The 72,089-nt window shown below is 35.7% G+C and overlaps 2 protein-coding genes and 1 pseudogene across 6 annotated transcripts; 2 read left to right on the top strand and 1 right to left on the bottom strand.

The window, feature by feature from the left end:
- Positions 1-20,224: 20,224 nt before the first annotated feature.
- On the top strand, positions 20,225-32,512 carry LOC107825245 (signal peptide peptidase-like 4). 2 transcript variants are annotated; one of them, XM_075246148.1, is made up of 14 exons: positions 20,225-20,520; positions 23,499-23,657; positions 23,757-23,868; positions 24,107-24,226; positions 24,417-24,568; positions 24,697-24,879; positions 25,974-26,008; positions 27,610-27,772; positions 29,640-29,693; positions 30,155-30,247; positions 30,370-30,512; positions 30,806-30,876; positions 31,443-31,526; positions 31,924-32,512. In XM_075246148.1, exons 1-14 carry the CDS (start codon positions 20,371-20,373, stop codon positions 32,028-32,030), a joined length of 1,626 nt encoding a protein of 541 aa, XP_075102249.1. In that variant the 5' UTR covers positions 20,225-20,370; the 3' UTR covers positions 32,031-32,512. The 2 variants fall into 2 exon arrangements, with proteins under 2 accessions (XP_075102249.1, XP_075102250.1); XM_075246149.1 differs by lacking the exon at positions 20,225-20,520 and having other exon boundaries at positions 23,641-23,657; positions 23,757-23,900.
- LOC142177676 (U2 spliceosomal RNA) lies at positions 29,208-29,431 on the top strand (annotated as a pseudogene).
- Positions 32,513-56,992: 24,480 nt separating the features above from the next.
- On the bottom strand, positions 56,993-60,693 carry LOC107809815 (ATG8-interacting protein 1-like). Of its 4 annotated transcripts, none has more exons than XM_016634505.2 (3): positions 60,559-60,693; positions 58,936-60,085; positions 56,993-57,293 (listed from the first exon to the last, which is right to left on the bottom strand). In XM_016634505.2, exons 2-3 carry the CDS (start codon positions 59,758-59,760, stop codon positions 57,186-57,188), a joined length of 933 nt encoding a protein of 310 aa, XP_016489991.1. In that variant the 5' UTR covers positions 59,761-60,085; positions 60,559-60,693; the 3' UTR covers positions 56,993-57,185. The 4 variants fall into 4 exon arrangements, with proteins under 4 accessions (XP_016489991.1, XP_016489994.1, XP_016489993.1 ...); XM_016634508.2 differs by having other exon boundaries at positions 58,936-59,760; positions 60,559-60,692; XM_016634507.2 differs by having other exon boundaries at positions 58,936-59,783; positions 60,559-60,681.
- Between the last annotated feature and the right edge of the window lie 11,396 nt (positions 60,694-72,089).

Raw genomic sequence — 72,089 nt, 5'->3', positions numbered from 1 at the left:
ACAAATTATGTGACTACGCTTCTCCTGAGCCGAGGATCTTCCGGAAACAGTCTATCTACCTTCATAAGGTAGGAGTAAGGATACGTATGCACTACCCTCCCTATACCCCACTTGTGGAATTATACTGAGTTTGTTGTTCTTTTGCAAAGTATTACGAATATAATAGAGTTTGAACTATTTTTGAACTAGTAAAATGTTCAAAAATAGATTTTTGTTTTTTAGTTTTCTAGAAAACTTAAGGGACATTTTTGAAAAACTTGTTTGGTCTTCAAACCAAACAAAATTTGAACTTTTGGAGAGAAACTGTCAAATCCAACCGGACACTTTAATCTTGCGGACATATAATTATGTGTTGGTAATTAAAAATTCTATAAAATCGTAAAACACCTTTAGTTTTTGGGAGAGGGATAATGTAACCCCTTTATTTACATTGGGATAGAACCTCTCTTGCATTATTAAAATAGATAGAGGAACAAGCCGGGAGTTAAAACTTAAAATATTTTGAGGGATTTACCTTTATACAATTTTATTTTATTTTTGAAAATATTTGAAATTGAAAAAAAAAAAGTGTATTAGGCTTTGAATATCTACACGGCAAATATATATTGGTAGAGTTAGGCTTCAAACCTAATTTAGTTACCAGATTACAATTCAATTCAAATCAATCTTAATCCAATTAATAAGTCAATTCAATTTCAGTCCCCATTATAGTTGAGATTAATTTAATTCAGAAAACTTATTTTGGTTTGATTCAATCCGCATACTTACTTCAATTCAATCTAAATTTTAATTGTCCAATTTTTTGATAGATATATGGGAATTGGGATAGTGTCTTTGTTTTTTTTTTAAAAAAAAAATCAAAAAAGAATAGGACTTAGACTTTGTAAAGGAAAGGAAACTTGATGACTAGCTGGCAAATGATAGGGACCTTGATTATTTTGTTTTTAATGTAAAAGAAAAATAGTGAGTGACAAAGATAATGATCCAAACAAATCATTTTAACTACTCTAAGAAGCTGCCATATGGCATTGTTCTTCAATCTAAGGTCGACTATTACATTTTAATTACATTTCCGATTCAATTTATTGTTTCATTCATAGGCTTTTATGTAAAGTTAACTATGTTCAAAATAGAAAATCAGAAAAACAGAACTTAGAACAGAAATGTAAAATATTTCGAGCCCACTAATTTTTGTATGTCCTTAAGGAATTTAATTCATTCGTTGTTGTCCAAGGTATTTGGATTAATTTTTCTAAGGATGAAACGAAAACTATTATGTAATAGCGGCATTACAAATTATAGACTTTCAGCGAATTCAAATAGCCGAGTAAATCACACAATGCAGGCTCTTTTTAATTTTAAAAATATGCAAAAACTTTTGAAATTTCTGTTGTAAATAATCTGAAACGATGCCTTTGTATTTACATGAAATGAAAGGTGAGATGAGAGGTATAATCCAAAATGTGCATCTTCTATTTCTCATTCACGCCTTTTAAAAAGCCTAACACTTTAAAGTTATGTGATTATTATTATTGTTCTGTATTGCTGTAATAAACAATTAAACTTTCTGAAATATATAAATAAAATAGAAAGTTAATAATACTTGTTTACGAAATAAATTCTGGAAAAACAGTATAGGAATAAATCGAGCCCACTGAATACACAGTGTGTCCTTAAGGAAATTATTCTCCTCAAGTACCCGAGGTGTTGGAATATATCCTCCCAGGATAGAACGATTTAACTCACCGGAGTGTTGGTGCCAAAACGCCGGTAAACAGCGAGCCAGTCGAAGGCCGTAAAACACACTTAATTTTTGTGCAGAAGAAGAAGAAGAAGCAGCTCAGAAAATTTCGTAAGGAAAGATTCTAGGATTCAAACTCTATTTATAGAGTTGCTGGCATTGTTTCTGAAAAGGTTTGCAACCTTTCAGAAACAACCATGGCTGTTGGAACAGGGTTGTTTGAAATATTACGGGAAAATAGATTTAAAATAATCCGGAAAAGAAAATAGGCCTGACCGGACCGGGTCGCGGGTCATAGGTTATTCCGGATTGAATTTTTCGTTAATTATTTAATTAATTAATTAAATAATTGAAAGAAATTTTGTCCAAAAAGATTAATCAATCAATCATTGACGAAATCCAAATCCGAATCCGAAGCCGAAGCCGAAGCCGAGCCGAGCGAGCGACGACGACTACGGCGCGAGGCTTGCCTTCTTCTTAACTCTTTAAGAGCTAGAAGAAGAGCAATTATATATATACCCATCAAAAGCCTTTTCTTCCTCCAATATGGGACAATGTCCCTTTGCCAAGGAGTGAAACTCAAATATTTTATTTTCCCTCCATTTCTCATTCACCCTCTTTAAGCTACACAAGCTTAAAATCCCAACAATCCCCCACATGAATGGGAAATGACTATAAAATAAAGGAATGCACGGACGCGTGTGTGTTTTACATGCAAGAATTAATTGCATCTGGATAAGTAGGTTTCCCTTTGAACTTTCCGTAGTGAACTTATATCGGATATACTCGGTCAATCGGTAGATTTGATATCTTTGAACCGTCGAGCTTTGTTGTATACCTAGGCAACATAAGTCACACAATCAATCCTTAACCATCTATGGTTCTCACGGTTGTGTTCGTTTCAGCCATGAACACCGCCTGGTTTCATGAGTGCTTAGAGAATGGGCCTTTACTTTCATTTCCCTTGAAGCGGCTTACACTTCACACTCACATAGGTGATTTCTAAACGTGTAATCCTATAGACACACTATCTGGTCATATCCTGCCAGACTTAGCAAATCATTAAAAAACCTTTAAGCTTTGTTGACTTATCAAAAAGCCTTAATGCTTTACCTCAATTTCTGAACATTGTCTTCATCACGAGAATGGATTGAGTTATTTGACAATGTTGAACTGTCATTCATAACTTTGTTTGATCTTTTTGAACCTAGCTCGTGGGATCTCCAGTCTGCTAAGTAGAGTTACCGCCACGATGACTTGTCCTAGACCTTAACTCCATTCCCTTTGATGATCTTTTAACTGCCTCTCTAGATAGGTCTTTTATAAGTGGATCCGACACATTATCTCTTGACTTTACGTAGTCAATTGTGATAACACCACTAGAGAGTAGTTGTCTAACGGTATTGTGTCTCCGTCGTATATGACGAGATTTTTCGTTATACATAACGCTCCCTGCCCTGCCTATTGCCGTTTGACTACCACAATGTATACAAATAGGTGCCAAAGGTTTGGGCCAAAATGGAATATCTTCCAAGAAATTCCGGAGCCATTCAGCTTTTTCACCGGCCTTATCTAAAGCTATGAATTCAGATTCCATTGTAGAACGGGCGATGCATGTTTGTTTGGATGATTTCCAAGACACTGCTCCACCCCCAATTGTGAAAACATATACACTCGTGGATTTAACTTCAGATGATCTAGTGATCCAATTTGCATCATTATATCCCTCGATCACGGAGGGATATTTGTTATAATGCAAAGCGTAATTTTGGTTATCTTTGAGATACCCCAATACTCGTTTCATTGCCATCCAATATATGTGATTGGGATTACTTGTAAACCGACTCAGTTTACTAATAGCACATGCTATATCTGGTCGCGTACAATTCATGATATACATCAAACTTTCCAATACTCTTGCATAGTCCAGTTGTGAGTCACTTTCACCTTCATTCTTTTGAAGTGCATAACTCACGTCAATTGGAGTCTTGGCAATTTTGAAATCCAAATACTTGAACTTGTCAATTACCTTTTCAATGTAGTGAGACTGTGATAAGGTAGTGAGACTGTGATAATGCTAGACCTTGTGGAGTCTTGTGAATTCTGATTCCTAAGATCACATCAGCAACTCCTAAGTCTTTCATATCGAATTTGCTAGCCAACATGTGCTTAGTAGCATTTATATCTGCCGTGTTTTTGCTCATTATCAACATGTTATCAACATATAAACAAGCAATGACTTCATGACCTGGAGTGTTTTTAATGTAAATACATTTGTCGCACTCGTTGATTTTAACCCCACTTGCCAACATTGTTTGGTCAAATTTGGCATGCCATTGTTTGTGTGCTTGTTTAAGTCCATAAAGCGACTTAACAAGTTTGCACATTTTCTTTTCTTTACTAGGAACCACAAAACCCTCAGGTTGTTCCATGTAAATCTCTTCCTCTAATTCTCCATTTAAGAAAGCTGTTTTAACATCCATTTGATGGATTTCAAGACCATACACGGCCGCTAGTGCTACTAACACCCTAATAGATATTATCCTCATTACTGGCGAGTAAGTGTCAAAGTAATCAAGGCCTTCCTTTTGTCTATAACCTTTGACAACAAGTCTTGTCTTATATTTGTCAATAGTGCCATCAGCTTTCACTTTCCGTTTAAAGATCCATTTCGAACCTAAAGGCTTATTTCCCGGAGGAAGATCTACCAATTCTCATGTATGGTTATCCAAAATTAATTGAATCTCACTATTGACTGTCTCTTTCCAAAATGCTGAATCAGAAGATGACATAGTTGCTTTAAAAGTTTGAGGCTCATTTTCAAGCAAGAATGTCACAAAATCTGGTCCAAAGGAAGTAGATGTTCTTTGACGTTTGCTACGCCTTGGATCTTCTATACTTGGAGTATTTTTCTTTGGTTCTTCCCGAGGTCGTTTAGGTCTTTCACTTAACGACTCATATTCAGTTTTATACAGATAGATGCTTTCAAAGAATTCAGCATTATCTGATTCCATTACTGTATTAACGTGAATTTTGGGATTATCGTATTTATGAACCAAAAACCGACATGCTTTACTGTTTGTAGCATATCCAATGAAAACGCAATCAACAGTTTTTGGTCCGATTTTAACCCTTTTAGGTAAAGGAACTTGTACATTTGCTAGACACCCCCACACTTTGAAATATTTCAAGTTGGGTTTTCTTCCTTTCCATTTTTCATATGGAATAGATTGTGTTTTGATGTGGGGTACTCTGTTAAGTATTCGGTTAGCTGTAAGGATAGCTTCGCCCCACAAACTCTGCGGTAATCCGGAACTTATTAATAAAGAATTTATCATTTCCTTTAAGGTCTGATTTTTCCTTTCCGCAATTCCATTGGATTGAGGTGTGTAAGGTGCAGTAGTTTGATGGATAATTCCATATTCCAAACATATTTCTGCAAATGAAAATTCATATTCTCCACCTCTATCACTTCTAATCATTTTGATATTTTTATTCAATTGATTCTCCACTTCATTCTTGTATTGATTAAATGATTCAATTGCTTCATCCTTACTATTAAGCAAATAAACATAACAATATCGAGTGCAATCGTCAATAAAAATAATAAAATACTTTTTTTCACCTCGTGATGGTGTCGACTTCATATCACAAATGTCAGTATGAATTAAGTCTAAATGATCAAAATTCTTTTCAATAGACTTATAAGGATGTTTTACAAACTTAGACTCAACACATATTTGACATTTTAATTTATTACACTCGAATTTAGGCAATACTTATAAATTAATTAACTTTCGTAAGGTTTTGTAATTGACATGTCCTAAACGAATATGCCATAAATCATTTGACTCCAATAAATAAGAAGAAGCTAAAATTTTATTTGTACTGTCAACAACCATTACATTTAGTTTGAAGAGGCCATCTGTGAGGTAGCCCTTTCCAACATACATTTCATTCTTGCTTACAACAACTTTATCAGAAATAAATACACATTTGAATCCATTCTTAACAAGCAAAGAAGTAGAAACTAAATTCTTCCTAATAGTAGGAACATGAAGAACGTTGTTGAGCGTTAACACCTTGCCGAAAGTCATCTTCAGGAATATCTTCCCATAACCTTCAATCTTGGCTGTTGCAGTATTTTTCATGGAAAGCTCTTCTTCGGGACCAGCAGTAGAGTAAGTCACAAATGCTTCCTTGACAGCACAAACATGTCGAGTGGCTCCAGAGTCAATCCACCACTCCTTCGGATTTTCAACTAAGTTGCATTCTGAAAGCATTGCACACAGATCATCAATGTCATCATTCTTCTCCACTATGTTGGCATGTCCCTTCTTCTTATACTTTTTCGGGAGACAACAACCAGGGGCTTTGTGACCGGTTTTTTCATAATTGTAGCAGCTGCCCTTGAATTTCTTTTTGTTCTGCTCCTTAGTCTGTCCAGAAGACCTCTTTCTCTTCTTACTTTTTGGAGCAGTCTCCTCAACGATATTAGCTCCCATGATCGTTGAATTTCTACGAGATTTCTTCTCGGCTGTTTTGTTGTCTTCCTCAATCTTGAGACGAATCACAAGATCTCCAACTTCATTTCTTTGCGCTTGTGCTTAAGATAGTTCTTAAAATCTCTCCACGAATGAGGCAATTTTTCAATCATTACAACCACTTGAAATGCTTCATTCACGACCATACCTTCAGCAATAAGGTCATGAAAAATAAGTTGAAACTCCTGAACTTGGGTTCCAACAGTTTTGCTGTCTATCATTTTATAGTCTAGAAACTTGGCAACCACGAACTTCTTCAAGCATGCATCTTCAGTTTTGTACTTCTTCTCAAGTGCGTCCCATAATTCTTTCGAAGTATTCATCGCACTGTACACATTGTACAAGTCATCCTCTAAAGCGCTTAAGATATAGCCATTGCAAAGAAAATCTGCCTGCTTCCACGCATCAACAATTATAAATTTTTCGTTGTCCGGCATGTCCGCAGCAGGCACAGGAGGTTCTTCACTAGTGAATTTCTGCATACCAAGTGTGGTAAACCAGAAGAACACCCTTTGCTTCCATCATTTGAAGTTGGCTCCGAAAAATTTCCCCGGTTTCTCTACCGGTGGAACAACAGTCCGGCTTGACGAGGCTATCGTCGTTGCCGCAACAGTCGCAGAAGAATTTCCGTTATCAATTGCCATTTTCTCACTGTAAACAACAGAAGAATTTAATTAATGGCAAAATCAGAACAGTAAACAATACTGTTATTAACAAAAAAATAATATGTATAAGAAATAAAACCGAATTTTTTTTTTATATACTGTTTCACAAAAAACGATGAAGTTTTTATGTTCTTCAAATCGTTTTCTGAATTTCAATACTCTGATAAAGTTGTTATATCTTCAAATCAGAATAGTAAAATTCAGAAGGAGTAGAAAACCACACAGGTTTTAATCTCCACAAACAAAATACAGAATAAAATAATTTTCTTAAGATTGTTATTGTTCTGTATTGCTGTAATAAACAATTAAACTTTCTGAAATATATAAATAAAACAGAAAGTTAGTAATACTTGTTTACGAAATAAATTCTGGAAAAACAGTATAGGAATAAATCGAGCCCACTGAATACACAGTGTGTCCTTAAGGAAATTATTCCCCTCAAGTACCCGAGGTGCTGGAATATATCCTCCCATGATAGAACGATTTAACTCACCGGAGTGTTGGTACCAAAACGCCGGTGAATAGCGAGTCACTCGAAGGCTGTAAGATGAAGAAGAAAATGGGCCTGACCGGACCGGGTCGCGGGTCATGGGTTATTCCGGATTGAATTTTTCGTTAATTATTTAATTAATTGATTAAATAATTAAAAAAAAATTTGTCCAAAAAGATTAATCAATCAATCTTTGACCAATCCCAATCCGAAGCCGAGCCGAGCGACGACGGCGCGAGACTTGCCTTCTTCTTAACTCTTTAAGAGCTAGAAGAAGAGCAATTATATATATACCCATCAAAAGTCTTTTCTTCCTCCAATATGGAACAATATCCCTTTGCCAAGGAGGGAAACTCAAATATTTCATTTTTCCTCCATTTCTCATTCACCCTCTTTAAGCTACACAAACTTAAAATCCCAACAATTATCAATCTAAAATTAGTCTCATATTACATACTTATGGAAGGGTCATTTTTTATTTTTTTTTACCATCGCTCTATCATTATCAATCTTGGAATGTTATATCAGGTTAAGGATTATCATTATAGGAGAATGGTAAGAGCAAAGAGCTTAATCAGCACTTCACGACCTTAATCGAGTGATTTTATATATAAAAGGAAAAAGAGACATTTTTTTTGTCTTTGAAGAGAGGAACAAAAAACGAATTTTGAGTGAGATTTGAACCTATAATCATTAAACTCAACGTGACTCTGCCAACCTAATGTTGAATATGACATGTGTTTAACAAACTTAAACATATAAAAGTGCATCTTGAACTCTATGCTAATCAAAAGAAGTGAGTTGCACTTTTACCTTTATTTTTAATACATACATATATAAAATAGAGGTCTAGCGTTTAATCACATGTTTCAACAAAATTCACATTTTAACCTTCATATTGATAATCAACCACGCTTCAAATCTTGTTTGTCCTCGAGCAACTTTCAAAATTAAACACAATGGCAAGAAACACATTTTCAAAATATACTCAAGCATCATAACAATAACAATGGCTTATGCCAATACTTTGAACTCAATATAAGAAATTTTGACATCTTTCTTCAAAAGTAGACCCATGCCAAGATTATTTAAAATATTTGTGTGACTTCTTCTAATATCCTAACCTCAAGAGATGACTCCAATACATTCCTTACTATGACTCACTTGTTGTGTCAACTCAAAATGCATGAACTTTAAATCCTCTGTAAATCATGTGCCCTCACCACAAACCAAAGAAAAAAATTAGTCCACACACTCAAATATGCATTCAAATATAATTTAAGGACTTACAAATCGAAAGAATTCGCTCACTCTATCAAAGAAATTCATGTGCATTCTAAGGTCGTACCATAGGCTTGCCCATAGTGTATGTCTCTACTAATTTAAGCTTGCGAAGTTTAGGATCAATTAGGTCTTTCCAGGTTGTAATGTAGGCTAAGGGATGGATAGGATATATTTGGGTATAATGACTAACCCTCCCAAGCACTTTAATTCACTACACTTAACTTTCAAATGCATACTCTTCGTGACCAATTCAAGCAATACCACGAAATTATATACAATTTCGCCCTTCTTTTTTAAACACAACTATGCATTCACTAACTCGTATTAAGAGGAATAAGAGGTGTATTTTCTATTTTTTTCATTTTTTTCTCTTCCTTTTTTTTTCTTTTGTATTTTCTTTGATTTTTCTTTTCAACACTCTCCATACTTGGGTTGCCCGGCTAATGATCTTTCAAAACATACGTGCACCTTTTGGCCTTTATGTGGTTCCACTCAAAACTACCTCAACTCTCACCTTACTCTTCTAGCGACTTAAGTACTTTCGAAGGTAAAGGTTCAAAATGATCTAATTAAGAACAAAAAAGCGAATCGACTTGAATGTAGGTGCCAAAGAAAAGGTTTATAGGCTCAAATGGGCTATCTAAGGATAATTTTATTTATGTTGGAATACTAGCTCAATGGACAATCAAAGAAATGCCTACATCATCTCCAAGACTCACAAAACTTACTTATTTCGTTTCGAATAACACGCGGGGCAAGTTCTAGACTAACACATGATAGCATAGAATGTAATCAAGCCTCACATCACACAATGCACATGATTCACTCCGGACAGTTCATACCCGACACTCAAGTTAAACACTAAGCATAGTCATCATATTAACTCAACACATGGGAAGTAATCACAGGAGTTAACAAATAAACCTAAGCGTCAAAGGAAAGTCACATATATTTTCAAGGCATGTGGGCACATAAAACATGAAGAAGATAATTAATTCAAATATTATAACTCTAAGTCCCGACATAAAACATGTCAAAAAGTATTGATACTCAAGTACTTCCATTCCATTATCGGTTCTACAAAGAAAAGGAAAATCTTTTAGTATTTTTTTCTTTAAACTTTACTCCCTCAAGAAAATTGTCAACGAAGTCCATCGTGGGGAAAAGTCCAAAACTTTTATGAAAATTCTACCTAAAAAAAATTACCACCCGGTTCAAAGAGTCATCCCTTGGAAAAGAACCGTGGCTATAAGAAAAATCAAGAGGGATTATTACTACCTAATTATTTTTTTATTTTTTATTTTTTTCAACACACATACAATAACACAACTAAAATAGCACAGGAACACCCAAACAGTCTCTTCATCCCACACTTAAAATTATGCATTGTCTCTAATGCACACCCATAAATACAAAAGAGTAAAAGAAAATCCCTGGTAGGCCAAAGCCCGAAGCATTAGCAGCTCATGGGGTACTCAGACTTCTCTCAGACTTGGTTCTTTTTGCGGGCACCCCACACTTAGTTCTAACCATCTCCCTTGCTTTTGCTTTCTTCCAATAGCCTTACTTCCCATGTTCTCAGAGAAATAAAAAACAACACTGCAATAATAATACTATAATAAAAAAAATAAAAAATAAAAATAAAAGTAACAGAAAACGATAAAGTTGGGTTGCCTCCCAACAAGCACTTGATTTAACGCCGCGGCACGACGCAGATCACTTTTTGTCTCCACCTCAAACTTATGAATTGAACCCCAAGTTTTGCTTCAAATTTATGATTATGCTCTCGGGGCGGTACAAATTCTTTCGAGCCAAAGTTTAAATAAATTTTTATGCACCTTTTGGCTCTCGACCGAGGAGTGTCACCTTGCCTAGATGGCCTTGAAAATTTTAAAATATAAGGCTCATCGACCTCTGCCCTTGACTCCTTTTTATGCTCATAAGGATCAATTTTTATTTTACCATCTGAACATAAATTTTAAGATTTTTGACCTCATCTACACCAATCACACTAGAGTCAACTAAATTTGTATCTTCAATATTCTTGGTTGACTCTAGTATTACTTCTTCAACATCGGCATCCTCAAATTCTAGTTGGATAGAATGTTGGTGTTCTACTCTCACCTCCTCCATTAGCACCTCAATTTATGCATCTAAATCATGCTTCTTTTGGCTACTATCCACAATATCAGCTTGTTGAGCCTTAAATGCTTCAACTAATTGACTCACTTGTGTCTCCAGGTTGCGAATAGTAGCATCTTGCCTTTGTATGTGCCTTTGTTTCTCATTATTTTGTTCCACAAGGCACCTTAGCATATCCTTGATCTCTTCCAGGTCATCATCCCTAGGTTCTTTGTTCCTGTTAACCTCACAAGAAAAAGTATAACCATCATAATAAGGGGTTGAGGGAGGATAAGACATACAAGCACAATCAGAAAAATGACCATCATGACCACCACACATATCACACACATTCCACACATAAGATTGAGTTGGTGCACATAACTCGCTCTTGGGAATATTTTGACAATTTTATAATGGGTAGTTTTATCCACATGCATAAGGAGGATCAAGAGAAGAAGTGCCAACATCAAAACTCTCATAATTCCAAGATGCCATGTCTCTCAAATCAATAAGTAAAACAAAAATAAAAAAAAATCAAATACAAAAAAATAAAAATAAAAGTTCAAACTTGAAACCTAGCAATATGTACACCTATAGCTACACCGTTAGTTCTCCGGCAACGGCGCCAAAATTTGGCCATGCCCAACTATGCCTTATAAAAAAGACTAAGCGGTCGTTATAAATATAATCTGGTTTACAAGTCCGGAGCCGAATCCCACAGAGAACTAAGGCTTAGCTACAGTTTTTCAATATTGCTAAGAAATACAAGTCCAAACAATTTTCTAGTTATAAAGATTTAATTTTTATTTCTACTAATTAACTAACAAATATTATAAAGCAGTAAAATTATCAACTAACAAGGATGAAATTGGAGACAAGCCTAAGGAGGTCTAGAGTTATAATTTTTTCAATTGTCGGAATCCTTTCCGCTACGTCTTTTGTAATTTCACCTAAGTATTCTCTACCGATCGTGAGTACTTCGGGTGTCGTAATTCTCTCTCGAGCAACTACCACAATTTACTAGACGTCTTCTCTTGAACTAAGCTAGCCGGCACTAATTCACCGCTCGCTACGATCGCACCAAGGTTTTGTTATCTCTAATCCCACCTTTAAACCCTTCGTATTGATCTCTCACATACGTTAGGAGTGATGTTGTTCAACAACTACCTAAATGCGTACTCTCTCTCTCGAGCAATACACACACTAAATAGACACAGTTAATTGATGGCCATTCAATCAACAACAATAAACATGTAGTTGAACAAGTAGAGAAATCCAACGGCTCAATTATATAAAACGTAATAAGAATTCATTCTACAAAAGATTCCATCAAAACCCTAGATAATGAATTAGTTATTTATAATAATGTGCAAAACTACAATACTAGAATCCATAACTAATAATAAAAATAGGAAGAAGGAAGTGAAAAACTCGTAGAAGAATTCTCCGCCTTACTCCTAGTGTGTTCTTGCCTCCTTTTGTCGATAATCCTCTCTAAGAATGTCCCCCTCTTAGGTCGAATCTAGTCTAAAAAACGACCTCCTCTCCCAAAAGTGAGTTTAAAGACTATTTATATGGGATAGGGTTAGCATGGGGCGAAATAATACAAGCCCACTTCAAAATAGCCTTTTTACGATAGCTCGTTCACTCTATCGTGCACACGCGAGAGTGAACGAGCGAAGTTTTTCTCTTTTTCTTTTCATTCTAGTTCTCTCGTGCACTTCCATGCCTTTTTGCCATAATTCGTTGTTTTTTCTCAAGCTTTTCCTCAGCTAGCTCGTTCACTCTCTCGTGCGCACGCGAGAGTGAACGAGCAAAGTCCTTCTTTTGTCTTTTGGTCCCCAATCAACTTCTTTTGCTCATTTTTCGTCCAACTTGCTTTTACACATAAGAATGCACGTAATGAGCATAATTCACTACAAAAACTCATGTAACCTACCATAACCACACAAGTTATGAGATAAAAGTACACCAAAAAATATATAATTTTTGGCCGTTTATCAATAATCAGATAAACCATTTCGGAATACGAGAGTCAAGTTGATTAATTTTCGGTATGAATTTAAAAATATATTTTTTAATTTTTTTGAAATAACATATTTAAAAACTATATAAAAGTACTATAAGTCATAATAATTAATAATTTAAAATATTAAAAAATTATTTGCAAAAAGTACGGCCAAATTTTTTTTTAGTTAACTCCTCAAATAATAATAGGTTCATTTATTTTGAAATGGAGGAAGTAGTTGATATTCCGAACAAAATTAGTAGATGTGACTAAAAATTAATGGACTAAAATATGGAGTTACCGTTTACATGAAAGATCAAAGTGGCAGTTGGATTTTCTTTGCGTTTATCTTTCAATTTACCTTTTTCATCGTTACAATTAGTTCAAGAGATATAGGTCAAATGCCCTCTTATTGTTTCAGTTTAGTTTTTAAAAAAATAATTTTTGTGAAAGATAGTTAAGAATAAATCGATAAAAGTTATGAGTCTAATTAGAAAGTATTTATCAAAATACATTTATATTCAGAATTTTTAAAACTATAACTTACTAATAATAATTTTTGCCTTTTTAAGCGTAGTTGCATAAAGTGATCAGTCGAATTACAAGCGCTTTAATGAATCAAGTTAAGGAGTGAAAGAATCCAAATCATTCAGTTTACTCCGGCAGACCTTGAGGTTTGTCAAATTTTATTGTTGAAAATGTTTTGATATATATTATTATTATTATTTTGCAAAGTATCAAAATTATCTAATCTAACGTCGTTGTCTCTAGTTTGTGATAAAAGAAAATTTCTACAAAAATTATCTTTTCGGCCGATTGACCATTGAATCTAGTCTTGCCTCCTACTCTCTTATTTTTGTAAAAATAAATGCTCTTTTCATTGGCCCTTTACTTGTAAGTTGTAAAGTTCTCTTACATTAAAAAATAAAATAAGTAAATAAAAATCGAATTTAGAAAAGCAAGAAAAGTTTGTTATCATTGACTTTTAGGTAATAAACTAATAATTTATTGATAAGTACGTCAGCCACACATGAGACTGATAACAGGTGATTACTACTTAGGTACTTTAAATCGTACAAATAATACGAAACGCCATTAATTTATTGCACCGTCAAATGTATGTACGGCATATACGGACAATTAAACAACCGGTTCTGTCCGTAGCAGGTTACTTTAATTTTTTCGGCCTACGCGCCTCTACGCTTTGCGCACTCTCCCCGGAAATTTTCTCACCCGGATATTTTTATGAGATTTTTTCGTTCTTATATATTATTTGAAATTTTATTATTAAAAATAAAAATAAAAATAATAATAATTAAGGAATTTTCTCACCCGGATACAAATACGTTTTAGCTACAAAAAATATATATTTCACCTTAAAATGCTCTCAATCTATTATTAGTGTCTTCAATCAAGGGATTTAGTTATACCCTTTTTCTTTTTTCTCTTCTCTATCTAGATCGAACTAATATTTAGGAATTTCTATTTGATAATTGTTTCGGTCTTGGTTTTATGTTTTGGCGGTTTTTTTTTCTAAATTAAACTATCTCCTTTTATTAAAACTATGCAGAGAGTAAAGTTGAGGGGTTAAATCCCCTGATTACATTTGAGAGTTGACGCTCCACTATGGCATGAAATTATGTTTTCAAATAGATTGAACATGATGGAACAGTTCCTGAATCCTTAGCAACACATAAAGTTTTATCCGGTTCTAATGTAAGGTTGCACGTCGAGTGCAACAAAATTTTCAGCTTGCACATTAATGACATTTTGTGTTATATCGATAAGATGTTCAATGATTTTGTATTGCTTGCAATTGGCGTCATTTTTTGTCTAATACATTTGCATCTTTTTTTGATCGATCAGGTTATAGTATTATTCATCAGCACAATATAAAAGAGAATTTCTATTGAATCTAAACTTCATTGCATATTTATGTTCAAACTAAACACATAAATTCTATATCCTTAAGAACAATATATGGCACATCAACATACAAATCAAAAATAAAATTTGTACAAATTCAATGCAAATTTGAATATCTACAACAACATACATAGTAAAAATAAATTTCATACAACTAATTATATATTATACAACTTATTTACAACTTATCTACAACTTTCATACATTATTTCTACCCAATTAAATACAACTACAATATCATATAACTTAAATATAATTTTTATACAATATATCTTTTGTATATATTTTGTATCTGATTTGTATATATTTTGTCTGTGGTGTGTGCTTCTTCCTCTCTAAAATTCCAATCAAAACTTACTCTCTTAATACAATTTTGATAATTATCAATAACTTTATGTAAAAAGATAGTATTAATAACTTAGATACAAATTTTATACAATGATTCATACATTATACAACTATTTTTCAACTTTCATACAACATTCAAATAATATATATATATATATATATATATATATATATAAAATTACAACGGAATATAATTTACATACAATTATAATACAACTTTACTACAAGTTCGTAAGTACATTGTATGTCACGTCTTCTTTTTCTTCTTCTTCTTCTTCTTCTTCGAGTTTCAATCTGAAATTCAGCCAAAATCAAGTCTAATCTTCATCAAAACACCCTCAAAATTGAGATATAAACTCCAAACAACATTCCCAATTATTTACAACAACACCCAATCCAAATAAATAGTGGTTTTTGAAAATTCAAATTCAATTTTAAAGCTTTAAAACTTTTTAGTGGTTGTCAATGGTGGAGAGTCAAACACCTTCAAAATTTATTGATTGATAATTTTAATTTGAATACCAATTATTGTGCAACATGAAAAGAAATTGCTAAGTTAAAATGATTGAAATCCATTGATGAATTCCATTAAAATTCTATACAACAAGAAAACATAAAAAAATAGAGAAGGAGAGTAGAGAGAGGGAGAGAGGGAGAGAGAGAGAGAGAGACGAAGAGAGGGAGCGTGCAAGTATAAAGGGATAAGGAAATAACTGATATTCCTTATTCAATTCATAATATAAAGGGATACTTATTTAAAACTTATTTGTATATAATTGGTAAATTGTATATGACCATGTAATTAAATTGAAACTTGAGTAGGGAGGGTAATAAGGTTTCAAATAGTGTATAGGAAAGTAAAAATCCCTATTTTTATCGTATATGATTAATTTGAACTCGCATTGTATAACATTTATTAAAAAGAAATGCATTTTTTATCAAAAAAAATATATTTTTAATTACTATGTCGAGCTCGAGAGCATTGAAGTAAGGATGAAAGAATTCTTTTCTATCTCTTCATAATCTTTGGCGGTACAAATGCTCCTATCCTAGTTCTATTACACTTGACATTACAAAGCCAAATGAATAATTTTTTACTACTTCTTAAATTTTCGAGAAATACTTTTAAAATATAAAATGCCGTTATTATCTAATTCTAAACAATTAAAATTTTATATTAATAATTTAGAAAATTTATGACATATTTAATATTAATTACTTCATCCAATAGCCTATTTGGCCAAATTTTCTTTTGATCAAAAGTGCATTTTTTTCTTCCCAAAGTTAAGGTGTTTAGCTAAACTTTTAGAAGGAAAAAATAGTTTTGAGTAGAAGCAGAAGTATTTTTTGAGAAACAGAAAAAAATAACTTTTTCTCAAAAATATTTTTTTGAAAAGCACTTTTGAAAAAATACACTTTAAAACACTTTTTTAAAACTTGGCCAAACACTAATCATTGTTCAAAAGTATTTTTTAAATTAATTAACCAAACACAAGTTCCTTTTCACCAAAAATACTTTTTAAAAAATAATTTTGATAAAAAATATTTTCAAAATAAATAAATTTAGAAGTTTGGCCAAACATGCTAATTTTCAATTTCAATTTCAATTTGAACACTAATTATTGTGCAACATGAAAGAAAATTGCTAAGTTAAAACGATTGAAATTCATTGATGAATTCCATTAAAATTCTATACAATAAGAAAACATAAAAAAACAGAGAACATCAAATGAGGAAAAAATAGGGAAAAAAACAGAGAAGGAGAGTAGAGAGACGAAGAGAGAGAGAGAGAGAGAGAGAGAGAGAGAGAGAGAGAGAGAGAGAGAGAGAGAGAGAGAGAGAGAGATGAAGAGAGAGAGCGTGCAAGTATAAAGGGATAAGGAAATAACTGATATTCCTTATTCAATTAATAATATAAAGGGATACTCATTTAAAACTTATTTGTATATAATTGATAAATTGTATATGGCCATGTAATTAAATTAAAACTTGAGTAGGGAGGGTAATAAGGTTTCAAATAGTATATAGGAAAATAAAAATCCCTATTTTTATCGTATATGATTAATTTGAACTCGCATTGTATAACATTTATTAAAAAGAAATACGTTTTTTTATCAAAATATATATATTTTTAATTACTATGTCGAGCTCGAGAGCATTGAGTAAGGATGAATGAATTCTTATCTATCTCTTCATAATCTTTGGCGGTACAGATGCTCCTATCCTAGTTCTATTACAACAACAACAACAACAACAATAACAACAATAACCCAGTATAATCTCACTAGTGGGGTCTGGGGAGAGTAGTGTTTACCCAGTATAATCTCACTAGTGGGGTCTGGGGAGGGTAGTGTGTACGCAAACTTTACCCCTACCATGAGGTAGAGAGGCTGTTTCCAATAGAAACTCGGCATCCTTCCCTCCAAGAACTCCCCACCTTACTCTTGGGGTGACTCGAACTCACAACCTCTTGGTTAGAGGTGGAGATTGCTTACCATCAGAGCAACCCTTCTTGTCTCCTAGTTCTATTACACTTGACATTATTTACAAAGCCAAATGAATGATTTTTTACTACTTCTTAAATTTTCGAGAAATACTTTTAAAATATAAAATGCCGTTATTATCTAATTCTAAACAATTAAAATTTTATATTAATAATTTAGAAAATTAATGACATATTTTATACTAATTACTTCATCCAATAGCCTATTTGGCCAAATTTTCTTTTGATCAAAAGTGCATTTTTTTCTTCCCAAAGTTAAGTTGTTTGGATAAACTTTTAGAAGGAAAAAATACTTTTGAGTAGAATCAGAAGTATTTTTTGAGAAACAGAAAAAAAAAAAACTTTTTCTCAAAAATATTTTTTTGAAAAGCACTTTTGAAAAAATACACTTTAAAACACTTTTTTAAAACTTGGCCAAACACTAATCATTGTTCAAAAATATTTTTTAAATTAATTAACCAAACTCAAGTTACTTTTCACCAAAAATACTTTAAAAAAAATAATTTTGATAAAAAATATTTTCAAAATAAATAAATTTAGAAGTTTGGCCAAACATTCTAATTTTCAAGATATAATCGCTTTGCAATTAGGTACATATGGACTTTGCAATGAAAAAGAGAAATTGTAGATAAAAAACAACTAAAATCAATAATGATGTGATGTGGAGTACTTACTGCCACATTACCTAAACTAGGAAGGTAATTGCTATATTTATAATGGATGAGTATTGAGTATTCACACGCCAAAAAGAAAAATAAGTTTATATATATTATGAGTATTACATACAAATATTTAAAAGAAAATTAATAAGAGTTTTAAAAGTTAAAACAATAAGTTAATTATTCAACCATGGATTTATTAAGAGCAAAATTCGTCACCTGTGTTGTTGTCCAACCAAAAAAATGGTGCTAGTAATAAATAAAATAAGTGAAGAATGAGTAATTTGTGATGTGAAAAAAAGGAAAGAATGGAATGAGGAATTTGAACTTTCCACCTTATCACATACATATCTTCAATCTTTTGACTCAAGGGAAGTGGGAGTTGAAATTTAGGTAGAGTTATATAAGAAATTTTAATTATCTTTTTAGTTTAATTTAGAACTTCAAGTGATTTAATTTTATAGATTGAATCTCGCAATCAATGTTGTCACCTGATCTAAGTATTATTCAATTTCATGATCTACTTGACCTAAAAAATTTACTGAATGTGATTTTGCTAATAATGTTATGGTAATGCCAATTCTATTTAACTAACCACTTAGATGACTTAGATAATTCAATACAAAAACTCATAAAAAGATTTGAAATTAAGAAAATAAAATAAAATATACATTAATAAATACTAAACTACAAATAATATGTGATAAAATTGACCTATATACAATGAATTGCAAAAAAAAGAAAAGAAATGGTAATGAAAGTATTTGTTCGTTATGTACAAATTCAAATCGAATCTTTACCCGGAGTAAGTCATAAACCTAAAAAAGATGAAACATGAACACTTTCTATTTAAAAAAAGAAGAAGAGAAAAATAATAAATCATCGATGACAGTTAATTTAAGTTAATAACTTTCACTCTTTCTCCAAAACTAGCAAGAATCAATTGTTTTGCTTCGAGGTATATACTTACCTTAATTATCTTATTCAAGATTTTAATTTCTATTTTAATTTAGCTTTCTCTCACCATGTATTAAAAATTCGGTTTGTGAAACATTTAATTCATGAATTCCTAAATTCTAAAAAAAAGAAAGAAAAAAGAAACTACTCAACACTACAGATAAAAGTGATCTCACCTTCAAATATATTGAAATAAAATCACAAGGAAAAACAAAATAAAATACAGATTCAATAAATGAAGATTGCGTAAGCTTCTTTAATTGTACTCATAATTGCATCTGGAAACAGTCAACAAATTTCAAGCACGTGTCAGCCACTCGTCAATACCGCGTGTGGGCAAATCCATAATCTTAAAAAGTTCACGACTAAATCAACGCGGTTACAAGGCGGTCGTACTTGTCGTATAATAAGCTGAAAAAGTAACATGATAATGCCTTATTGACTTAATGTTTTCTTCCAATTTATGTACCATATTTTTTAACATAATAAAAATGTACCTTTTATATTTAATGATTTAAAAATAATTTAGTTTCTCATTGTATCTTTAAAAAAATTATAGCTAATATAAATATTTATTATTTATTTTAGATAATAATTTTCAAATTTTTTTCTTTTATAACATCATGTTCAATCAAACAACATTACATGAAATATGAAAAAAGGATAACTAAAAGAGGAAGAAAATTAACTATCCTTCTTTCTTCCTTCATTTTATTGATTAATGCCTCTATTTCATTTTATGCGAAAATATTTAATCGATTTTTTAAAATAATTTATAGTTTAAATAAGTTTTAAATATTTGTGTAATTCTAATTATTTTATAAAATAAAATTTAATGCTAAAATAATTTAAATATAAAATATGTTATTCTTCTTAAAAAGAGAAGAAAGTACTAAAAACAGAAATGATCCTCACTTTTTAAAATTTAGTTGAAAAACGAAATTAAAAAGAGAAAATTGACTATCTTTCTTACTTCCTTCCTTTAATACATATCTCTACTTCTTTCGTATATCCTGTTCCTTAAAAAATAAAACACCAAAAGAACAAACTAAAGAACACCCAATTCAGCCTTTGACTTTAATTTTCAAGATTGAGAAAGAATTTCTAAAGATTTTGAGTCTATGGGGTTTAAAGGAGGAGTTTTTTTCTGCTGTTTTTGCTTAATTTTTGCTGTATTTTTGCTGAGTTCTTCATTCGTCATTGGAGGTGATATAGTTCATCATGATGATGTTGCTCCAAAGAGGCCTGGTTGTAACAACAATTTTGTGCTGGTAATTTCTCTATCTTTTTAGCTCATTTTTTCATTTTTAAACTTTTCAAAGTTTGAGTCTTTTTTTTTTTTTTGTTGCTAAAAGGTTGATTTCTGTTCAAAGTTCGAGTCCTTTTTTTGCTAAAAGGTTCATTTTTGTTCAAAGTTTGAATCATTTTTGCTAAAATGTTCATTTCTTTTCAAAGTTTGAGTCTTTTTTGCTAAATTGTTCATTTATGTCCAAAGTTGGAATCATTTATTTTGCTAAAAAGATTCAGTTTTGTTCAAAGTTTTGAGTCTTTTTTTGGTAAAAGTTTCATTTTTTACTTTTGTGTGTGTTTATATATGTATGTAGATGTGCTTAATAGAAGTCTTTTGATTTTTTTTTGGTGAAGATCTTTCAATTTGTCTTTACATTACTGATGTTTAAGTTTTGGTTGTATAAATGTTAATCTGTTTGTGAAGAGATTTGATTACTCATGTGCTTATTACTGGCTTATGATAATGGTTTGTCAACTTATGTGATTTCAATGAGAATTCTAAGGTTATGTTTATTAATTCTGTAAAAATGAAGTTTACCTATTTAGAAATTATATAAAAAGTACTGCGAATCTGAATTATGTATTGTAAAATCATTCATAAGAATTTGACTCTTATAGTAATACTTTGGCCGAAGCCAGTAACTTTGGCTTAAAAAGTCCACTAAATAAGTACAAATAATTGATCCAAACCCATTAAGTCAAATAGTTGTGGTAGAATCCCGAAATCGAACCCATAAAGTTTAAATCTTGGATCCACCCCTTTGCTATGTCCCTCTTTTTTTCTTTCGTTGGCTTCGTAATCCATGCCTACTGTTCATTGGTTTCTGTATTTTAGCTGAATTTCCTTTTTGCAGTTAAAGCTTGGATTTTTCCGTTGTTATTGTTCTGTGTATTTATTGCTGTATTAGATTAACAGCGGGTAAAGCATGATGCTTGCTGTGATGTTATTTTGTTATTACTTATTTTGGGGTTTATCTGCATCGCATCTAGGCGGTTAATTCACTACCGACACCCAATTCTACTCCACTAGTTCCATGGAGTAGAGATTAACAAATGAAAGTTTGGAATGGTTTGTTTGTTATTGTGGAGTTAGAAAAAATGAGTTAATAGTAATAGTTGTCGCACACCTAAAAGCAAACAAATAATGTGTTCCCTATCTATATAAGTTATAAATGAGGTGTTCATACAATTTCACATGGTATCAAAGAAGGCGAAGTTCCTATGTTTGAATTTGATCGTCACCCAACAATGAAAAATTTTCACATACTTGCCGCAAAAAAAGAATAAGCCGCACGTCGGGGGACAAAAGTAATGTGAAGCGCTCTCTCCATGTCAAATTGGATTTTCACCTTTCTTTGTTGAGCCATCCAAAATCATTGCAAATTTCTTATAAGGAAAGCCCTTACTCCCCGGAAGTATTATATAAATCAGATAGTACATCGTACCTCTCTATGCAATGCTTTCTCAACCTCAAAAAATCTGTGTTAAAACTAGCATCCACATGTTTCCCGTTTAACATTTCTCTTTTTAGTTGGTTGGTTCCCATTTAATATTCACATTTAAAATATGCACATATTTTAAATCTATTCATAATAGTTGCACCAAGTCGAAAGTGAACCAATCAATTTGGATGGAGAGGCTACTAATCTTTTTTAGTTGCTTGAATTTTTGGAGATGAATACCCTTGCCATAAGGGAATGAGTCAATAAAGGGATGGACTAAAAAAGAAAAGATACGTCAAGTCCATTGGAAGAATGAAGTTAAAAGTGAAGAATAAGTGAATAACCACAATTGTTGTATTAGTCTATGCAAGGTTTCTTCCTATCATTTTGGGATTTAATTGAATTTGATGGTCTAAATTTTGATTAGGTTCGCTAATAGTAGAACTTGGCAACGGCATCTGGTGTATCATTACTTTTGGTAATCATAGATAAAATATTAGTCTAAAAGCATTCAGGACAGGAATTGAAGACTTTATTGTGTAAAGATCCATTTTTGGAAACTATAGATTGATAGTTATCCCAGATATACTAGCCTGAAGAGCATCCGATCAGGATTCTGGGAGTGTATGATATCTTTTTTCACTCAAAAGGAAATATAAGAAATGTCATGACAACGAATCATCAAGCAGGATTCTTGGTTTGTAAAGGCCTGCTGTACCTTTTCAACTCCTTCACATAATAGAGGGCTCTACTTGTTTTTATTTGTTCCCCTCTTATCGTTTAACCCTACTAACCGAACCATTATAGGCAATCCTTGGCATTTGCGTAGTTGGCAGTTTTTGGAACCTGAAATCTAAGAAAAGGAAAATTTGAGTTCAGTAGTTTAAGTTGCATCGTCAGTTGATATGACGCTTCCATGCATTTTCTTGTGCCTTCTCAGTTAAGCATTCATCAGTTTGTGTTTCTGTCATTTTCTTTAAGAAAATAAGAACTAAACCTTCCAAACAGGAGGCAGGTTCGATAGCATAACTTCGCCACTTGCTTGCTCCATGGCATCAGTTTATTTAGGTCAAATCTAAAGGACTTCAAAAGGATAAAAGTGGAAATGTGCCATCCGAAGTAGTCTTTTGTTAATACGTCATGTATAGAGCCCTGATCTTGATGGACTACATCTAATAGAATTGAGAATTTCGCTTTTGACATGATGGTTGTGTGTAACTTGATCATTTTATGAATGGAGATGAATAATCTAGATTCTATAGTTTGGTCGTCATACACATAGTTTGTAAAATTTACTGTGACCCGAGGTACTTTTTGGCTCATTTGACAAAATTCTAAGTCATGGCTGGCATAGAAGTTATGTTTTGGTTTTGGCATTGTGTGAGCAGAATACTGTTCCAATGTACTTCGATTGTCATTTGGTCAAGAATTTTATGCGAGAGTTGGTGTCTTTCTCAAACTTGCAACTTGTAAGTTGTAACTGCACTTATCTCCTAAAGTAGTGTTTCCTCAAATAGGTAAAAATTCCAACATGGGTTCATGGGAATGAAGTAACTGAGTTTGTTGGCATTGGGGCTCGATTTGGCCCCACATTGGAATCAAAGGAGAAGCGTGCTAATCAGACGAGGCTTGCCTTTGCAGACCCAACGGATTGTTGTAGCAATCCTAAGAATAAGGTTGATCTTGCATTTCCTTTTGTGAAACATGATTCCACTTATTAGACACTTCTATAAGGATGTAGCAAACTCACCGTTTAGGTCTTGATTGAATGATAGCTCACTGGTGAGTCCATCCTGGTGCACCGAGGTAATTGCAGTTTCACCAGAAAAGCAAAAGTTGCAGAGGCTGCTGGCGCTTCAGCGATCATCATTATAAACAACCAGACAGGTTTTGGTGCTCTAATTTCAACATTTTCCTCAGTAATGCTCGATTTCCTTTTTCCTTGTTCTAATAATGAATATGGGCTCTTAACCTTGATATGTACTTCTGCATACTGCTATAAGCTACATCGCAGTCATTATAAAATTTCCAATTGTTGTTATACAATCAGTTTTCCAGTTTTGTTTCTTGATATGCACAGGCCAAGGGTTTAAATATAATTTTATGTTCTCTTATTTCTTTTTAGAGCTCTTCAAGATGGTTTGTGAGCCCGATGAACCTGATGTGGACATTGGTATCCCTGCCGTGATGCTCCCACAAGATGCAGGTACAAGCCTGATAGAGTTTCTCAGGAACAGCTCTGCAGGTAGGCTTATTATATTTTACTTTTCATTAGTCCCGGAGAGGGGGGGGTTTCGAGAGGGATGCAGGTTAGACATGCATATCTTACTTGTGGCCAGCTAGCTCCTTTATCATGCTTCACTGAATTTAACATGGTCCCTATCCATGTGGATTTGTTCCCACCATTGTGACTTACAGACTTTCCATCTGTTCAGTTTCGGTGCAGCTGTACTCTCCGAAACGTCCAACGGTTGATGTTGCTGAAGTGTTTTTATGGCTTATGGCGGTTGCTACCATATTATGTGCTTCTTATTGGTCTGCATGGAGTGCCAGAGAAGCAGCAATTGAGCAGGACAAGTTCTTAAAAGTAAGTCACAGTCATTTCTCGATTATATTTCCCACTCTCTAGTGACAGTCGATTCATCTTTTAGATACATGAATGCTCATTGCACCTCTCCTTGACAATTTGGTTGAACTATGTATCTGCTCTTGTAGGATGGCTCAGATGATTATGGTGGCAAGGAGGTGACTCATTCCGGTGGTGTATTGGACATCAGCACAGCATCGGCACTTCTGTTCGTAGTGGTCGCATCTTGCTTCTTGATTATGCTTTACAAGTTGATGTCCTTCTGGTTTATTGAGGTTCTGGTGGTCCTATTTTGCATCGGTGGCGTTGAGGTATGTCATAGCTTTTGAAGACATTAGTTGATGATGTATCCTCTGATTTCTCTCTATCAACTTAAGCTTTTAGATGAGATGATCACATAGTTCATAATGGTATTAGAGCAGGCAAAAGTCCCAGGATCAAGTCTAACCATCACCCTATTAGCGAAAAGAATTTTCATGTGCTTGGCCAAGAAAAAGAGTCAAGCCTGCATGTGAAGGACGTATTGAAGACATAATTAGGTAATTAATAGTAACTAATAATGTGCTCTCTGTAAAGCTTAAGCTTTAAGATGAGATGTATCACATAGTTCCAATGTACCGAATGAGGAGCCTATACCCAAGGATACAATATACTCTCTCTATTCCAACTTATGTGACATTTTCCTTACTAGTACGTTCCAAAATGGATACATTTCTATATCTAGAAACAATATAACTTTAAACTTTCCATTTTACCCTTAATCAAAAGCTTTTATAGTCACACAAATGTTATGGGATGTTTTATTTTTTTATAACCGTGGTGTCCGGCCCAGCTTGCACGTATTTCGACTAATTCCACGGGATATTAGTTACCTCCGATCAGTAACAGGTACCGAGTAACTCTGTTCACCAAGGTTTGGACAGATGAGAAGAATCACCTAGTGTTTTTGCCTCCGCTGGGATTTGAATCTGAGACCTCATGGTTCTCAACCCACTTCATTGACCGCTAGTCACACCCTTGGGGGCAAATGTTATGAAATGTTTAAGACCACAAGTTTCAGATGTGCTATAACTACACAAATATTATGGCATGTTTTTGATCACAATTTTCAAAAGTTTTCCCTTTTTTCTTAAACTCCGTGCCTTCATCACATAAATTGAAACGGAGGGAGTATTAATTGTAGTTCCACTAGTAAAGCTCTAAAAATAGCAACTAAGGGCATTTTAATCTGTACTTCTGGATAACTTCCATGTTTAGGTGATTTGATTTTAGGTAATGACTTGCTAGCTTGGGATAGTTATGTATAGGAAGTATATGAACAAAATGAATGGAATAAAGATCATCTTGTCTCAACGTGACAACGTATGAAGTCCATCCTGACACTTTTCCCTCATTGTAATTGCAGGGTCTACAAACCTGTTTGGTGGCCTTGTTATCATGGTATGTTTATTGTATTGGTGTTACTAATTGTTATTTTAGTTATGGTGTCTTCAATGGTTTGTTGTGCAAAATAAGCGAGGGCGAAGAGGAAGTGAATTGGAAGAGAATACAATTGGGACCAAACTGAAACTTTCCCCCTTTTCCATTATTTGGTATTCTTGGGTGGTTGGCTGATTCAATCCCCGCCAATCTTTTGTTCTGTTAACTATTGTAGTGGTAAAATACAAAATCCCTCTCATTTAATGAATGAAGGTGCTCATTAGTTTTAAATTTCCACTATCCCACTTCTCTTTTTCCGATTCAAAAATTTATTATTAAGATATGTGTTCCTCCGACTTTCTCTAAGAAAAATGTGTTCCTCAGAGGAAAACCAGGAATGAGGGCAGCAGGCAAATTACCAATACAAGTTTCTATCAACTATACATTCTTTAAGTCCTCCTTAAACTTCTCCTGTGAGTTCAAGGACCTCAAGTGTAGTTCTCGGACTTGGAGAATTCAAATATACGCACATTAATGTCATACACTGCAATAATAGCATGACACGCATAAGCAAAGATCAACATATGTGGAATGAAATACAACACCAACAAGAACTATGCCTCAGTCCCAAACAAGTTGGGTCAGCGATTTGAATCCTTTTCTTTCTTCAAGCTTAGCTCATACAATCGCTACCAAAATAAAATAAAAGCGAAAGGAATAAGATTTGGAAGCACTGTAATTAAATAATTGGTATAGAACAATGACAGAGGAAGTGTTCTCCCTCAGCAAACCAAATGAGAGGCAAAATTATAAAAAATTAGCTCTTCCATTTTTAATTCAAACCATAGCATTTCAGAAGTCTTTTGTCGTAGTCTATGCCTTTAATTTGAATTTTTAGTAGTAGTTCAGAAAGGCATCCATCTCTTGCCTTATCTCCGCGAAAAATATTAAACTACTAACTATTACTAGTAAGGGTGAAATGGCTAAGAATAACAAACAGTTCACTTAGTAAACAGAGATACCAAACTATGGCGATTTAGCAGACTTCTAAGGAAGTACTTTTATGTGGCTTTGTGTTTTAGAAAATTGAAAAGTTTTGTATATAAAGTCTTAGTCATAGATAAGTCGTTTGACTCCTTGAAGTGGAAAAATGTCTAATCTGTGTAGGATAGTGGCCCCTTTAAGAATTCCAAGGAGCCTTTTCTGAAATCTATGATTTTTCAGTTACTTGGAATTATTTGGCTTCAAGTAGTCGTGTTTTTGAGGAAGGCAAAGAATTCTTTTAAAAAAGAAATAGAAATGATATCGTTTTCGCAGTAGAGTACTTCAAAATTGTTTGGGCATCTCATAGGCTTGGGTTTCCTACGGCTCATCAGGTTAAGCATTTTAGTCTATTTGAGTTCTGTTCAATCTCTCATGTTTGATAGGGCTCTCCTTTCACAATAGAGCAGTTACAGTTACATTTGGTAATTGCTACTCACCCGTCATCATCAATAGTATTGGTGATGGATACTAGATTTCTATTACTTTATTCTTGAAACAAGGTGTAATTCACTTTACATACCATAATGCCATTTCATAAGTTGTTCCTCAGACACGTGGCTAATGGTCAATTTTTATAGTTTCAGATGGTTTGAACATGCTCATGAATCGGTTATTAAAGTTCCACTTCTGGGGCCTGTTTCATATCTTTCGCTGGCAATTTCTCCATTCTGCTTAGCTTTCGCTGTTATGTGGGCGGTTTTCCGCCGTGTCTCCTTTGCTTGGATAGGTCAAGACATACTTGTAAGAACTATTATCATATTACACTTGTTACCTTTTCAATTTTGTCTTCATTTTCAAAATCCAGCAGTCTACCTTTATAGTGCAATGATCTACCCACGGTTAAAGATATGCTTTAATGTAACGTTTGGCATGGGGTGATGTGTAATCACTGGTATGCAAACGGTTTTGATATTTTGTTCTGCGCAAGTGGAAATTGTAAAGGATTAACATTTTGTAGTGGTGATAGAAACTTATTCAATCGAAGAATAAACTCGTTTTTATGTACTTCAAAGAAAAAAAAAAGCTGTTTGTATTTTGTCAACATGAAGCCATGATATAGTTAAAAAAGTGTAGACATGTACCTAAATATATTTATTGTGAGAGAAAGTTGTATTATCAAAATTCTGGTAAAAACCTCAGCACTTATATTGACCTACCTGCATTCTTGGACACCTTTTTATCTCTCTTTTATAAAAAGAATAATTGTAACTTTCTTTCCCATGGCAGTATTATACTTCAGCTGTGATATCGTATTTTCTGAAAAAAATGAAATTAATCATACCTGTAAAGAGTAATTTATGGAAACATGGGAAATGTGATGTTGTAGCTTCTTGGTCTGAGTTAGTTTGTTTAGTGTGTGTTTATGCCGAGAGATCAGCGGGCATGCTTTTGGAATTCTGCTTGTATTTTTTTCCCACGGGTTGCCTGATCTCAAGAGACAAAAGTATTAATTATTTTTAATTTTTTATATATTATAGCGAAAAGACATTCTTATTAAAAAAGAGGTAAAAATACATGTATTAATTAAGTCGTTTGGACATTATATGAGTTGAAGTTGGTAAAAAAGAGTATCTAAGGTTGAAGTTGGAAAAAAGTTTATGGAAGTTGAAATTGTGTCTCGACATGAACTTCACTTGGAAACAGAGTTTGTGGAAGTTTAGGTTTTTGTAAGTGGAATCCATCTTTTCTTTATTTGCTTGAAATGCACCTTCAAATCAATATTTTAATCACTTGAAGTTCAGTTTTTGCAAGTATGAAATAGTAACTATGCCGAAGTGGAGCCTTAGACTTGAGAAGAATAATATACATTAGTTGGTGCTTCATGTGTAAGGAGGAGGGAAGCATGTGAACCACCTATTAGTACAGTGCCAGTTCAAAATTAGATTGTGAAGCACAGTTAATCAGGTCGGCAATGCCAAGAATTGTCGGATTACTTGGAGGGAAATTCAGGAGGGAAATTCAGGAGGAAGAAAAAGAGGAAAGCACGGGAGGTGACCCTCTTATGCTCATGTGGTCAATTGGAAGGAGAAAAGTAAAAGAGCATTTATGGGAATTGAAAGTTCTTATGCAAAGTATACGTGATATTCCAATAAGCGTCAAAGTTTGGGTGTTGTATGTAGATAAACATATTGCTACATAACTTTTCGTTTTTGTATTTACCTTGTATTTGTGGTGTATACCTTTCTCGGCCTTTTGGCTAAGATCAAGTATAGTATCTGTTTTTATCAGTTTAATACTCCCTCCGTTTCAAAAAGATTGTCTTAGTTTGATTTGGCACAAAAACTTTAATAAAGAAGAGTTTTTTGAGATATGTGGTCTTAAATAAGCCATAACATTTGTGTGGCTGTAAAACTTTTGAAACTTGTGGTTTGAAACCTACCATAGCATTTGTATGGCTATAAAAGCTTCCTATTAAGGAAATATTGAAAGGTGCCAATCTTTTTGGTACAGACTAATAAGGAAATAGTGTCAATCTTTTTGAAACAGAGGGAGTATCTTGTATATGTGGTGTATATCGCTTCAATTAATGAAGAATTTATCTTATCAACAGAGAATATGATTTGAGCTAAGAGCTTGATGATCTTATTTTCTTCCTTCTCTTAACTAGGGTATTGTGTTGATCATTACCGTTCTTCAGATCATACGAGTTCCCAATCTCAAGGTAAATCAATTCATTATGCTGCATTTCTCATTATGCTGTGGATTTTGTTATGTAATTGTTACTGGTATTTACACCACAAGCAAATCATTTTTTGACAGCACCTTTCATTCCTTCCTTAATGTGGTTCCCCTAATTTATGCGTCAACTAGTGAGTAGATAAGTGCTCAAAAAGCTTAAGTTTACAGACTTCATTTTCTGTGCTTCTCCTCGTTCTCTTCCTCCTAACAGAGCATTGTGAAATGGTTTTGTCGCCCTCCAGTTTATCTTGTACTTCTGTTGGCCTTTCAACTATCATGCAACTAAGCAATTGTAACGATTAAGCACAGTAAGGAGTAATAGTATGTTTCAGAAAGCTATCTTCGGATATGATTACTTTTATGTTCTCTCTAAAATCAAACTGTGGCTCTTTAACAGGAACTGGCAGTGAAACTAATTAATTTATTTTTCTTTGACCTTATCAGGTGGGAACAGTTCTTCTCACTTGTGCATTCTTCTATGACATTTTTTGGGTATTTGTTTCCAAATGGTTGTTCCACAAGAGTGTTATGATAGAGGTATGCGCATGGTTGATTGTTTGTTTCTACTTTAGGCTCGCTTGCGCGCTTTCCACCCTGCCTGTCACAGAATGGAAATTTGTTGATGTTGACTAATGTATATTTGTTGGCTTCTGTGGCAGGTTGCACGTGGTGATAATAGCGGAGAAGATGGAATTCCCATGTTACTGAAAATCCCACGAATGTTTGATCCTTGGGGTGGCTACAGCATCATTGGGTTTGGCGACATAATTTTACCAGGATTAGTAGTAGCATTTTCATTAAGGTTTGACCACTACCTGAATGATAATTGCATTTCGTCCATCAATATAGTTCCACAAAGCCCCATATGTCTAACACCAGGATTACTTGTAGTGTTCATGTCAAGATTTGCCGCGGAGCTGTATGATAGTTTCACTTTATCATAAGAAATGGCTGTTTTTTTTTTTTTTTTTGGGTGGGGGATCAACTTTTCAAAAAAGGAAAAAGGGTTGGGTATCATGATTAATGCTGCATGCTTACACCTTGAAAGTTTTTAAAATTTTGGTTTTATTTATTACATTGTGTTCTTTGTTGCAGGTATGACTGGCTTTGTAATAAGAGTCTTCGAGCTGGTTATTTCCTGTGGACTATGATTGCTTACGGTTTAGGTATAACTTCTGCATATAACATTTGATTTATCTTATGCACTTGTTTTTATTTTAACTATGTTTATACCATCTTCTCTTTGTCAATACAGATCCTGTAGGTTTTTGCTTTCACATTTCATCTCCCTCTCTCTCTTTCTCTCCTTACCCCGGTGCTCCCTGCATCTTTTAGTCGAGCAAAAACAGAGGATTGTTACATAGAATAATGTGACTCTACCCTGGAATGTGACAGATAGCAATCATGTATCTTGTTTTTGCCCACTATTCCTGCTAATGTTAGATAATCATATCAGATAAATGTCAGAACTCACAAAGCATTTCCTCGACATTGAGGGTTATGTGTGTCCTCAACATTTGAGGTTCCTCTTTCTTTTTCTTTTTGGGGGCCACATGTCTACATTTAAGCTCGATATATATCTTTCATGTCATCAGAAGTTAACATGCTTTTTTGTGACCAGCTGAAATGTTTGGATATACATGATGTATTGGCATCGTTGAAAATATTACTATATTCTGCTAGATTCAGAATTTGCGGGAGCTTTCATTTGAGTTTTATTTTCTATGCACAGGTTTATTTGTAACATATGTGGCTCTGAACTTGATGGATGGGCATGGTCAACCTGCTTTGCTATATATAGTTCCTTGCACATTAGGTATGTAACATCAAGCGTATAAAGGCGATTATAGTAGAGCAGCCAATATTTAAAATCTGACAGTCAAGGTGGATGTTGATTTCCCACATCGGTTGTGGGATGGGAATTTGGTCTCCAGTCTTGGCAATACTCACCTCATGAACTAGCATTTGGGGTTGAGTTAGGCCTAAGATCCATTTTTCTATCACATACTTGTTAAGTACTCGATGTTAGTGGTGGATCTAGAATTTAGATGTTGTGGGTTTTGAGATATATATTTAACCCTATTTATACTTATTCTCACACACACATAAGGTTTGAGCCGAAAGTCGTGGGTTCTGTCAAACCCACGTATATAACTACGGGTTCGCCAATGCTCGATGTGATAGTATACTAAGATCTATTATTGTTATGTCAGGCACGTTTTTGATGTTGGGAAAGAAAAGAGGTGAGTTGAAGCATCTATGGACAAGAGGAGAACCAGATAGGCCTTGCCCTCATATCCGACTTCAACCGGCAGAGTAAATTAGATGTTGTACTATATCTGTAATCACATGTAGCTCTGATTTGTCAAAATATAAAGTTAGGGTACATATTTTAGAAATCTGAAAGAGGTTAGAGTTTTGAAAGTCATACATAGGTTACTTAGGTTGCTCCCCGACCCCGACCGATGTTGAGTACATTGTTGTTAACCATATAGCATGTAGTTTTTCTTTGGGACCATTTTTCAATTTGTACGTTTTCATGCTAATCTTTTTTGTATCGTAAGAAGGAACGAGTAGTTTACTGTTATGCATTTGACATGAGTTGCAAAGATATTTATACCGCTTTTGCAGTTTGCAAGGCGTTCATGCCTCATTATGCAGCAGCACCTGTTAACACTACTTTACAGGGAAAACATGTGTAGTAGAGCATCTGTAAAAGTGAAGACAATGTTCTGTGATAGACTTTGTACAAGGGGATGTTAACTAATTTGATATAGTATTCATTTGGACTGTTTTCTTAAATGATGTGTTTTCCTTTCTTCAATTATGTTTCAGTTTTCTTTCAGGTCAGTTTTACTTCTTGCAACTGATTCCACATTCGTGGCCTTTTCGTTTGCATCTCATGTGTATTATATATGCTGATAATATAATTTTTGCATTGTAAATGTAATTTAACATGTTGTTTGTTACATGTATTTTTTAGATGACATGGAGTAATTTCACAGTCTAGTAATTACGACGACTTGTTTGTTTGTCATAACGTAATTATAGTGTAATTACACCTGTATTGTTTGGTTGCACAAGTGTAATTACACAGTTAAATTAAATTTTAAATGAAGTAATTATCAAACCTTAAAAGTTAATATAATAAATATATGCCTATAAATGATTTTTTATAAGTATAAATGATATTAGATTTGGTATTTAAGATGCATATTTTTTCTTAAATATACACTAATTAGTAATCGTATATTTATAACTAATATTGTAAAAATAATTGATATATATTTTCCAAATTAATAATATTTAGTTTAATTAATTATAAAAACTAAAAACATACGTTTTGTAAGAACATCATGGAATGCATGTTTGATAAAATAAATTAATATTTATAAATATAATGTCATAACATTATGCAAATGTTTGACAAAACTAATATATCAATTCTAACTAAAATATGAACAACATGCAATATGAAATAACAAGCCACTACTACTAAAACAAATAAATTAGATATAACACAATTTCAAAATCCTCCCAAAAAACTTTTATATATGTCAAATTTCAACATAATAAAAATAAGTTCCAATACAATTTAAGATTAAGAAACATAATAAGTTTATAACCTCATTCAGCAACGAAATTCTACTTTAATGACATCACTCATTATATGCCAAGTTTGTTAATGACTCATTATTTCTAATATTAGGAGGTATAGTTTGAAAAACTAGAATAATAACACAGTTACACTAAATGAAGAAAATAAAATAAATAAGAAATAAAATATACGAGCAATTACATAGAATTAAAGGTAGAGAAATAAAAAATAAATAATGTACAAAGAAAATATATTTTAAAATTAAAAAAGAAATTAAAAAGTAAAATTAAAAAAATGGAAATAAAAAGTTATAAAGAAAATAAATACAAATAAAAATAAAAAGTAAAAATAAAAAAGAAACTTGTAATTACACAGTGTAATTACCACTAATTCTCGCTTCCCCTTCAGAATTAGAGAGTGTAATTAAACCTCTCCAATTACACTCAGTTCAATGTTGTGTATACGGTCAAAATAGATTTCCACTTTCCTACGTTCGATCGAGGTCGAGTGGCAAAAAACCGGAGTAGGATTTTTGGGAGTAAGCTCCGAAGACGGGACAAACGAGCCTCGAGTCCGAAGGCTGCCAGAGTCGGCTCGATAATCTTATCGAGCCCGTGACCAAATTGATCTGCAAGGCATTGCTTCGAGGTCGGAAATGCGCCACGCCCATCCCGAAGGTCGAACTCAAGCCAAGAACGAAGGTCCGACCCAGTGACGAGTTCGAGCCCGTATCGAGCTTACGGACAAGAGCCGTTACAACCGCACCAAGAGAGAGAATCTTGGCGGGAATCGAGGAAGACACAAATCATCATGGGTCATCCACTATATGCTTTATTTTATTATTTTGTTATAAATAATGTAATGACCCTCTATTATAAAAAAGGGGATCCTTGTAAGCTATGCACACATGGAATAGATTGGAAAAAAAGATCTTCTCTTATATACAAATATATCTCCTTGTGCTTGTCATACTTTATCTTATTCATTCTTTTGGTTCATCATTCCTATTCTCATAGTCAAAATACTTATATTGTTATCTTTGTATCAAAGGAATTCACGTATCCTTAGAACCATACGTAAATTTAACGTTATCCAATTTTTCGGGTAAACAATTTGGCGCCCACTTTGGGGCTAAGAATAACATTGATTGCTTGATACAAATCTGCAATACACACCAGTTTACAACTTCAAAATCGACAATGGCAAACCCTCGATTGATGGTTTTACCTATCGACCACGAAGTCGGCCTTCAAGATGAAACCAACAACTTGACACCAAGGGCCGGAAGGCGAATTAACGATGTCACCGAAACTCAAGTCGAAGTACCGCTAGATGTCAATTCACAAGTGGCTCTTGAGGCGAACCAATGTTCCGAACCGGAAAAAAGCATTCAGGGCGGTACTCGATCCGTAGCTCGAGACACCCATAACGTGGAGGAGATCGGAGTCAGCTTACGGATGATCTTCGAGATGTTACAAGCCCAGCAAATAGCGATAGCTCAGTTACAGAGCCAAACTCAGGTACAAAGCAGGCCGGAGCCTAATCTGCTTCGAGAAATCACCCGCAGAATGGAATCAGCCATATTGAAGTCAAATGAGCAAGAGTCGGGGACTACTCCCGAAATTACTAAATTGCTCGAGGAACTCACAAAACGAGTCGAAGCCAACGATAAAAAAGTAGAAACATATAATTCCAGGGTCGATCAGATCCCGGGAGCTCCACCAATGATAAAAGGGCTAGATTCGAAAAAATCCATTCAAAAGCCTTTTGCCTCGAGTGCAGCCCCAAAACCAATCCCCAAAAAATTCCGTATGCCCGAAATACCCAAATATAACGGAACGACCGACCTCAACGAGCACGTCGCTTGTTACACGTGTGCCATCAAGGGCAATGATTTGGAAGATGATGAGATCGAATCTGTATTATTGAAAAAATTCGGTGAAACCCTGTCGAAGGGGGCAATGGTATGGTATCATAATTTACCATCTAACTCTATTGATTCTTTTGCTATGCTTGCAGATTGTTTCGTAAAAGCACATGCCGTAGCCATAAAAGTCGAAACCAGAAAGTTGGATCTGTTCAAGGTAATACAAAAGGATAACGAGATGCTAATAGAGTTCGTATCTCATTTTCAATGGAACGAATGGATCTGCCACCAGTCCCCGACGATTAGGTTGTTCAAGCTTTCACTCAAGGTCTAAACGAGAGGAGCTCGATGGCTTCACGGCGGCTGAGGCAAAATTTGATCGACTATCCAGCTATTACTTGGACCGATGTGCACAATCGATATCAATCCAAAATAAGAGTCGAAGATGACCAGTTGATTTCTAGGTATGTTACGAAAAGAACTACCAAGCAAAAGTCGACCAGAGATCGATACCATCCATATAGCGGAAATGATACTACTGCTGAGTATCCGAGGCCTCTTTAAAATCAATCTCGTATGCTGGGGGGCTTTATCATTGAATGCATCTGTGATGATTATCAAGTTCGGTGCAAAGGAAGTCACTTCGTTATTTCATGACAAACAGTGTCTCGACAGGAAACGTTGTAAGGGCCAAATGGTCAGAACGAACTATGATTATGTTGTTGGCCCGAGCCCTAATGCAAAACATGAACGCATGTACAATGACTTGAAAAGAAAGCCCTCTTCTTTACCGATATTTTATGTTCAAGATTTATTATGCAAACAGGATCGAGTTCGAGCAAGCACTCACTCGACCATTACGTCTACGGGCTACATTACTTTGATTTTGAATCATTCACTCGACTGCTAAGCCTACGGGCTACTTTTATTTCGAGTTCGAGTAAGCACTCATTCGACCATTACGCCTACGGGCTACATTACTTCGAGTTCGAATCATTCGCTCGGATACTAAGCCTACGGGCTACATTACTTCGAGTTCGAATCATTCACTCGACTACTAAGCCTACGGGCTACTTTTATTTCGAGTTCGAGCAAGCACTCACTCGACAATTAAGCCTACGGGCTACATTACTTCGAGTTCAAATCATTCACTCGACTACTAAGCCTACAGGCTACTTTTATTCCGAGTTCGAGCAAGCAATCACTCGACCATTAAGCCTACGGGCTACTTTGACTATTACGCCTACGGGCTACATTGCATCGAGTTCGAATTATTCACTCGACTGCTAAGCCTACAGGCTACTTTTATTTCGAGTTCGAGCAAGTACTCACTCGACCATTATGCCTATGGGCTACATTACTTCGAGTTCGAATCGTTCATTTGACTACTAAGCCCACATGCTACTTTTATTTCGAGTTCGAGAAAGCACTCACTCGACCATTATGCCTACGGGCTACATTACATCGAGTTTGAATCATTCACTCGACTGCTAAGCCTACGGGTTACTTTTATTTCGAGTTCGAGCAAGCACCCACTCGAAAATTACGCCTACGGGCTACATTACTTCGAGTACGAATCGTTCACTCGACTACTAAGCCCACGGTCTACTTTTATTTCGAGTTCGAGCAAGCACTCACTCGACCATTATGCCTACGGGCTACATTACTTCGAGTTTGAATCATTCACTCGACTATTAAGCCTACGGGCTACTTTTATTTCGAGTTCGAGCAAGCACTCACTCAACCATTAAGCCTACGGGCTACTTTGACTATTACGCCTACGGGCTACATTGCATCGAGTTCGAATCATTCACTCGACTGCTAAGCCTACAAGCTACTTTTATTTCGAGTTCGAGCAAGCACTCACTCGACCATCATGCCTACGGGCTACATTTCTTCGAGTTCGGATCATCCAATCGACGACTAAGCCTACAGGCTACTTTTATTTTGAGTTCGAACTCGACCAATTAAGCCTACGGGCTACATTACTTCGAGTTCAAATCATTTTCAACAAGTCTACGGGCTACTTTTATTTCGAGTTCGATCAATCACTCACTCAACCATCACGCCTACGGGCTATATTTCTTCGAGTTCGAATCGTTGACTCACCTAGTAAGCCTAAAGGCCACATCATAAAGACTACGAAGTACAAATTTGATTAAAGTTATTTAGATCCTTGTGAAAATATTCATAAAGGCGTGAATAAAAGTCTTCACGAAACATAAGCAAGTCGGCAGAATTATCAATATACAAAATTATCTACATGGTCGATTACAACGAAAAAACTAAGGACTAAATTTATTGATCGTCGGGAACAGTCTCTTCTTTATCAGACTCCCCCCCGTTCTCGGATCCGCTCTTGCCCCCATCATCATCATCATCATCATCATTGTCATCATCATCGCCATCGGAAACCAAGGCTTCAGCATCGACTTCGAGCTCTTTGGCCCTTTTTATTTCTTCAGCGAGGTCGAAACCACCAGCATGGATCTCCTCGAGGGTTTCCCTTCGGGATCGACACTTTGCTAGTTCGGCAACCCAATGTGCTCGAATATCGGCGGATTCGGCTGCCTCTCTTGCTTGGACCTGGGCAGCTTCAGCATCGACCCGATAGACGGCCACGAGTGCATCCGCATCGACCTTAGCCTTTTCGGTATCAGTTTCGGACTTGGCAAGTACAGAGGCCAACCGAGCCTCAAGCTCCTCTATCCTTCCTGTCTGAACAGGGCCTTTTTCCTTCATTTTCTGAAGTTGGGCTTCGGCCGATGATATCTGGGCTCGAGCAGTTTCTTTTCCTGCAGCAAAATGATCCATACCTTCTTTCCACTGCAAAGACTCCATTTTTATTACGTCAACCTCCTCACGAAGCTTCCCGATCATCTCAATTTTTTGCTGCAACTGTGAGACCGAAACGTTAGCCACCATTCTAGTATCAAGCCCATAGGCTTTCAAAAGTATCATTACCTGCTCAGACAAATCGGTCTGATCTCGATAAGCCTTGGCCAACTCAGCTCGGAGGTCTTTTATTTCCTCGTCAATACTCGAGAACAGAGCCTTGAAATCCCGACACTGAAGTTTTATTAACCCTCCTCGAAAAAATCGAGGACGGTATAATCAGATAAGATGGTCGAGGGTGAACAACATCCCCTCGATTTTGCTCACGAAATATCGGATCAAAATAACGATCCGCTAAAAAGATGGGTGGACCTGGCCTAGGGTAATTTAGTATTGACGACAAAAATCAATGATAACGGAATCGAGGGGACCCAACGTGAAAGGGTAAGAATACACATTCAAAAACCCTCTCACGTGCGAAGTAATATCTTCGTCAGAAGAAGGAATCATTATTTCTTTTTTATCCCAATTACAATCCTTCTTTAGCTGTTGGAGATGTTTCTCGGTTATCGAACATATATACCTCGATACCGATTCACATCGACCCGGGACCGATGAGCCTTTGTCGACCTTGAAATCAGAAGTAAGGACGCACCCCCCGGGAACGCACTCTTCAGGCCGTGGTTCTACCGGCGTATCATCGGCGACACACTGTGAAGATGAAGCCTTCTCTTTCTGAGGGATGGTTTGTGACGTTTTCGCCATTTTTAAATTCAGAAGTAAGGAATAGAGAAAAGTGACAAAAATTTGGTAGAATTAAAAAGGGGCTTATGCAGAAAGAAATCACAGAATTACTGGTAAGTTGGAGAGTACGAAAAGGGATTTGGAAAATTTGGAAGGTAGAAGATGTAAAAGTAGTAAAGGATAAAAGAAGAGGTTATTTATACGCTCGCATCATGACGGTTCAATATCAGAGGTGGTCGACCACCGTCTGATAAGCATTAAAAACCTTGAAAGACTAAATCGATGGGACAACTATCACATACGTCATAATCGATCCCTGTTAAAACGTCAGCTTGTTATCCGATCAAACCGTCGAAAATCATATCGATTCTCACCACATCCTTCATGAGAATCAAGGGGACTATCTGTATACGGTCAAAATAGATTTCGATTTTCCTACGTTCGATCGAGGTCGAGTGGCAAGAAACCGGAGTAGGATTTTTGGGAGTAAGCTCCGAAGACGGGACAAACGAGCCTCGAGTCCGAAGGCTGCCAGAGTCGGCTCGATAATCTTATCGAGCCCGTGACCAAATCGATCTGCAAGGCATTGCTTCGAGGTCGAAAATACGCCACGCCCACCCCGAAGGTCGAACTCAAGCCAAGACTGAAGGTCCGACCCAGTGACGAGTTCGAGCCAGTATCGAGCTCACAGACAAGAGCCGTTACAACCGCACCAAGAGAGAGAATCTTAGCGGGAATCGAGGAAGAGACAAAACATCATGGGTCCTCCACTATATGCTTTATTTTTTTATTTTGTTATAAATAATGTAATGACCCTCTATTATAAAAGAGGGGATCCTTGTAAGCTATGCACACATGGAATAGATTGGAAAAAAAGATCTTCTCTTATATACAAAGATATCTTCTTGTGATTGTCTTACTTCATCTTATTCATTCTTTCTGTTCATCATTCCCATTCTTATAGTCAAAATACTTGTATTGTTATCTTTGTATCAAAGGAATTCACGTATCCTTAGAACCATACGTAAATTTAACGTTATCCGATTTTTCGGGTAAACATGCTGACCAAGTAATTCTTGGCCAGACAAACATGTCAAACTGTGTAATTACACCCAAATCCAATTCCTAGGTGGCTTTCCAAACATTTCCGGAAGGGAATTGGTCTCTCTACTCTGCTGCTCTTCACCTGTCGTGCCTTGTTCTGTTTGCCATCCCTACTCTGGTTCGTACGAGCTTATTGGCTGAACTTTTTCATTATAGGCGTCAATATTTCACGGCAACACGATCATCTCATATTGTGCCAAGCAAATGTCAAAACTATGAACTCGTTTGTCACTTGTGTTATTTCTTCAGTCAGGCATATCTGCATTTTCAGAATTTTCAAGTTCAAGGAACATATCAAAGGACAGTGTCACAACGTTGACAAGTTTCTTGATTTAATGTTGAGGTGAAGTTTTAAAAATTCCTGTTTCTACGCAATGGAATATAAAGGAACAATGTTCTTAGTTTCAGCTGATATCTATCCTTCAACACATTCGTGTTTGAGTCCATTCCCCAGCCTAATCTTCCTAATCTTGTGGCTTTGGCTTCGGGGTGTGCACACTCTGTTAAATACTAAATTACCATACCGAAATCGAATAATTTCAGTGCGGTATTCATATTTCAATATTCGGTATGGTATTTGGTATTTATTTTTTAAAAATTTAGTATTCGGTACGATAACGAATATTTATAAAAAACTACTGAAATACAGAATACCTGACGGAAATTTTTAGTTACTTATACAATCCATATATATTATATTACTCCCTTCGTTTCAATGTTTGAACCTTTGTCAAATTGATTAATTTTCTATGTGAATCTGGATATAGATATTTTATGTTTTTTTTTGAAATAAAATATACATATTTAAAAACTACATAAACAATAGTAAGTCACAATAGTTAACAATTCAAAATATCTAAAAACTATGGATGTGTTTGGTATGGAGGAAAACATTTTCTGGAAAATGTTTTTCAATTTTTCCATGTTTGGTTGGCTTAAATGTTTTGAAAAATATTTTTCTTATGAACTCATTTTACTCCAATTGTAGGAAAATGTTTTCCTATTAAAACAACAACAACAACAACCCAATATAATCCCACTAGCGGGGTTTGGGGAGGGTAGTGTGTACGCAGACCTTACCCCAACCATGAGGTAGAGAGGTTGTTTCTAATAGACCCTCGGCATCCTTCCCTCCAAGAACTCCCCACCTTGCTCTTGGGTGGACTCGAACTCACAACCTCTTGGTTGGAAGTGAAGGTTGCTTACCCTCAGAGCAACCCCTCTTGTCCCTACTAAAAGAAGGGAATTTTTTTTCCAAAACTCTTTTTCAACCTTCTTCACCCCATTGTCCATTCCCACCAACCCCACCAACCCACCGCCAAACCACCCCTACCCCACCCTCCCCAACCACGCCCAGTACCCACTCTAAATAGAAATATTATTAAGAGTACTTTCTTTTTTCATGTTGTAAATAGAGTTTTTTTTTTTTATTTCCACAAAATAAGTATTCTTTTCATGATGTAGAAAAAGTATTTTCTTTTCCTGAAATAGAAAAAGTATTTTTTCCAACAAAACGAGTAATTTCTTTTCATGATGTTAAAAAAATATTTTTTTCCATTTCAACAAACTAAGTATTTTCTTTTCCTAACGTAGAAAAAATATTTTCTTTTGTTTTAATAAAACAGGTATTTTCTTTTCCCGACGTAGAAAAAATATTTTCTTTCATTTCAACAAAACGAATACTTTCTTTTTATAATGTAGAAAAATGTATTTTCTTTCATTCAACAAAATAAGTAATTTCTTTTTCAACAAAAATAAGTATTTTCTTTTTAGTTTTCGAGCTTAAATTTCAACGTTGTTCTTGTGAGAAAAATTAAAGTAGCACATTAGTTCCCTTGAGTTTGTGTGAATTTCGAAAAGAGTAATTAAATTCTTGAAGAAAATAGAGTTTTGGAAGGGAAAGGGGAAGGGGAGGAGTACAGGAAACAAGAGAATTTTGGGGAAGGTGAGTTGAGGAGAGTAACATAAAAAATTATTTTACTAAAAATATTTTATACTCTCTAAACAAATACTAAAAATTATTTTTCGGAATTTTTTTTTCACTCACAACCAAACAAGGAAAAAATAAAGTGATAAAAGCACCCATTTTCCATGGAAAACTGTTAGTCAAGCTGTAATGCTATAATATAAAGAAACAGTAATATTTCTGTAACAAGAAAAAACAGAAACAGAAAAACAGTAGTGTCACGACCCAATTTTCCCTCTGTTGGGTATCGTGATGGCACCTAGTCTTAGGGACTAGGTAAGCCTAACAATAATTAAAACAACAACATTATTTAAATAGAATCTCTTAAAATTCTCAAAACCGGTAGTACAAGTCATAAGCTCTACAGAGTGTTTGCTAGAAAACTTCTAAATACAACTGTCCAAAAATAAGAATAAACAGTGCAAAATAAAAACTGGAAGGTGACTCCGAAGCCTGCGAACGCAGCAACAGGTTTACCTTGAGTCTCCACAGCAACAGTCCACACAGCTAGCTAACGAACAAGTACCTGGATTTGCACAAAAATGTGCAGAAGAGTAGCATGAGCACACCACAGCGGTGCCCAGTAAGTATCAAGACTAACCTCGGTGGAGTAGTGACGAGGAACAGTCAAGACACCCACTGGTCTAATAAACCGAACAGATATAAGTACATGAATAACAGAAGTATGATGTCTACATAAAGACTATGCAATATGGCTCACAATACATTAATGGCATTAAAGCAAGAAACAACAAGTATCAGCGAAATATCATGAAAATAACACAGACAAAGTAAATGAAACACAACCTAAATCCGGAATCACGAATACAGCAATGATAAGTAATAACTCAGTAATTACAACCGCTTTTACATCAGATTTTAGTCAACAACTCCACGATGTACCGAACCTTGGACAATTCATAACTCACGGGTCTCAATACCTGAACCCTAACACTTGGCATCCTGTGCCCTCATAACACCTCATAACCACACTGACGACTCACGTGCCAATAAAGCCATTCTCACATAGAAGGCAAGTAAACAAGGGTGAGCATCTATGCTCAACAATATCAAGAACACCTCTTATCCGATAAGAGTGCTTAACTACGTGTATGCTTGTGCAAGTGTCCTAACATAGTCCATACCAGCAAATAAGCATAAGGAAGAAGAAGAACGGACAACACGTAGAATATTTTCTCACAGCTTTCACAAGATAAAGCTCACACAGGTACGTATACCACTACACAAATATCAACAACAAGAATGCCCCCAGGCCATAAATCATCACAAATCAATTCCTGGCACAGCCCACCTTGTCTCGCCACATGTGCAATAGTAACATAAATGCCCGCCTTGTCTCGCCACACACGCAACCCCCCACACATATATATATATATATATATATATATATATATATATATATATATATATATATCCCGCCTTGTCACGCCGTATGTGCAAATATCAATAGTAACAATAGCACGGTAGAAATCTCGTGCAACCCCATAATTACAACCGCACGGCAGAAATCTCGTGCATCACAATAATAACAATCGCACGGCAGAAACTTCGTGCATCACCACAACTTGTTTCAAAATCAGCACCGGCAATTAGACCCATATCAGTTAGCAACCTGTTTCAAACCTCCATATAATTTTGACAATGATGCAAGAAACACGAAGACCTCATAACTATACTCCCGAATCAGCAAGTCACAACTAACACCATCGGGCACACACCCGCAAGCCAAAACTTAAGAAGCACATAACGACAATGACTGAATATGTAAAGAGAAACACGTAAGAGAAATATCAAACAAGCCCGGCATGCACAACTTTCTAACAATACCCTACTACAAATCAATACAAAAGAAAAAATCAAAGTACATGAACAAATCATAAGGATCTCATCCTGGTATCACCCTCCACCGCGACACGCAGCCCGACTCAAACATATCAAATCACACGGAGTCGCGAGGGTCTCGCCCTCAACTCTGAATCACAAGTCGAATACACATCATACCAATGGAAATCCTCCACTAACTCAATTCTGCCAATAAAATCTCAACATTTGTTAAATTCTCACCCCGGTAGAGTATCAAATCACAAATTATAACCAATTTACTCAGGAATCACATCAAACCTGCCATAATGGACAACATGAATTCACTTATAGTCTTGTAACTTTCAATAATGGATAGAAACAAATGATAGACACGGCTATCACTCATAGAATCTCCCAACGGGGTAAACATCTAAACATAATGCTAAGTCATAAACTCACCCATAGGTGAGACCAAAAGTAGGGGAACTCGCCCCGATAAGTAGGACCGAATCAAAACACGAATGGTGCCCCTCTGTAACAAATCAAAAGCATACTTGTATGACATCATCTGGTGCAGTGGGCTCAAACCTACTATATGAAACACATCAATGAGTCGGGCCCTCCCCTCTTGGGCACCCTCTACTCGCCTGAATACTCTGCTGTGACACACCTGTCCGGAGTCTAGGACAATCTCTCACCCTGTGGCTGGTATCTCCACACTCGAAGAAACCTCTCTGCTGACGTGGCTGTGGGAACTGTGCGATACGGGTACTCTGAGACCCATGAGAACCTGAAACACTGTGCGAAGCCTGAAGTTCAAACTGAACTGGCTGACCCACAAAACCTCTACCATGTCGTACCCTGCCTCCAAAATAAGGACCAGTAGATCTCTCCGGCCTACGAGGCCTCCTCACCTCCCTGTCCTCTCTCTCCTGATCTCGTATGTACTCTCTCTTATGGCCCCGCATGTCTTGTCTCTCCTGATCCCACATGCCCTCTACACGGCGAGCAATCCCTACCACCTACTGAAACGAAATATCTGACTCTAACTCCCGAGCCATGCTGAACCGAATATCATGTCTGAGTCCCTCAATGAATCTACGGACATACTCTCTAACTGTGGAGACCAAAGCATGTGCATGCCTGGCCAAATAACTGAATCTCACGGCATACTCTGACACTGACATAGTGCCCTGGCGCAGCTGCTCAAACTCCGCGCGCTATGCATCTCGAAGGGACTAAGGTAAAAACTCTCTCAGGAACATCTCTGAAAACTGAACCCATGTAAGTGAAGCTAACTCGGCTGGGCTACCCAACTCAAATGCCCGCCACTACTGATAAGTCGTTCCCCTGAGCTGGAACATAGTAAAAGCAACCCCGCTCGTCTTCATAATACTCATAGTACTGAGAATGCGGTGACACTCCTCCAGAAAACCCTGTGCACTCTCTGAAGCCAAACCACTAAATGTAGGAGGATCATATTTCTTGAACCTTGCAAGTTTAAGCTGCTCTTCCTCATATGCTGCTGCCCTGACCACGGGCTGAACTGGGATAACAGGCTGTGTCGCCATGACACCTGGAACCTGACCAACATGAACTCGCTGCTCTGGGGTGTGGGCGGAGGGAGTCTGGGATCCTCCCTCGGTCTGTGAAATAGCTGGTGCAACCGGAATCAACCCAGCCTGAGCCAATGTACCAAACATGCTCAGGAACTATGCTAAGGTCTCCTGAAGTCCGGGGGTAACAGCAGGAGCCTCTGGTACCTGCTCCCCAACTGGAACTACTGGCGGCTCCTCAACTGCTGCCCTGGTAGGTGCTCTGGCTGTGGCACTTACTCCTTGTTGGCCTCTTCCTCTGCCTCTAGCGATACCTGCTCCGGGAGTAGCGTCGTCGATAACTGTAGCTCGTGTCCTCACCATCTGTGAGAGAATGGAATGATAAAAGTTCAAACTCCGAGATCAATAAGCTCGCACGATAGGAATGAAAGAAGTGAAATTGTCCTAATAGTTCCGTAGCCTCTCGAAGATAAGTACAGAGGTCTCTGTACCGATCCACAAGACTCTACTAAACTCGCTTATGACTTGTAGCACCTATGAACCTAGACCTCTGATACCAAATTGTCACGACCCAATTTTTCCTCCGTTGGGTATCGTGATGGCACCTAGTCTTAGGGACTAGGTAAGCCTAACAATAATTAAAACAACAACATTATTTAAATAGAATCTCCTAAAATTCCCAAAACCGGTAGTACAAGTCATAAGCTCTACAGAGTGTTTGCTAGAAAACTTCTAAATACAACTGTCCAGAAATAAGAATAAACAGTGCAAAACGAAAACTGGAAGGTGACTACGAAGCCTGCGAACGCAGCATCAAGTTTACCTTGAGTCTCCACAGCAACAGTCCACACAGCTAGCTAACGAACAAGTACCTGGATCTGCACAAAAATGTGCAGAAGAGTAGTATGAGCACACCACAGCGGTGCCCAGTAAGTATCAAGACTAACCTCAGTGGAGTAGTGACGAGGAATAGTCAAGACAGCTACTGGTCTAATAAACTGAACATATATAAGTACATGAATAACAGAAGTATGATGTCTACATAAAGACTATGCAATATGACTCACAATACAGTAATGATATTAAAGCAAGAAACAACAAGTATCAGCGGAATATCATGAAAATGACGCAGACAAAGTGAATGGAACACAACCTAAATTCGGAATCACGAATACAGCAAGGACAAGTAAAAACTCAGTAATTACAACCGCTTTTACATCAGGTTTTAGTCAACAACTCCACAAGGTACCGAATGTCGGACAATTCATAACTCATGGGTCTCAATACCTGAACCCTAACACTTGGCATCCTGTGCCCTCATAACACCTCATAACCACACTGACGACTCACGTGCCAATAGAGCCATTTTCACATAGAAGGCAAGTAAACAAGGGTGAGCATCTATGCTCAACAATATCAAGAACACCTCTTATCCGATAAGAGTGCTTAACTACGTGTATGCTTGTGCAAGTGTCCTAACATAGTCCATACCAGCAAATAAGCATAAGGAAGAAGAAGAACAGACAACACGTAGAATAATTTCTCACAACTTTCACAAGATAAAGCTCACACAGGTACGTATACCACTACACAAATATCAAAAACAAGAATGCCCCCAGGCCATAAATCATCACAAATCAATCCCTAACACAACCCACCTTGTCTCGCCACATGCGCAATAGTAACATAAATGCCCGCCTTGTCTCGCCACACATGTATAATAATATTCCCACCTTCACACACACACACACACACACACACACACACACACACACACACACACATATATATATATATATATATATATATATATATATATATATATATATATATATATATATATATATATATATATATATATATATATATATATATATATATATATATATATATATATATATATATATATATGTGCAAATATCAATAGTAATAATACCACGACAGAAACCTCGTGCAACCCCATAATTACAACCGCACGGCAGAAATCTCGTGCATCACAATAATAACAATCGCACGGCAGAAACTTCGTGCATCACCACAACGAATACAACAACAACAATGGCAAAAATACAAAGTACGACAAGTAAATCAACTCAAGAACCTTTAAATCACAAGAAAATGTGGAACCAATTCACAAGGAATAACCACAGTCTGAAATGCTAGGTGTAAAGAGAACAACTCAATAAGGGAAAACTAATGTGTAGCAACGATCCCACAATATACACCTCAACAACAGGGAAGCTAACACGAGTCAAATAATTCCAAATAAAATAAGTCGGCTGAAATATAGGATATCTAAACTTCTTTTAAGGTTGAGAAAATTACGAAGGATATTCAACAATTCAATTAAGGATAAGCAGCGGAAAAATAATCATAACCTCAATTAAGAATGAACAATTATAGGATGAAATAATATAAATTTCAAATAAAGATAAGCAGTTATGAAAAGATAGCATGGCTATAAAAGAGATAACAGTTTCAGTTAAGGCACATATGAATCAAGTAACAATAATAGTGGATCATGAAGCAATTAATTCTAATTAAACAGGTATATGTGAATCTAGTAATTAAGATATATAATCATAACAAGAACAACTGCATATTCAATGAATTCAAGGACCTAAGAACCCTAAAAGGCTAATTTTCCACAAATAAGTCTGTGCACGCACTCGTCACCTCGTGTACACGGACTACAATCAACATAGAAGACTCAAATCCTAAGAGGAAGTCCCCCACACAAGGTTAGGCAAGATACTTACCTCGAACCAAGCTCAAACAGTCCGTAAGAATGCCCTTTCCTCAATTATCCGAATCCAAATGGTCCAAATCTAACCAAACACAATTGCATATCATGAATACAACGATAATAGACTCATCTAATTAATGAAATCAATATTTTAACAAAACATTCCGAAATTTGCCCTAAAAAGTCCACCCGGGCCCACATCTCGGAATCGGGTAAAAATTATAAAATATGAACACCAATTCACTCACGAGTCCAACCATATAAGAATTACTCAAATCCGACCACAAATCCCCTTTCAAAACTCGAAATCTTTATTGAAGAAGTTCTTCCAATTTTTTTCCAATTTCAACCCCAAAAATCCGAAACTAAATGGAGAAAGCAACTATAGATTAATGCAATAAAACCAAATTCGAGTAAGAAATCGTTACCCACAAGATTCATCTGAAAATCGCTCAAAGAATCGCCTTCTCCCGAGCTCAAAATCAAAAATGGAGTGAAAAATGAAATAACCCTCGATTCCAACTCCTTTATGCCCAGCGATCCTCGCACCTGCGATCATTTCTCGCACCTGCGCCTACTGCACCTGCGGTCTACCTAGTCGCACATGCAGAAGTCACTAACTCCCACAGCTTCCGCACCTGCGAATCTTCTGCGCATATGCGGGCATCGCAGATGCGGAACTTCCTCGCACCTGCGACCCCATGCCAACTCTCAAATTCTCGCATCTACGCTTCCATCTCCGCACGTGCGAGTCTGTTGATGCGCACAAATTCTCCACACCTGCGGAGACTGCCAAGTCCAGCTCTTCCCGCACATGCGCCTCATTCTTCGCACCTGCGACCATAACACCAGAACTCACACCTCCCCAAAATCATATAAATCATCCGCAACTCGTCCGAAAAACACCCGGGGACCTCGGGACCCCGTCCAAACATACCAACAAGTTCTATACCCTAACACGGACCCGCTCGAGATCTCAAATCACATCAAACAACGTCGAAACTACGAATCGCACCATGAATCGAACTTATAAATTTCAAATCTTTCAACTTCTAAAACCCGTGCTGAAACCTATCAAATCAACCCGGAATGACGTCAAATTTTTCAGGCAAGTCCCAAATAACATAACAGAGCTGTTCCAACTCTCGGAATCACATTCCGAACCCGACATCAAAATGTCTACTTCCGGTCCAAATCTCCAAAAATTTAATTTTCGCCATTTCAAGCCTAAATCAGCTACAGACCTCGGATTGACAGTTCGGACATGCTCTTAAGTCCAAAATCACCCAACGGAGCTAATGGAACCGGCGAAACTCCATTCCGAAGTCGTCTTCACATAGTTCCGACTATGGTCAAAATCCTAACACTTAAGCTTCCGTTTTAGGGACTAAGTGTCCCAAATCACTCTGAAACAACCGATAACCGAATTCAACCACGCCCGCAAGTCAATACACATAATATGAAGTTACTCAGGGCTTTATGTCGCCGAACGAGACTTAAATTCTCAAAAATATATATATATATATATATATATATATATATATATATATATATATATATATATATATATATATATATATATATATATATATATATATATATATATATATATATATATATATATATATATATATATATATATATATATATATATATATATATCTGAAAATATATTTCGAAAAAAATCGAGCCCACTGAATGCACAATGTGTCCTTAAGAAAATTATTCCCCTCAAGTACCCGAGATTTTAAAATATTATCCTCCCAAGATAAAATAATTTAACTCACTAGCGTATTGGTACCAAAAACTCTGATAAACTTCGAACCACTTAATGGTTGTAAAACAAACTGGAAATATTTGTGCAGAAGAAGAAGAAGAAGAAGAAGCTCAGAAAATTTTCGTAAGGAATGATTCTGGGATCAAGGCATATTTATAGCCATTTTCTAGCATTGTTTCTGAAAAAGTTTGCAACCTTTCAGAAATACCCATGGCTGTTGGAACAGGTGGGAACATTTCACGTTTGAAATATTCCGAGAAAAATGATTTAAAATAATCCGTGAAAGAACCGGACCGGGTCGTGTCGCGGGTCCTGGATTATTCTGTGTTGAATTTTCGTTAATTAATTAAATAATTGAAAAACATTTTGTACAAAAAGATTAATCATCAATCTTTGACCAAATCCAAATCCAAATCCGAATCTGAAGCCGCAGCCGAAGTCGAGCCGAGCGACGACGACGCCGCGAGGCTTACTTTCTTTCCAACTCATTTAACACCAAGAGAAGTGCTTTCTCAATATAAGCACATTCACTTTTCTTTCCACCACCAATGTTGGACACTTTGCTCTTTCCAAAGCAAAAGTGAGCTCACTTTCCCTCTACTTTCTTCCCTTCATTTCCCATTCACCAATCTTTTAATCCCAACAATCCCACACTTGAATGGGGAATGACTATAAGACAAAGAAATGCACGGTCGATTGCGTGATTTACATGCAAGGATTAATTGCATCTGGATAAGTAGGTTTCCCTTTGAACTTTTCGTAGTGAACTTATATCGGATATACTCGGTCAATTTGTAGATTTGATATCTTTGAACCGTCGAGCTTTGTTGTATACCTAGACAACATAAGTCACACAATCAACCCATAACCATCTATGGTTCTCACGTTTGTGTTCGTTTCAGCCATGAACACCGCCTGGTTTTATAAGTGCTTAGAGACTGTGCCTTTACTTTCATTCTCCTTGAAGCGGCTTACACTTCACACTCATATAGGTGATTTCTAAACGTGTAATCCTATAGAAACACTATCTGAACATTTCCTACCATACTTAACAAATCATTAAAAAGCTTTAAGCTTTATTGACTCATCAAAAAGCCTTAATGCTTTACCCTGATTTTTGAACATTGTCTTCATCACGAGAATGGGTTGAGTTATTTGACAATGTTGAACTATCATTCATAACTTTGTTTGATCTCTTTGAACCTAGCTCTTGGGATCTCTAGTCTGCGAGGTAGAGTTACCGCCATGATGACTTGTCCTAGGCCTTAACCCCATTCCTTTTGATGATCTTTCAACTGCATCTCTAGATAGGCCTTTTGTAAGTGGATCTGACACGTTATCTCTTGAATTTACGTAGTCAATAGTGATAACACCACTAGAGAGTATTTGTCTAACGGTATTGTGTCTCCGTCATATGTGACGAGATTTTTCGTTATACATAACACTCCCTGCCCTGCCTATTGCCGCTTGACTATCACAATGTATACATATATGTGCCAAAGGTTTGGGCCAAAATGGAATATCTTCCAAGAAATTCCAGAGCCATTCAGCTTCTTCACCGGCCTTGTCTAAAGCTATGAATTCAGATTCCATTGTAGAGCGGGCGATGCACGTTTGTTTGGATGACTTCCAAGACACTGCTCCATCCCTAATTGTGAAAACATATCCACTCGTGGATTTAACTTCAGATGATCTGGTGATCCAATTTGCATCACTATATCCCTCGATCACTGAGGAATATTTGTTATAATATAGAGCATAATTTTGGGTATGTTTCAGATACCCAAAATTATGGAGTCTTGTGAATTCTGATTCCTAAGATCACATCAGCAACTTCTAAGTCTTTCATGTCGAATTTGCTAGCCAACATGCGCTTAGTAGCATTTATATCTGCCATATTTTTGCTCATTATCAACATGGCATCAACATATAAACAAACAATGACTTCATGACCTGGAGTGTTTTTAATGTAAACACATTTGTCACACTCGTTGATTTTAAACCCACTTGCCAACATTGTCTGGTCAAATTTGACATGCCATTGTTTGGGTGTTTGTTTAAGTCCATAAAGCGACTTAACAAGTTTACATACTTTCTTTTCTTTACCCGGAACCACAAAACCCTCAGGTTGCTCCATGTAAATCTTTTCCTCCAGTTCTCTATTTAAGAAAGCTGTTTTAACATCCACTTGATGGATTTCAAGACCATACATGACCGCCAATGCCACTAACACCCTAATAGATGTTATCCTTGTTCCTGGCGAGTAAGTGTCAAAGTAATCATGGCCTTCTTTTGTCTATAACCTTTGACAACAAGTCTTGCCTTATATTTGTCAATAGTGCCATCAACTTTCATTTTCCGTTTAAAGATCCATTTCGAACCTAAAGGCTTATTTCCTCGAGGAAGTTAAACCAATTCTCATGTACGGTTATCCAAAATTGATTGAATCTCACTATTGACTGCCTCTTTCCAAAATGTTGAATCAGAAGATGACATAGCTGCTTTGAAAGTTTGAGGCTCATTTTCAAGTAAGAATGTCATAAAATCTGATCCAAAGGAAGTAGATGTTCTTTGACGTTTACTACGCCTTGGATCTTCTTTACTTGGAGTATTTTCCTTTGGTTCTTCCCGTGGTCATTTAGGTCTTTCACTTAACGACTCGCATTCAGTTTTATACGGATAAATGCTTTCAAAGAATTCAACATTATCTGATTCAATTACCGTATTAACATGAATTTCGGGATTATCAGATTTATGAACCAAAAACGACATGCTTTATTGTTTGTAGCATATCCAATGAAAACGCAATCCATAATTTTTGGTCTGATTTTTACCCTTTTGGGTAAATGTACTTGTACCTTTGTTAAACACCCCATACTTTGAAATATTTCAAGTTGAGTTTTCTTCTTTTTCATTTTTCATATGGAATAGATTGCGTTTTGATGTGGGGTACTCTATTGAGTATTCATTTAGCTATAAGGATAGCCTCCCCCTACAAACTCTGCGGTAATCCAGAACTTATTAATAAAGAATTCATCATTCCTTTAATGTCCGATTTTTCCTTTCCGCAACTCCATTGGATTGAGGTGTGTAGAGGATAGTAGTTTGATGGATAATTCCATATTCCAAATATATTTATGCAAACGGAGATTCATATTCTCCACCCCTGTCACTTCTAATCATTTTGATCTTTTTATTCAATTGATTCTTCACTTCATTCTTGTATTGCTTAAATGCTTCAATTGCTTCATCCTTACTATTAAGCAAATAAATGTAACAATATCGAGTACAATCATCAATAAAAGTTATAAAATACTTTTTCCCACCTCGAGATGGTGTCGACTTAATATCACAAATGTCAATATGAATTAAGTCTAAAGGATTTGAATTCCTTTTAACACACTTATAAGGATATTTTACAAACTTAGATTCAACACATATTTGACATTTTGATTTATTACACTCGAATTTGGGCAATACTTCTAAATTAATTAACTTCCGCAAGGTTTTGTAATTTACATGTCCTAAACGAATATGCCATAAATTATTTGACTTCAATAAATAAGAAGAAGCTGGAATTTTATTAATACTGTCAACAACCATTACATTGGGTTTGAAAAGGCCCTCTGTATGGTAGCCCTTTCCAACATATATTTCTTTCTTGCTTACAACAACTTTTTCAGATACCAATACACATTTGAATTTATTCTTAACAAGTAAAGAAGTAGAAGCTAAATTCTTCCTAATAGTAGGAACATGAAGAACATTGTTGAGCATTAACACCTTGCCGGAAGTCATCTTCGGGAATATCTTCCCATAACCTTAAATCTTGGTTGTTGCAGTATTTCCCATGGAAAGCTCTTATTTGGGACCAGCAGTAGAGTAAGTCGTAAATGCTTCTTTGACAGCACAAACATGTCGAGTAGCTCCAGAGTCAATCCACCACTCCTTCCGATTTCCAACTAGGTTGCATTCCGAAAGGAATGCACACAGATCATTAATGTCATCATTCTTCTCCACTATGTTGGCCTGTGCCTTTTTCTTATCCTTTTTCGGGAGACGACAATCTAGGGCTTTGTGACCAGCTTTTCCACAATTGTAGTAGTTGCCCTTGAATTTCTTTTTGTTCTTCTCCTTAGTCTGTCCAGAAGACCTCTTCCTCTTCGTACTTTTTGGAGTAGTCTCCTCAACGATATTAGCTCCCATAATCGTTGAATTTCTACGAGACTTCTTCTCAGCTGTTTTGTTGTCTTCCTCAATCTTGAGACGAATCACAAGATCTTCCAACTTCATTTCTTTGCGCTTGTGCTTAAGATAGTTTTTGAAATCTCTCCACGAATGAGGCAATTTTTCAATCATTGCATCCACTTGAAATGCTTCATTCACGACCATACCTTCAGCAATAAAGTCGTGAAAAATAAGTTGAAACTATTGAACTTGGGTTCCAACAGTTTTGTTGTCTATCATTTTATAGTCTAGAAACTTGACAACCACAAACTTTTTTAAGCATGCATCTTCAGTCTTGTACTTCTTCTCAAGTGCGTCCCCTCTTTCGAAGTTTTCATAGCATTGTAGACATTGGCATCCTCCAAAGCACTTAGGATGTAGCCTTTGTAAAGAAAGTCTGCATGTTTACACGCCTCAACAATCATAAATTTCTCATTGTCCGGCATATCGTCGGCATGCACTGGAGGGTCTTCACTGGTGAATTACTGCATACCAAGCGTGGTAAGCCAAAAAAATAACCTTTGCTGCCATCCATTGAAGTTGGCTCCAGAAAATTTTTCCGGTTTCTCGGCCGGTGGTACAATAGTTCGGCTTGACGAGGCTATCGGCGTTGCCGCAACAGTCGCAAAAGGATTTCTATTATCAATTACCATTTCTCATTGTTCACAACAGAAGAGTTCAATTAATGGCAGAAAATAGAACAGTAAACAGTACTGTAATAAATGCTAAACAGTACGTTGAATAAACAAAAATCGAAGTTTTGTATATACTGTTTCACAATAAAACGATGAAGTTTTTATGTTCTTCAAATCGTTTCTGAATTTTAATACTCCGATGAAGTTTATATATCTTCAAATCAGAAATAGAAATGTTCAGACGGAGTAGAAAACCACAAAGGTTTTAATCTCCAAAGCAGAATATAGATTACAGTATATTAATAATTTTCTTAAGATTGTTAGTCAAACTATAATGCTATAATATAAATAAAACAGTAAACTTTCTGAAACAGAAAACAAAAACAGAAAGTTATCAACAACAGAATGTCGAAATAATATCTGAAAATAATTTCGGAATAAATCGAGCCCACTGAATACACAGTGTGTCCTTAAGGAAATTATTCCCCTCAAGTACCCGAGGTGTTGGAATATTATCCTCCCAGGATAATGATTTAACTCACCAGCGTATTGGTACCAAAAATTTCAATGAACTTCGAACCACTTAATGGTTGTAAAACACACCGGAAAATTTTGTGCAAAAGAAGAAGAAGAAGCTGAGAAAATTTTCGTAAGGAATGATTCTAAGATCAAGGCATATTTATAGCCATTTTCTAGCATTTTTTCTGAAAAGCTTTGCAACCTTTCAGAAACAGCCGTGACTGTTGGAACAGGTGGGAACATTTCACGTTTGAAATATTCCGGGAAAAAGGATTTAAAATAATCCGGGAAAGAACCGGACCGGGTCGTGTGCGGGTCCTGGGTTATTCCGGATTGAATTTTCGTTAATTAATTAAATAATTGAAAGAAATTTTGTCCAAAAAGATTAATCAATCAATTGATCCGAATCCGAATCCGAGCGACGACGACGGCGCGAGACTTACTTTCTTTCCAACCCATTTAACACCAAGATAAGTGCTTTCTCAGTATAAGCACATTTATTTTTCTTTCCACCACCAATGACGGACACTTTGCTCTTTCCAAAGCAAAATGGAGCTCACTTTCCCTCCACTTTCTTCCCTCCATTTTTCATTCACCAATCTTTTAATCCCAACAAAAACATTCTCCTTCATACCAAACACGCCCTAAATGCAAAAATATGATCAAAGAAAATCTTATTTGACCCCCTAAATAGTAATATGTTAATTCTTTTTTAGCAGAGGGAGTATTATATAAATAATAACAATTCAATTAATTTAAATATAGATTAATAAAGGGCCTAAAATTCCAAATTTAAAGATGATATTAAAGACTTCTAATATAACTATATATTTGATTTTAAAAGGCCAAAATCATCTTGCTTTGTTTTTTGTTAATTACATGAATAGCTTGTTGTTACACTCGAAGAAGTTGCTTATCTTAATTGAAATATATCCTTCATGTGATAATTGATTAACGAAGAAGGGAATTGCTTTTGCTTTTCTTGAATATTTCTGTATGTGTATTTAAGGTGTTAATCTGATATTGGATGTATCTTAAAAGTGTATTCAACATTTCAACTCAAATCGGTAAATTTAAGTAGCTGATAATCACCATCATCTCAAGCTGTAATTGTTTATGATGTTGTCAAATGAAGTTTTTAGTTTTTCTAACATTTACCTTTTTCCATTAGCATTTCTGTGCACTATAATTCTCTATTATATGTAAGTTGAAGTCGAACAAATCGTGGTTACCAACTTACCATACCATATATTACCAAAATCGAACTTAAAAATACCAAACCATACCAAATTAAGTTGGTCTAACAATGGTATAGTATTTTTAAAAATCAAAAACTGAAATTACCGTTGAAATTTTCAAAGCCATACCATACCGTACCATGAACACCCCTACTTCTGCTCACTTTAGATTATTACCTGACAACGACAACAATAACCCACATTATTACCCCGAGTACCTGAATAATAATGTGTATGATGTTAATAATGTCCTCATGTTGTCCAAGGTTGCTAAGGCAGTTTGAATTGTAGCCTCTGAAACAACATATTGTTATTTTTTGGTTCCCCGGTATTCGGTATTTGCATTAGAACCTGACTAAATTCGAATTCGGAAAATTCGACATTGTGAGGTAATGTGCTCCTTAACAAAGGCAACTCGAAGCAATATATTACCACGTCAAGTAAAAAGCTGCTCTTTAATCTAAAAAAATACTGAGTGATTCCTTATTATCCGCCTAATATCTGTGGGCAGTCACTTAGTACTTGTGCTAGTGAGAAGTAGGATTTAGCCGATGAAATAGTCGAGGTGCACACATATGGATCCGGATATCACCTTTCAGCCAATAAAAAAAGTTACCCTTTAGTATCCAACACTTCATGTTCCCTATCTCACTTTCTAATGGTTATAAATTATAGTTATTGCTCATAGATCCCACCATTACAACCCCACCACCAACAACACTGAACTCATTAGGCTCAGTCAAAAGCAAAATAAAAAATAAAAAAATTAGGTACACTGAAAAGCAAACCTAGCACATGTACTGCACAGGGAAGAACTCATTTTGGTCATCATCATCATCTTAACGTTGCGTTGATGCACTCCCGCGGATAAAGGAACCACGGCGATCGCTCCCAATCATCACATCTTTCAGTCGGGATATGGGACTAATAATAGTTTTGCCCATTCTCTGTCAATGTGTAGAAAGCAAGTAGGTGAATCCAAAAATGCAATTTATCGCAGGATGAAATATTAGCGGCAAATATGAAATACGGTAATATGGTTTAAGAGAATCTTAAACCCCATAAATCATCCACGTGTATAACCTCATTAATTCAGCTTATGTTTCTCACTGTTAGGCCATCTCATCTAATGCTATAAAGACTAGGCTCTCATAGGTACTATTTGGCTGCAATCTTTCTTCAAATATTTTAACCCCACAGAAAGGATCATTAAACTCTTTAGAGGTATTCAATCTGTCTAGTTTACGAGTTAATTTTTAAGCACTCTGTCTTATCTACATGTTATCGACTAGATCAGAAAGAAGAAGCAGAGTGAAGCTTTCTCATACCATCAGCCCCTCCAAGACTCGATCCTATTTGTTGGGCCCTCTTATCTTTTAAAATAGCCTGCCTTAGTCAACTTAAGAAGAAAAAGTTAAGGCTGCCAAGGGAGCAAAACAACTTCCACTCATAGGTTGAGAACCTAAAATTTAGTTGTAAGAACTCAAATGACAGCCGAAATACTGAGGGAAACAAGCTCAATAAGAAAAATCTACTGCCAAAATTGAGCGGTGTATTTGCATTGTATTAGGCTATGGTCTGTGTATTCCCCCACTCCCGCCACAAGCTATACCAACTCACCACAACCCTCCTCTCCTTTGAACTACCTACTGTTATCATTGCATCTCCTACGTGCACCAAGTAAAGCAAGCTACCTTCTAGAAGCCTTGGTGTCTCCCACTTTCTTTCACATCTCCCTTTTATTGCATCTCTGGATGATTCACTCTGATACAAGAAACTCACCATAAACGCCTCTCGCCTCAATATCATCGAATCCTCCCTTCCACCTCCTAAAAGACCACTCAAATAGCCGGGGAAGAAATTTCTTTATATCATTCCATTCCCATTCCCACTTTATAAATGTGTATCCAACTAGTGAATGACATGTCAAAATAATTGACAAAGTAAAATACATATCCCACATGTATCCTGGGAACACGAATATGCACTGCTTCCAGGTAAAGCAGAATAAATATTTCAGCATTACCAAATAATAGTGATATTTGAAAGATTGAAATCTCTCGATAACAACGGATTCAAGCAGTAAAAGAAAAGATGATCAACTTAGGAAGAAACAAAAGGGTATTGTTCAAAATGAATGAAATGGAATCTGGACCGATAAAAGGAAAAAAGAATTAGAGCAATGAGAGGGAGGACGAAGGAAAGCTAAAGAAGACATTGGAGGTCTGCTAAGTACGACAACTGGCATGCAACCAACCTGAAACGACCTTATTTAAATCCAGCAAATTGGAGTATAATCCTGTGTCTCTCGAATCCTTATCTCCATTGGAATATCTGATTTGCTAGTATTTACCTGACATTTCCCTCTGACTAGCAAAAATTAGGAAGTACTAAAATCATGTAATCACCTCCTTTTCAGGAAGTTACAATCAAAAGAATCAAGGCAAAAGTTAAGTAATCAATCACTTCAACATGATTCAGCTAATTGATTAAAAAACTCACTAACAATGACAGGACCAAGGTAGGACATGATCAACTCAGTGAAGACAGCAGTTTAAACTACCTCAAGTAGAATAGCAATAAACTTACCTCATCATTGCCTCCAAACTGCCACTTCATTTGCACTACCTGCCACCTTTCAAGCTGCCATCTCTGACCAATAACCACAAGGCCCATAACAGCTGCAGCAATGAAAACGGACCAGAATGCATTTGCATCTTTTGCATGGGCAATAAGTGAAACAGCCCGCCTTTTCCACCACGCTTGACAAGGAAGATTTTCTGCATCATAGTTATCCTCATCTTTAGCCTTTGGAAAATTTGACATGCCTGAATCTATACCCTGGTGAAAGGGTTCAACTGGTTCTGCAACAATATTGCTTTCCTCTGTTGATGCTGACCCACACATGGGTTCTTCACTATGGAAAGAACTATAAGTAGTGGCATCAAAGAAATTCTGCTCTTTGTCCACCAAACCTAGCCCCTGCAAGACTGCATCTTCTTCAAATTCTGCACCACATGCGGATAAAATGCTACCCTTTTCATCAAATATTTGATCTCCAGGAAATTCCATTGTGCTCAGTACTTTAGTTTTTGTACTCTCTTCATATGTATCTGAATTAACCCCTTTGTCAGCAACAAATTCAGGAGAAGCATCTTTTCCACCCTGCCCGTTAAGAATCTCATCGTTATCTGGTTGAAAAGCCGAATCCTCGTGCTGATTTTGTGGAAGGCCAAAGTGCCCCGACATAAACATTGGATCAGAACTTTCAGCTACATACTCTGCACTATTATCATCGACAAGGTCGACTTGTTTTGGTCCAGGGGCAGCAGCATATACTGACTGTGTAAGCGTTACAACTTCCCACTCATTTCCACGAGGAGTATTTTCCTCCCCTTTCGCAATATTTGCCATCTTTTGCAATTGGATTCAACACACTTCACATTAATCAGAGAGAAAGAGAGTGGAAATGGCAAAGTGAGTAGAGATTGGAGCTTAGGAGCTCATAAAGCATGAAACACATTCAAAAATCAAATATTTTTAAGGAAAAAAAAGGAAGGTAATAAAGAATTTTCAATACTTCTCATTTTGCAATATTTTGAACCTATCCAGTCGCTACTCGCTAGTTATCCATTGATGCTTTACAGACATAGTCATGCTACTAGCAAGTCGACAAATATCAAAAACAGAAGTCTCAAGGCAAATACTTTGTCCTGTAAAAAAAAATGCATATTTATACCTGCAAAACAAAAAATTAGAATCTCCACTACTTTAAAACATCTCCAAACTGCTAAAACACTTCAACATATTATAACAAAATTGATATTTCATCCCTCTATTTCTAACTGTTTGCCAGCAAATTAAAACTCTCTCTCTCTCCATAATTAAGCAACATGTGCATGTGTAAAGCTTATACACAAGTTCTTAACATTCAATTTGAGCAATCAACATCTAGTTACTGAAAATACATACAAGAAGAGATATACATATACAAAAATCTCCAACCTTCCGTCAAAAATCACCAAAAGAAGAAGATGCACAAATTCCAAAACCTAAACCATATCCAATCAAGTAGTTAAAAAGCTAAAGCAGAATAGCTGATAGATAAGTCAATGATCATATAATCCAATCACAAAACCACAGAACCTGTTATTCCAAATTAAATTTGTGCTGATAGTATTAAAAAAAAGAGCTGAATTTTGGAATACTTACAGAAGTGAAAAGCAGATTAGGAGAGTTGAAGATAACGGTGCTACTGTTACTGTGAGAGAATGATTTTGAAACTGTCTCGAATTACGAGCGCAAGCATGATATATTTTTGGGGTGAAGAGGTACCGGGATAGCCGGTAACATTGTCTAGACAATTGAGGAAGTTTGCATTTAAACGATGTCGTTTGGATGCTAACTAGGACAAAAAACTGTGGGCCCCGGTGTAGTGTGTCGATGATTGCCGGTTTTTTCGATTGCTTGCGCGAGGAGTGAAGCATCCAGACCAATTCTCGTTCATAATACATACTCCGTTGAATAGCTACTACCATATTCCTCTTCGTATTTCCAGTAAGTATAAAAAAGGGAGAAAATGATAACAATGATTCTGTTATGCTTATGGATAAATTTAAAATAGTCCATTAAATATATTTATGAGCAGATTAACAATAACAATAATATACTCCGTGTAATCTCATAAGTGAGATCTGGAGAGGGTAATATGTATACATTCTTACCCTATCCTCTACCGGTAAAAAGACTATTTCTAATAGAGTCTCGACTCAAAGCAAACATGCATAGTCACATAAGAATAGAGAAAGAAATGCAGTAGTGAAAAAGTCTAAGAAGCAATAACAGCAGCAAGATAATAGAAAAACAAAACAAAAGGAACATCAGGTAGTTATAGAAATCTAAGAATATATGAAAATACGAGAAGAATAATATTACTACTTAAATGAAAGGAAAGACGTTCGACTGCCTACTATCCTTCTACCGTAATTCTCGACTGCCACATCCTCCTATCAAAGGTGATATCCTCGGTAAGCTGGAGATGCGTCATTTCCAGCCTAATCACTTCTCCCTAGTACACTTCTTCGGCCTACCTCTACCCCTCCTCCTACCCACTATCGCCAATCTCTTACACCTCCTCACTGGGGCATCTGGACATCTCCCCTTCACATGCCCGAACCATCTCAGCCTCACTTCGCGCATCTTGTCCACCACGGAGGCCACACATATCTTGTCCTGAATATCTTCATTCCTGACCGCATCTCTCCTAGTATGTCCACAAATTTATCTCAGCATCCTCATCTCCGCTACTCTCACTACTAGAAATTCGCTAAAAATCGACCAAAAGAATCGACCAAAGTTCGTCGGTTATAGCCAATTACCGACCAAAATGCGACCATTAGGGTGTGGACGATGTTTTGATGGTCAGAATGGCTTACCGACCAAAGTTTATCGAAAATTACCGACCAACTTTGGTCGGTAGCTTAAAACGACCATCTGACAAGTTTAAGTACTTACCGACCAACGTTGGTCGGAAAATATATTTTATTAATTTAATTTTACCGACCAAAGTTGGTCGGTTTAACTAAATTATATTTTTTTATTAATTATTAAAATTTAAATAAACCGACCAACTTTGGTCGGTAATTGAAAATATATATTTTTTTAAAATAATTAAAATTAAATATTACCGACCAACTATGGTCGGTAACCTCAACAATGCAGGCAAAATACCGACCAAAGTTGGTTGGTAATGTTGAATTCTGGGAATTCAATGTTCATTAACCGACCAACTTTGGTCGGTATGTTGGAATATTTTTTTATTATTATTAAAAATCGACCAACTTTGGTCGGTTTTTTTTGGGTTTAATTTTGGCATAAAATGTCTGTTTTGGCAGCTACACTACCTGCCAACATACCAATACACCTAATAACAACCATATTCTTTCAGCATCCTCGTACGAAGGTTGGGTTGGCTCACCTGATTCACCAGCTAGATGACTACGGATGAATTCCTCCACGCTACTTTGGTAGCGACCCTATATTATTTTAAATTAAATCAGTATTTCAAAATTTTTATAAAAGTAAATTATAATACTTAAAGAAAATTGAAAGCTTACATATGCAGTCGAGGCCCGGTCCTCGACCCACCTATCTTGATCCCCCTCTTTCTTCTTCTTCACAATATGCGGCTTATTGAATAACTCATCATGACTCATTGGACGCCCATACTTCTTTTCCTGAAAACAAATTAATTTAGTTAATAAACAGAATAGATATACTTAAAAAAGTAAAACAATTTAAGCAATTACGTACCAATCTTTTTTTTTTTATTGTCCCTAGGTTGATCGTACCTCCAGTGTGCAAGGAGCCCCCCTTCTCGGATGCGCGAGCTTTCTTTCCTTTTTCGCTCCTCTCTAAGAACTCCGCGGTAAGCCATTGCCTTTGTAAATTATTTCACAAATTCTCAAGTAACCAACTAGGCCTCTTGTTCTTCTTTCTAGCATCCGAGAAAGCATCCGCCAATCTCTTGCGAGCTTTATGATAAAAATTTACAGCCACTTCCGCGCTATAGCGGTCTTTCCATACACACTTGCTCTGTATTTCAAAAGTTAAATATTAGATGGAAACATCATAAATATAAATTATTAAACTGTTTAAAAGAACATTTATACCTTAAATTGAATGAAAATTTGCTCCTTCAGCGAGAATGGGCAATCAGTCCAAGTCGCATAAGGGCCATCATAAAGCTTTCTGATGGCATTGGTGATTATATTCGTAGTCTTATTACCCGGCCTGAACCTGTAATTTAACAATAAAAATACATTAATATCTTAGTAAAAATGTTACAAATCAATAGACGCAAAAATAATGAATAACACTTACCCATCACCCTCAGGGACTATGATGATCCTGCCATATCGATCATAATGCACTACCTCGTCATCACCATCCGAAGCATGTGTATCAGAGGCATGTGAAGACGGTGTAGGCGGGTCAGAGCTACTGCCTCGCAGGCGAAGGCCTGCAATAGATGGAGTCTATAGTGAAGATGGTTGCGATCCCTGTGACTGCGATATAGCTGGATGCGACCCAAGTGGATGTGATACTGATGGCTGTGACCCGAGTGGCTGTGACATGGATGGATGAGATCCATGTGGATGTGATGTAGGGATGTGATCCATGTGGATGTGATGTAGATGGTTGCGATGCAGATGGCTGTGAGGCAGCTGGATTGTATGTCGGACGTATAGTCCTATGGCCCTATGATGGAAGACCTAGTGTCTAAATGAAGGTGTACGGCTCGTGATGCTGTGGCAGCTCAGTATAACCGTGTGGTGGATGATAAGACATAGGCATCTCTGAAAAGGATGGACAAGAGGGACTATTATTTTCTACCCTCCTCTTTCCCTTCCTACACTTTTCTCGACCCCGAGAACTAGTAGGGTCATTGTCACCTTGACCCTTGCCTGCCATCTGCATAATGTAATACACATTTAGATTGAAACATATAAGAAACTAGCTACAAAACGAGAGTGCTTTAAAAAACTAACTTTTTAATCCTGATCGACGTATTGTTCCTCATCCGAGAATTCTTCGTCCTCACTTGTTTGAGCTTCATCAGTTGATTCTTCGTCCTCATTTTCTATAATTGTTACTTCATTTATATCAACTTCTTCCAATATGCGTTCAGGGTGTTCCAAATTATTTTCTAACTGATCGTCCACTATTTGGTGAACATTGGAGATATCGTTTTGATATGCAACATCTAACACATTCTCGACTTTTACTCTACCTACATGCTTAGTTTTTATTATAACCCACCAATCGGACTTATTCCGCCTCAATGGATAAGGAGCATAATACACTTGCCTAACGTTATGTGCAATTACGAAAGGATCATAGCGATCATACTCCCTCGTATGATTAACCTCAATTATGTTATATTGGTGGTGTACTCTTGTACCTCTTGTTGGATTTGGGTCAAACCACTTGCTTCTAAAGAGTATCAATTTCTTATATGGCCAACCTGTATATTCTAGTTGTAATATTTCTTTGACCACACCATAATAATCAATATCTCCAACTTGGTTGCCATCACCACATTGAACCCACACCCCGCTGTTGTTGCTATTTTTATTTTTAGAGCAATCCTCTGTATGAAACTTATAACCATTCACTACGTACTTAGACATTGTTGTGACCTGAAGCCCAGGTCCCCAATATATATCTTTCAAAAATTGATTTACACCATTATTTGGATTATTTACCTACATAGAGTTAAAAAAAGTCATAAGTTACCTACATAGTGTTAGAATATTTTAAGGAGAAACTTACAAATTGTTTGAACCACGTATCAAATCTCATATATACAGCATCATGGCCAAATTGACCCACGAAGTGACTGTGACACATCAAATATTTTTAGTAGTTGCATTGAGATGTAATCATAGTAAATTTTACATTTTGATAACTAATAAATCAATACTTACTTGAGAAATGGTACAACTTCGGGAAAATTTAGCAACACATGAAGTGTAGCTGACTTGTACTCCATATCACTCAAACTTCTCTTTCTAACATCCTTAGAACATCGGCCTGGTTGATTGAATATGGACATTGGTGGATATAATGGATCATTCACACATTCGACCGTGTGCCTATTGGGCCTATTCCTAGAACATGGCACGTTACTCTCAAAATAATAAGAACAAAAATATGCAGTTTCCTTTGCAAGATAGGCTTCGCATATAGATCCTTCAATCCTATTCCTCTGCTTAATAATTTTTTTGCATTTGCCAATTGTCCTACATAATGTCATGTTAGCCAAGAACATTCAAATAAAATAGAATATTACATCAAACTTATAATATTACCTCTCAAAAGGATACATCCATCTGTATTGAACAGGCCCTCCAAGTCGTGCCTCGTGTACAAGATGTATTGGAAGGTGTTCCATCACATCAAAGAAACCACATAGGAATATTTTTTCCATCTTACTAGAAATTACACGAATGTTCTGATCCATCCGAAGTAGGTTTTCTTCCCTTAATGTGGTAGAACACAAGTCTTTGAAAAACAAACTAATCTCTGTGATGGGTTTTCAGATTCTTTCATGCAAACCATAAAATGCAATAGGCACTAAGGTCTCCATGAAAACATGGCAGTCATGACTTTTCAAATGGCTCAACTTCCCTACCTCCATAACTATTTTTTTTTCAAGATTCGACGCATAACCCTCAGGCATCTTCAATTTCATAACCCAATTATAAATTTTTCGTCTTTCCTCCAAAGTGAATGTGTAACTTGCTTTGGGCTTGAACACCTTACCATTGTTTGCTGTCTGCAAGTATAATTCAGGCCACCTGCAATATTCTTGTAAGTCCATTCTAGCCTTCAGGTTATCTTTTGTCTTACCTTTAACATCCATCACTGTGTTGAACAAATTGTCAAAATAATTCTTCTCAATATGCATGACATCAAGGTTGTGTCGGAGAAGATTATCCTTCCAATAAGGCAACTCCCAAAATATACTCTGTTTCGTCCAATTATGATTAACACTATATCCGGGGAATCTATAAGGTGGAGCCTCAGTAACTTTACTGAAGTTCTAGACCCTCTCCCAAATTTCCTCACCTGAAAGTATCGGAGGTGGAGAATCATATTCCACTTTATTCTTTTTGAATGCATTTTTTATCCTTCTAAACTCATAATCATCAGGCAAGAATTGACAGTGACAATCAAACCATGATTGCTTTCGGCCATGTTTCAAAGTGAACGCTTTACTATTTTCCATGTAGTAAGGACAAGCTGGCTTCCCAACAGTCATCCACTCAGACAACATTCCATATGCAGGAAAATCGTTAATAGTCCATATTAAATTAGCACGCAAATTGAAATTCTGGTTGGTTGATATGTCATATGTTTCAACACCATCATATCACAATTGTTTTAGCTCATCAATCAAAGGTTGCAAATATACATCAATCAAACTTTTCGGATTACGTGGACCGGGGATAATACAATTTAAGAATATATATGGACTAGTCATACACAACTCAGGTGGTAGATTATAAGGTGTAAGAAAGACAGGCCAACATGAATATGGTGTCGCATATATAGAAAAAGGCGTGAAGCTATCCGCACACAGACCTAACCGAATGTTCCTTAGTTTACTAGCAAAATCTGGATATGTCATATCAAAGTACTTCCAAGCTTCTCCATCTGAAGGATGACACATAACACCAGGTGGTCTTCTATTTTCAAAGTGCCATATCATATGAGGAGCAGAACTCATCGATGCATATAACCTCTTTAACCTAGGTATAAGAGGTAAATAATGCATCGCCTTGACAACGACCATATTCCCGCTGGAAAGCCTCTTGAAACGAGGCTTTTCGCAAAATTTACAACTGTCTAACGTTGCATCATCTTTATAATATAACATGCAACCATCTTCACAACAATCAATTGTTATTGACGAAAGTCCTAACTTAGAAACCAATCTCTTTGCCTTATAGAAATCACCAGGTAAGTTGATATTATGGTCAACTAGTTCACTCATAAGGTCAATGAAAGAGTCCATGGCTGCTTGAGAAATATTTCAATCAGATTTGATACTTAGTAATCTAACTGCAATAGACAACTTAGAGTGCGGACTTCCTTCACGTAGTGGACGACTAGCTTCCTCTAACTGTTCATAAAAATGTTTTGCGTCATCATTAGGAGTTTGTTCAATATTTTCATTGGGCTCACCCCCGAAGTGCATCCCAAAAGCATCCGCAACCATATCCTGAATTCTAGAATCAAGATTTGTATTCTCCACCGACCTACTACTTTCACCAACAACCATGTTATGAAATATCCCACAACTACCATCGATCTCTCCATGATTAGTCCACACAAAGTAATTCTCTATAAACCTCTTCCTATAAAGATGAAGCTTAACTTCCTCCAGTTTTTTAAACTTCATACAATCGCACCTGACACAAGGGCACCTAATTACTGCTTCACTTTGGTATGGTGGAAGTGACATTGCATGTCTAATAAAGTCATCAACCCCTTCTACAAAATCCTCCCGTAATCCCCGCCGATTAGGATAATTCCTATTGTACATCCAAATACGATGTTCCATCTATACAAATAAAACAAGAACAAATTAATTTATTCTACAATTATAAATTAATTATATATTTTTAGTTAATTCAAGATAATTATTTTTTCCTAATTATACCAACTTATATCCTAAAAGTTCAATTCATATCCAAAAGGTCCAATTCATATATTAAAAGTTCAATTCATATCCTAAAAGTTAAATTCACAAGAACAAATCCTAAAAACTAAAATTTCAATTCATATCCTACGAGTTTAAACATAAACTAACTAAACTAAAGAAATTCAACCCATACCCTAAAAGTTCGATTCACAAGAACAAATCGTAAACCCTAGATTCTAACTAAACTATTCAAGACAATACAAAGTTAATAATTCAATTCTAACTAAACTATTCAAGACAATACAAACTCAAAATTGAAACACTCATCAATTAAAACTAATTCATAACTAATTGACTAATTAACAAAACTAATTAGTTAATAAAATTAATTAACAAAACTAATTAAAACAAGACCTAAACCTTAATCCTCAATAAAATGTAATGTTCAAATAATTGAAACACTAATCAATTGAAACTAATTCATAACTAATTAACAAAACCTAGAAATAATAAATATATGTGTTGTAATTCAAACCTAGAATTTTTAGGAGAGGGGCGGCAGTGGCAGTGGTAGTGGCAGTGGCAGCGGCGACGGCGATGACGACGGGGGCTGGGCGGTGGCGACGCGGGGTGGGGAATGGGATTTATGTGAGGAAAATAGAGAAAGAGAGGGGAAGGTATTGAGTGAGGGAAATAGAGAAGGAGAGGGGAAGATAAGAGAGAAATGGGGGTTCCCCCGCTTTTCAATTCTGATTTCAGAATTACCGACCAAAGTTGGTCGGTAATTTTGGTCGATACATTAAGTGTTGACCGTTTGACCAAAAACCGACAAACTTTGGTCGTTTTAAAAAATAAAATAAAAAATTCTTTTTTTTGTATTTTTTTCTTAAAATATTATAAACTATAAGAATTTATTTTATTTAACTATATAATTATTATAAATAATTATAAACTATAAGCATAATCTTTATAAATAATTATATTAACTATTTACTTTTAATATATTATAATAGCATCTATCTAAGTAAATTTTCTAAGCTATAATTAAGTATATCACTAATAATGCATGACATAGATTAATCGATATATAGGTCGAGACGTTTTGATGAATCATCGATTAATATTCATCGATACATCTAAGTAAGTTATAAGTCGATGAATCAATTTACAAATAGATATATTTGATGATAAAGTATATATACTAATTAGTATCTTCCCAAGTCTATCCCTAAAAGAACCGGACCCTGTGGTTCTAGCGCTTTGTATATACGGCTATACCTATATATATATATACACACACACAAAAATACACTTTACTGTAATACACACAAACACACTTCACTGTAATACTTTAACTATATATATAGCTTGTTATAGTATATATTAGTGTGTATATATATAGCTTGTTAAAGTTTGACCATGCTTGACCTATTAATTTAACTCGTTTACTTAATACTAATAACTTATTTCGTTTATTTAATTTGTGATCCATATATATATATATATATATGTCAAAGATGTTTAGTATTAATTCTTCTATTTTTCATTCATTCATCATAATAATGTATGACATAGATTAATCGATATAGGTCGAGACGTTTTGTTTTTACTATTAGTCGATATAGGTCAAACGTTTTGTTTTTAATATTCATCGATGCATCTAAGTAATTTATAAGTCGATGAATCAATTTACAAATAGATATATTTGATGATAAATTATATATACTAATTAGGATCTTCACAAGTCTATCCCTAAAAGAACCCGACCCCGTGGTCCTAGCGCTTCGTGTTCTTATATATATACGGCTATACCTATATATATATATATACACACACACACACACACACACAAACTTCATTGTAATAATTTAACTATATATATAGCTTGTTCTAGTATATGTTTGTGTGTGTGTGTGTGTGTATATATATATATATAACACGTTTCGTTGTACTACTTTAACTACATATATAACATGTTATATATAGTATATGTTAGTGTATTCATTATTTGTATTACAAAAGTGTTAACGAATTACATTTATATTATTTAGATAGTAAATATAAAAGTAATTCAAAAGTTTGACCAATATTGACGTAATAACCGACTAACTTTGATCGGTTATTTTGTAGAAAATAACAATTACCGACCAAAGTTGGTCGGTAAATGCTTTCCCTGCATTAACCGACCAACGTTGGTCGGTAATTTTAAATATAAATTCTTAAATATTATAAAATATTTTAAATAATAAAATAATTATTAAAATTTAAAAAATTGGGTCCAGATTACCGACCAACGTTGGTCGGTAATCCAAAGTTTTCTTGTCTAACCAGCTGGGTCAATTCGTTGACCAATTTACCGACCAACGTTGGTCGGTATTTAGTTTTAAAAAAATATAGTTTTTTTTTCCAGTTTCCGTCCAAGCTGGACAGTTTTTGGTCGCTTTTTTTGACCGACCAATGTTGGTCGGAAATAGTTTGTCGGTTTTTAGCGAATTTTTAGTAGTGTCACATCTTCTGCACATGAGGATTCTTGATTGGCCAATATTCCGCCCCATATACCAAATTTGGTCTAACCAGCATTTTGTAAAACTTACCTTTAAGAATTTATGGCATGCTATTATCACATAAGACCTCATATGCTAGCCTCTATTTCATCCATCCCGCTCTAATGTGATGTGTGACTTTATCGTCAATCACCCTATTGCCTTGGATTCTGACCCAAGATACTTGAAAATTAATCTCTTAGGCATGACTTGTGAGTCTAGCCTCACTTCCATGTCAGGCTCCAATGTTACGTCACTGAATTTGCACTTCAAATATTTTGTTTTAGTCTTGTTCAACCTGGAACCTTTAGACTCCAGGGTCTATCTCCAAACCTCCAGCCTAGCGTTAATTTCGCCTCACGTCTCGTCAATCAGTACTTTTTCATCTGTAAATAACATGCACCATGTCACCTTCCATTGAATGTTACGCATCAATACATACATCCATCACCAAGAAAAATAAAAACGGACTAAGAGCTGATCCTAATGTAATCCCATCACAATTAGAAAGTAACTCGATTCTCCTCTCACTGTCCTAACTTGGGTCGTAGCTCTATCATACATATTCTTAATCGCCCTAATATAAGCTACATATACACCTTTAACCTCCAAAATCTCCATAAAACCTCTCTTGGGACCTTATCGTAAGCTTCTTTTTTTTAGATCAATGAACACCATAGGCAAGTTCCTCTTCCTCTTACTATACTGCTCCACCAATCTCCTCACAGGATGGATGACTTTCGTGGTCGATCGTCTCCGAACTGGTTCTCAGAAATATACACACTCTTGCTCACCGCATCTCCGCCACCACACTCTCCCAAACTTTCATAGTGTAATTTAGTAGTTTGATATCCCTATAATTGTTATAATTTTGAATGTCATCTATGTTCTTGTACAAAGGGATCATCGTACTCTACCTCCATTCCTCAGGCATACTTTTGAGCAGTTTTAATCCTTAAAAAAGTTAGTTTCTATCAAATATTTAATAAACTTTGATGGTTAGAAGTTTTTACAGTTTCAACAATTTTTGTATTTAACGCATTATTTTCTAGGTGCATCTTCATATTTTGGTCTTTTTTTGGCATTTGGTGCAATTTTTTGAGGCTCTTTTTAATCTATTTCTGATGTCTGATGCGGTTTTTTGGGTCGCACTTTCTAGGATTTACGGGACTTTACTAATATTTCTAGTTAAATATTTTTTGACAAGTTTCAGTAAAGCTTAATTAAATCTATTAAATATTGACGAGGATAAAAGATGACATCTTTTTGCAAATTTAAAGGATCAAACTTGTTCATGGTAATACTTAAGGGAGTAAACATACGCTAAACATAAGAAACCTTTTTGTCATATTCTCATTAAAAGGTGTGTTGGATAGTCAGCATTATTGTATACGATAGAAACCGGGTTTGTATATTGTATGACTAGTCGAGACCGAAACGTGATGAGTTCGGGCTCGACCCCGGATTATATCGAACCCAGGCGCGAAGTTGAATAGTTGAGCTCGCGACTCCGGGACCAAACAAGATCGAGGGAACTTTATCGAGCCAAATAACGGAAGGCCAAAATATCCACGATTAGTTGGAGATCACGGCAAAAATCTCGGCACGTATCAAGGAGAGGCGAATTAATTAGCAAATCACGAGATTTTACCTTTTATATAATTATATCAAGAGTAGGGATCCCCTACTATAAAAAGGGAGGTCTGATCATTTGTAAATAACATTGTAACAGGAATCAAAGAAGCAATATATTGATCATTTCTAGTTCTTGTTATCTTGTTAACTTGTTCTGTTGTTGATGGAAGCATTTCCAAATTCGGGGGCGACCAATCTTCAAGGCTAAGACTGTTCAATTTATGTGGTTTGCATTTATTTTCTCGTTATTAATTACAGTATTGATCTATTTTCTCAACTTGTATCACGTTATATCATGTATCCTAAAACCGCGTATAAATTCAATTGTTATCCAATTTTAGGGTAAACAGTTT

The sequence above is a fragment of the Nicotiana tabacum genome, chromosome 23 (assembly GCF_000715075.1).
Source record: "Nicotiana tabacum cultivar K326 chromosome 23, ASM71507v2, whole genome shotgun sequence".
NCBI classification, from domain to species: domain Eukaryota; kingdom Viridiplantae; phylum Streptophyta; class Magnoliopsida; order Solanales; family Solanaceae; genus Nicotiana; species Nicotiana tabacum.
Note: the sequence above shows the minus strand (reverse complement) of the source record. Positions and strands in the feature narration are given on the sequence as shown.

Excerpts from the sequence above, each read along its gene's own strand:
- LOC107809815 (XM_016634505.2), bottom strand. The coding sequence starts at position 59,760 with ATGGCAAATATTGCGAAAGGGGAGGAAAATACTCCTCGTGGAAATGAG. Across the intron at positions 57,294-58,935 it reads AGTTTGGAGGCAATGATGAG|AGAATGGGCAAAACTATTAT; the intron begins GTAAGTTTATTG and ends ACACATTGACAG.
- LOC107825245 (XM_075246148.1), top strand. The coding sequence starts at position 20,371 with ATGGGGTTTAAAGGAGGAGTTTTTTTCTGCTGTTTTTGCTTAATTTTT. Across the intron at positions 24,227-24,416 it reads TCTCAGGAACAGCTCTGCAG|TTTCGGTGCAGCTGTACTCT; the intron begins GTAGGCTTATTA and ends CCATCTGTTCAG. Across the intron at positions 30,248-30,369 it reads ACAAGAGTGTTATGATAGAG|GTTGCACGTGGTGATAATAG; the intron begins GTATGCGCATGG and ends CTTCTGTGGCAG.